Here is a 72,089-nt window from a genome sequence, read left to right as displayed (position 1 = left end):
AACGGGGGATGAGGGGGCAGTGTTAGCAAGTTAGGTAGTATCAGCACCAGGAGGGTTCCTGCAGGTGGCCATGTGTTTATGCTGGGGGGCAAGGGAGGGAAATGGTGCCTGCCAGCTCCTTTATTCCTGGAGAAGTCTTCCAAGAACTCTGTCCCTTTGGGACATGCTCTAAGATGAGTAAACTGTTCTCCCTCCTGTGTGCCCCAGGCAGTTTTCAAACTGCTTCTTCTATGCTGTATCTCTGTTGGCTGTTTTTTTGTATTATCTCTTTTTTATTTTATTTAAATTCAATTAATTAACATACAATGTATTATTTGTTTCAGGGGTACAGGTCTGTGATTCATCAGTCTCATATAATACCCAGTGCTCATTACAACACATACCCTCCCCAATGGCCATCACCCAGTTACCCCATCCCTCCATTGTGTTGTCTCTTTAAGGATGGGGACTCAGTTTCCTTTTGACCTTCTGGTTCTCGCAAAGCCAATCCCATTGATTTTTTAAATTTCAGGTTTTAAGTCCTGCTGGTTGTAGGAACTCACAATATTAGGACCCTCTGGTTTTCAAAGCCAAATGTTATGGGGATTCATCTTCCTATACAGGCTCATCTGTGTAAGGGTCTGCTTCTCTCCCCTCTCCAAGCCCATGGTGTCCCTCCCTCCCACAGACAGTCCTGCAGGTCCATTTAGCTTTTAACTGTGTCTCCGTCCTTCTTTCCCCTTTCAGTGTGGCCGCTTCTCTATATTTAGTTGTCGAGTTTATTCTGCCTGTTTTCAGGTTATTTTCTGGGTTATTTGCTGGTGTGAGTGCTATCTAGTTTTTACCTATGGAATAAGATGAACTTAGGGTCCTACTCTGCTATACTCTTTTTCATTGTTTTTGAATCTAAGAAATATTAAGATGTTTAAAGGCCACGAAGAAGATGCCAAATGTAAACGGAGACATTAAAAATACAGAAAAAGTGAAATAGAATAACCCAATGATTAAGACTCCAAGGCTTTGCACATTACTGTTCCTCTCTTACCACAGACTCCCTTCCATTTACTCCATCAGGCCATCTACCACTTGTTCAGGTCTCAAATCAGAAATCATGTCCTGCAAAAAAATCTTACAGAATCCCCACTCTGTATTTCCAAAGCGACTGAAACTTATCCTACTGTATTTAATGACATTGTGGATTTGTTAGACTCCCTCACTAAAGACCAAGTCTGATTAATCCTTGCAGCCCCAACCTGAGGCTGAGGACTTGGTGCACATAGTAGGAGGTTCTCAATTAATGTTTGCTGAATAAATGCTTTAAAGATAGAGATGGTCATGCAACCATAAAATCAGGATGGAATCTTCTTTTTCTTGAAGGAAAACACTTAAAACCATCATTTCAGTGGTCTTGACTTAACTATGGTAGGAATTCTTATAGCTCCTTTATTATATTTGAAGGCTGAAAGGGAAAGTATAAAAGGAACTAAATACTCTATAATTTAAAATACTAGTTGAGGGATGCCTGGGTGGCTCAGTAGGTTAAGTATCTGCCTTCAGCTCAGGTCATAATCCCAAGGTCCTAGGATCAAGTCCCACATGGAGCTTCTTGCTCAGAGGGGAGCCTGCTTCTCCCTCTGCCGGCAGCTCCCCCTGCTTGTGTGCTCTCTCTCTTGCTCTCTCTCTCATTCTCTCTGACAAATAAATAAATAAAATCTTAAAATAAAATAAAATAGTTGATTCCAAAGGTAGTGGGTTGTGGAAGGCAGCCATTTCAAATCAGAAATGTAATCAGAAAATATGCTCTTTTTCTTTATGGCTTTAGATTTACTGTCCCAGAGAATTAATGTTTGTTTTAGAAAATATATTATTAATATAATTATTATATTATATATAATATATATATATTTATATATAATAATAATTATATTATATATAATATACTCACATTTCACGTGGGTCAGGAACCACAGCATGGCTTAGTTGAGTCCTCTTGGTCAGGGTCTCTCACAAGGCAACCATCAAGATGCTGGGCTGTACAGATCTTCCTTGACTAGTGGGATCACACCCCAATAAACCCACTGTAAATTAAAAATACCATTATGTCAAACATGCATTTAATACAACCAACCTACGAAACATCATAGCTTAGCCTACCTTAAAATGTGTTCAAAACGCTTACATTAGCCTAGAGTTGGGCAACATCATCCAGCACAAAGCCTATTTTATAATAAAGTGTTGAACATATCATGTAATTTATCAAGTACTGTACTGAAAGTGAAAAACAGCATGGTTGTGTGGGTAAGAATCGTTATAAGTGTTTTGGTTGTCTACCCTTGTGATCGCCTGGCTGGCTGGGAGCTTCGGTTTACTGCCACTGCCCAGTATCATGAAAAAGCATGGTACTGCAGATTGCTAGCCCTGGAAAAGATTAAAATTAAAAATTCGAAGTATAGTTTCTACTGAATGTGTGTGTATTGCTTCTTTACCATTGTAAAGTGAAAAAATTGTAAGTAAAACCATCATAAGTTGGGGACCGTCTGTATTTATCTCAAAGATCAGCTGAAGGAAGAATGTGTTTCCAAGCTCACTCATCTGGTTGTCCGCAGGAGTTAGCTTCTCGTGGTCTATTTCACTGAAGGCCTCAGTTCTTTGCAGACTGTTGCCTCAAGGCCTCCCTCAGTTCCTTGCCACGTGGGCTTTTTTGTAGGGTATCTCTCACAACATGGCAGCTACCTTCATCAGAATGAACAAGTGAGAACCAGAGAGAAAGTGTGAGCAAGATGGAAGTCACAGTCCTTTCTAACCTAATCTTGGAAATGACAGCCCATCATTTTTGCTGTATTTTATTTGTGAGAACCAAGTCACCTTTGGATTCAGAGAGAAGCCCATTCAGTGCTGAGTTTTAGCTTTTTCTCTCCCACACTGTAATTCCACTTTTAAAATTGGCCCAAAGCACCAGTGAAGAGATTTATGTGTATTTGCATAGTTTAACTGGTGATCCTGGGTAACCTGGAGTGGTAGTCTACCCCAGGTCCATGTCTTCCCTAAAGGATACCATGTCCCAGATTTCCTCTCAGTGACCAGCAGTACAAAGAACAGCACCATAAAGCTGACTAGATGCCCAGAAGAGAACTAAGTGGGCAGCTTAAGGGAAATGTGAGACTGAACTTCCCTATGATCTCTACACTGACCTCTGGAAGGGAAGGGGAGGTAGAGGCTTGGACTACAATTTGGTGGCAGAGTTTTTAATGGCTTATGGTTGGGGGAGGGGGTTGAAGTCAGAAGAAAGGTCATCTATGAAAATAAAGAGAGGTGACTAATAGGGTTAGAGAAATGAAAACAAAGAATATCTGAAATAGCCCTTTTTGAGAATGAGAAAATGAGCTGACTTCAAAAGACAGGATTGTGGGGCACCTGGGTGGCTCAGTCAGTTAAGCATCTGTCTTTGGCTCAGGTCATGATCCCAGGGTCCTAGGATGGAGCCTCATCATGGGCAGGGGGAGGGTTGAGTCCCTGCTCGGGGGGGGGGGGGTCTGCTTTTCCCTCTCCCTTTGGCCGCTGCTCATGCTCTCTCTCACTCTCTCAAATAAATAAAATCTTTAAAAAAAAAAAAGGATTGTTGGGAGGTATGGCGAGTCATACTGAGCTGGTGTCAGTCAGTTGCTAGGATGGCAGTTTGCCCAGTGGCTTGATTCTCTTGGGCCAGGCTCAGACCCAGGTACAGATTTATAAGAGTTGGTGTCACCTCAGTGTTTTCTCTCTTACTGGGTTACCAACTCACTACAATTTGCCCAACTGGTTATAGATTTTTGCATCTATTTTCTCCACCTATAAAATGGAGAAATAAGGGGCCTGTTACTAGACCAAGAGAGCCTCTGCACTCCAGGATTGTGTTTGATAAGTCTCTTTCTCTCTCATATGGTTATGAGCCCCTTAAAGCTATGGACTATGCATTATGCATCTTTGTGTTTCAAATATCTCAAAATTATGATGGGTAAATGTTTGTGGAATAATGATGGAATGAATTTTAAAGCCTCTGGATTCATCAGATATAGTCTGCGACTTCTTTGCTCCTTCAAACTAAGAAATTGTGAAAAACAGAAAAAACTTAAGAATTAGGGAAGACTTTTTTGGTTTATTAATAAAATGGGAAGAAAAAGAAAAAGATAAGACTGAGTTCGTCTGAAAACCCAACAACTTAAGACCTTAAAAGACAGCCTTCACTTTATAAAAGTAGTTAAATATGTAAAACATTTGGTTGATAAAAACAATGTATGTATATTTATATTCCATTCTTTTCCACAGGGATTTGACATAACTTTGTGTGTTTGTAGAAAAAAAGTACAATTACTTTAAGATTTTTGTGTAAAACAGTATTATTTACAGTGAGGTATTAAACCCCAAAGAGGGTATTCAGTGGTGGACTGGGAGTTCACAAAACTACAAGATAAATATGGCCTATCTTCCAGAAACAAGAATGTTACGATGCATTTTTCCAGGGGTTGGGGGACGTGGGGAAGGAGTAATTGGAGAGGTAGATTGGGGATGATCACTATTCTAGGAAAGCAAAGCATAAAGAGACTGTGACCATTAATTTTATGTATCAACTTGACGGATCCACAGGGTGTTTAGATATTTGGTCAAATATTACTATTTTTTAAAAAGATTTTATTTATTTATTTATTTTTTTTTTTTTAAAGATTTTATTTATTTATTTGAGAGAGAGGGAATGAGAGAGAGCACATGAGAGTGGGGAGGGTCAGAGGGAGAAGCAGACTCCCCGCCGAGCAGGGAGCCCGATGCGGGACTCGATCCCGGGACTCCAGGATCATGACCTGAGCCGAAGGCAGTCGCTTAACCAACTGAGCCACCCAGGCGCCCCAAAAGATTTTATTTATTTATTTGACACAGAGAGAGAGACAGCTAGAGAGGGAACACAAGCAGGGGGAGTGCGAGAGGGAGAAGCAGGCTTCCCGCTGAGCAAGGAGCCTGATGCAGGGCTCGATCCCAGGACCCTGGGATCATGACCTGAGCCAAAGGCAGACACTTGATGACTGAGCCACCCAGGCGCCCCTGGTTAAATATTATTTTGAGTGTTTCTTTGAAGGTGTTTTTGGATGACATTAACATTTAAATCCTTAGGTGAATTAAGCAGATTGCTCTCTCTAATGTGGGTGGGCCTTGTCCAGTCAGTTGAAAATCTAGTAGAACAAAAAGGCTGACCCTTCCCTGAGTAAGAAAAGTCTATTGGTCAGCTAACCACCAACCGATCCAGACACTAGCCAGCCCTGCCAAGATCAGCCATGAAACCTAGCTGAAGTCGGCATAGATCCGCTGACCCTAAGCAACACACACCAGTAAGTGAAAATAAATGCTTAGTATTGTATGCCCCTGAGATGTTCTGGTTGTTATTACGCAGAAATAGCTGACTAATACACATTTCTGTATGTCTGTATTGGGTTGACATTATATGTGTATTGCACTGGGTTACAAAAGGTTTAAAAAGCCACCAGTCTAGTAAAGCACTATGTTTCTCCTTCATTCCTTGTTATTTAATGAGGCTTAAAGGAAGTTCATGTCTAGGAGTGGCTTCTTGCAGTATTGGAGAATGAAGGTAAACCCTGAGAAAATATAGCAGAGAGATGAGAAATGAGAGGTGTGCATGAGCGTATGCAAGAGATAGTCAGAGACAGTGAGAGACAGAGAGACTTAATAGCAATAAGGGTCCTGTACCAACTGCAAGCCCCACGAGCCACAAATTTGGCCCATGCTAAAGAGAATCACATTATTCTGATAACCAAAGTAATGAAATTAGATCAAGATGTAGCTAAGAGACCCTGTAGCCAGAAGGGAAGGGGGACAAAACATAGCACCATTGGTAACAGTTAATTTTTTAAAGATTTTATTTATTTTTATTTGAGAGAGAGAGAATGAGAGAGAGGGAGTACATGAGAGGGGGGAGGGTCAGAGGGAGAAGCAGACTCCCCACTGAGCAGGGAGCCCGATGCGGGACTCGATCCAGGGACTCCAGGATCATGACCTGAGCCGAAGGCAGTCACTTAACCGACTGAGCCACCCAGGCGCCCCAGTTAATTTTTTAAAAATCCTGTATATATCCAGTAAATTGAGATTCTTCAGGAAACCTGTTTCTTTGTATTGTTATCTCTAGGAATATTTTATTCTAAGTAAAGGACCATTGTATAGATTTCAGGTGCTATCTCTTTGGTCTCTTTCTCTTTCTTTGACTTTATTTCTAATCTATACATTTAATAATAATAATTAACACCTGAATATTTATTATATGCCAGTGACTGGGGTGTGTGTGTGTGTGTCATTAATGTCTAAATACCAAATTTATAGATCATTCTACACATTATATTTTGATTACTATCTCTAGTCTACAAGAATATATATTAGGAACCCTTAATTTCATGAGCAGCATTTTTTCTAATACATTTTTAAGTTACTTTCTAGGATTATTTCCACAAATGGATTTAGTGTTAGTTTGTTTCCATTTCAGAGGTTGGCATATCTAATCTTATCCCCAAATGTTCAGATTACATCAGAATTTGGATCCTAGACTGATTTTAATGAATATGTTCTTTAAATGCCTTTTCAACTTTAAAAAAATGAATTCTATTTTGTAATTTATAAAACTGAGGGAAAGAAGTGAGTTAGGAAAGGATACTATGTATCAGGGCAGAGTTAAGATGTAAACTTTAAACTTGTCACTGTCTAGCCTTTTCCTTTTTTTAAATTTAGCCAACTAAATCATCACAAAATCACATTTGTATGATCTAGAAATTTAGCAAAACTGTTTAAATCACCTTCCCACTTTTATTATTTATTTAAAGATTTTATTTATTTATTTGACAGAGAGAGTGAGAGAGTACAAGCAGGGAGGAGTAGTAGAGGGAGAGAGAGAAGCAGGCTTCCTGCTGAGTAGGGAGCCTGATGCAGGGCTCAATCCCAAGACCCTGAGATTATGACCTGAGCTGAAGGCAGACACTTAACCATCTGAGCCACCCAGGCTCCCCACCTTCCCCCTTTTAAAAGTCAAGATATGTGTTCAAATATAATTCTCCCAGGGTGCCTGGGTGGCTCAGTTGGTTGAGTGTCTGCCTTCGGCTCAGGTCAGGATCCCACGGTCCTGGGATGGAGCCCTGCATTGGGCTCCCTGCTCAACGGGGAGCTTGCTTCGACCTCTGCCTCTGCTGCTCCCCCTGTTTGTGCTGTCATAAAATAAATAAAATCTTAAAAAAAAAAAAGACAGGGAGATTTCAGTCTCCTTTCATAAACAATTCCAGAATTTAAAAAAAAACAACAACCCAACTCTTCAAGAAAATGTCCTTTACTTCTAACTGCAGAATTCATTCACTAAACAAATACTGAGACTCTCATATGCACAGGGATTGTACCAAGTGCTGAGAATATAAATTAAGACACTGTTTCCGTTCTTGAAGCAAAATTCTTTTTTATCAGAGGTGCAAATGCCCACAGCTAAGTTATATGCTAAGTAGGAAAGCTGGAATGCAAAAAGTTCTCAAAAGGTTCAGATAAGCGGGGCACCTGGGTGGCTCAGTCGTTAAGCGTCTGCCTTCAGCTCAGGTCATGATCCCAGGGTTCTGGGATCGAGCCCCTCATCAGGCATCCTGCTTGGCGGGGAGCCTGCTTCTTCCTCACCCTCTACTGTTCCCCCAGCTTGTGTTCTCTTGCTCTCTCTGTCAAATAAATAAATAAAATCTTAAAAAAAAAAAAAGTACAGATAAGCTAAAACAAACCAGGTGAAATTAAATGACAATCCATTTATATTCATTTGCTTAGGAGGGGAGGGGTTAAAAAAAGAAAATAAAAAACCTACTGGAGTCTAAATGGAGACACAGGCTAAACAATAACAAATGTCAAAGACTCAGAGAATAACCCCTGAAACAAATAATATATTATATGTTAATAAAAAAAAATAAAATAAAAGACCCGAATAGAGATGACTCCAGATTTAGTAACATGGGCAGTTGTTGCCAAGAAAGCTTATCTTATTTTATTATTTTTTTAAGATTTTATATTTTTATTTGAGAGAGAGAGAGCACAAGCTGGGGGAGCAACAGGCAGAGGGAGAGGGAAAAGCAGACTCTCCGCTGAGCAGGGAGCCCGACCTGGGGCTCCATGGGGTGCTCGATGGGTGGGGTTCAACGCTGGGTTGGATCCCAGGATCCTGGGATCATGACCTGAGCCAAAGGCAGATGCTTAACTGACTGAGCCACTCAGGCGCCCCTGGTCTTTTCAAACATTTAAATGACCAGTGTGACAGAGCTTGTTAGCTACCTTTCAGTACTCATTTCCTCCTTCATCCTTAGCAATGGAACCTTGGTTTTTATGACCTTTCCCAGTCTCCTTTCAAGTTAATGGGCCATGTGACTAAGTTCTGAACATTGATATATCAACACAAATAGCATGCTATACTTCCAGAAAATCTCCTTAAAGAGAAGGGGTGTGGCCTTCTGCCTTTTTTCCTCTAAGTTGGAGTGTGGTCATGATGACTGGCATTCTAACCGCCATCTTGGATTACAAGGGCAAAAGTGACACTCTAGGAAGGTGGAGAGCTGAGATAAAAGCAGCCTGGATCAATGACACTTTCATTGCAGTTGTCGTTTCAGCCCAGGACTGCCTACTTCTGTATATCTTTTACATGAAAAGTAAATTTTCATTTTGTTTAAGACAGTTATTTGGGGTTTCTCTTAGATGTAGTTGAACTTTGGGTACAAAAAAACAAAAAAAAGGAAAGAAAAAGAGAAAAAGGAAAAAGAAAGGTTTTCTAGGACTTAAACATCTTAAAAAATGAAATGATCTTTGTGTTGTAGTTTCCTATCTCTATATCTGTTTAAATGGAGGTTGTAAGACCATTTTCAGAAATGGTAGCTATGGGGGGAGGGGAGGGCATTGCCAGACCTCTAAAATTATATGATCCCAACCCCACTCCACCTTGAGGATCAGTGGCTCTAAAAAAACAAAACAAACGAAACAAAAACATGGAGCTCCCCCTTGTTGTGAATGTCTGGGCCCTCCCCACCAGACTGGGCTCAATGTTGCACAGCATCACCTGACTGTTTTGGAGTTAAAGGGCACTTCTACTATAATAATGAAGAACAACCAAAAAGCAAATCAATAAACTTTTCAGCAAAATTGTTGTCATAAAGAAAATCATTATGAGCCTGGATGATATGAATAAAATAGGACATCTGTTGAATTCCTTCCTGTGTACCTAGTGTAGTTGGTGAATTAAGGTGTAGTCCACAATTACTGCCCTGCTTAAATTTTTTCTTTCTTTTGTATAATGGATAATACCCCTATCCTCTTTCCACCTGTCCTCTTCCATTCTACTTCTCAACTTCTAGTAGGTGGAATTTTACATTATTTTAAAAATTATACTTATCTGTGTTTTGTTTATTGATTCTTTAAACATTATTTCCTTGAAACAGTAATACATACACATGGCAAAAGATACCAACTGTGAATGGAATACATGAGATAAAATCCCCCTTCCATCTCAGACAGTGACCTCCCCTCCCCAGCAGTAAACAGTTTCTTATATACTCTTTCAGAAACACTCTCAGCATGTACAGGCAGCTATAGTTATTTATGTGTGTATGTTAAAAAGGAGATATATACATACTGCTACGGTCTGGATGTTGGTTTTGTTCAATTCAGCAAACATTTATTAAACATCTACTATATACACAGACGTAGATAACCTTTGTTCTCTCTTTTCCTTAACATAAAGTTCCAGCTGTATATATCCATCTGATAATAGGGAAGAAATAATTGCACTCGGTACTTCAACTTTTGAAATATTACATACTACTTTTGCCTATAACTCTAGAGCTACATTGCTCTAAGACACTTAGTTCCATTTTTTTCCTTTTATTATCCATATGAGTACTTTTCTGGAGTAGGTTCGTATTAGTTGTTCCCATTTCCTTAAAGGACTTCTTCACTTCTCAGTCCACCGCAGTTTGGTTCTTTGGCCCATGATCCCAGTAAAAGTGGTCTTTCCAAGATCATTCGTGTTTTCTCACTTGCCGAAGCATTGTACGTACTGGAGCCTTGTCTTTAATTACTGACTTCTCTGCTGTCCTGGTGATCCTTTCTCTTTAGATCTCTCTATACCTCTGGTTTCAGGAAGTTACACTCTCCTTAGTTCTCTTATTTCTTTCTCTATTTATGCTCAGCCTCTTTTATGCATTTCTTTTCCTCTGTATGGCCTTTCAATTTTTGTGTCCATCTGCTTTTCATTCTCAGCTCATTATATTTCTCATTTTACATCCTCTTCTTGCATGATCTACTTAGGTCTCATGACCTTAGTTAGCTACAAGCAACTGGTAACAAATCCCTCTCTGCGCTCTTGATCTTAATTATATATCCAACTGCATGCTGGTATCTCCCTATTGAGAACCCAACATATCTGGAAATGAATTCATTCTCCTTGTCCGTCAAATTGGTAAGTCTTCAGTATTCACCAACTCTGTTGTTGACACAATCCACCCAGACATTCAAGCCAAAATCCTGGTATCAGCTTAGACTCCTCCATTCCCTCTTCCTTTGCATATTCAACCAATCCCCAATATTTGCTCATTTTACCTAATTATTTGTATCTGTCCCCAATTCTATTCTTGCTACCAGTGCCATAACTTAAACCTCATAATTTCTTAACTAATTTAACAGTCTAATTGATTTGCCACATTCAATTTTTATCTAAAATACCAATTGAACTAAATCACTCTCTTGCTTAGATCCCTCTGATCCTTTTCCATTATCTATAAATTGCTTAACCTTTTGAACACTACCAAGGCCTTTATGTGGTTCAGTCCTTGCCTAACTCTCTAGGCCCATTCTGAGTTCACTTCATGCTCCAGGAATACAAAATTACTTGTAGCTCCTTGACATAACACAATTCAAGATTCTTTGCATTTCCCATACTATTTCCTTTCTTTTTTTTTTTTAAAGATTTTTTTATTTTTAAGCTACCTCCACACCCAACATGGGGGGCTTGAACTCACAACCCCGAGATCAAGAGTTGCATGCTCTACTGAATGAGCCAGCCAAGCACCCCCCACACTATTTTCTGTACCTGGAATATTCAATATTTTCCTATACTTTTTATGTCCTATTTGAGAAATAATTTGACTACCCAAAGTTATAAAGACAATAAACCATGGTATTTTCTAAAAGCACTATTGTTTTACCTTTTACTTTTAAGTCCATAATCTATTGAGTTTTGTTTTGCTTTTGTTTTTAGTACGAGTAGGCATCAAGGTTTTTTATTTTCCACATAGACATTCAATTGACCCAGGAACATTTATTAAAGCAACCATTGTTTTTTCCACATTAGTACAGTGTCACCTTCGCATAAAAAAAATGTTCACATGAGTTCTATTCAGTTCCATTGGTCTCCTTTCTAACACCTGGTAGTATAAATCCTCCAACTTTGTTCTTCCTCCAGATTATATTGACTGTTCTTTTTTTTTTAAAGGTTTTATTTATTTATTTATTTGACAGAGAGACACAGCCAGAGAGGGAACACAAGCAGGGGTAGTGGGAGAGGGAGAAGCAGGCTTTCCGTGGAGCAGGGAGCCAGCCCGACCTGCAGCTCGATCCCTGGACCCTGGGATCATGACCTGAGCCGAAGGCAGACGCTTAACCGACTGAGCCACCCAGGCAACCCTGTCTTGGCTGTTCTTGATCTTCTGAATTTCCATTTAAGTTTCAGCTTGTCAAATGACACACACACAATCTGCTGGGATTCTTTTTTTTTTTTTTTTGACAGACACAGCGAGAGAGGGAACACAAGCAGGCAGAGGGAGAGGGAGAAGCAGGCTTCCCGCAGAGCAGGGAGCCAGATGCAGGGCTCGAACCCAGGACCCTGGGATCATGCCCTGAGCCGAAGGCAGACGCTTAACGACTGAGCCACCCAGGCGCCCCTCTGCTGGGATTCTAATAGGGATCAGACTAAATCTACTGATCAACTGGGGAAGACTGACATTTTTACAATATTGAATCTCCCAATCCATGAGCATACTGTATCTGACCAGTTATTTGGGTCTTCTCTAATTTCTTTGAATATAATTTTCAGTATAGAGTTCTTATACACCTTTCACTAAGATTTATTCCTATGTGCTGTATGTTAGGTGGTGCCCCTAATATATCAGGTCCTAATCTCTGGAACCTATAAATGTTACCCTATTTGGAAGAAGGGTCTTTGCAGATGTGATTAAGGCTTTGGAGACAAGGAGATAATCCTAGATCATCCAGATGGATCCCAATGCGATCAGTGTCTTTATATAATAGAGGAAGAGGAAAATTCATAACACACATAGAAGAGAAGGCAATGTGAAGATGGAGGCAGAGATTGGGGTGATGCTGCTTCAAACCAAGGAATGCTAGCAGACACCAGAAACTGGAAAAGGCAGGGAACAAATTCTCCCTAAAGCCTCTGGAGGGAGTGCAGCCCTGCTCACACCTTGATTTCAGACTTCTGTCTCCAGAAGTATGACAGGAGTTTGTTTTAAGCCACTGAGTTTGTAGTAATTTGTTACAGCTGTCATAGAAAGCTAATACACTAGATATTTGATATTTTTGATGCATTCATATGTTACCACTTTTAAAAATTCATTTTCTAATTATTTAGTGCTAGTATTTTAAAACATAATTGACCTTTATATACTGACTGTATCCAGCAACTTGCTAAATTCATTATTAATACTGAAGGTTTACAGATTATCTTATATACAGACTATCATGCTTTCTCCAAATAACAAATTTATGTATTTCTTTCCAATCCTTATACTTTTGGGGGCACCTGGGTGGCTCAGCCAGGTAAGTGTCTGCCTTCAGCTCAGGTCATGATCTTGGGGTTAAGCCCAGAGTCAGGTTCCCTGCTCAGCGAGGAGTCTGCTTCTCTATCTCCCTCTGCCCCTCCCCAACTCATGAGCACGCTCTCTCTCTCTCTCAAATAAATTAAAAACAAAACAAAAACAATCCTTATACATTTTTTCCTTGCCTTTTTGTTGCTGGAATGTCCAGTACAATAGTGAAGTATTTCCTCTTATATCTTTTGATTTTAGAACTATGAGATGTATCATCGATTCCAAATTTAAACTATAATGAAAATAGTAAAAAAAAATTTTAATACAGTCAAAAAGCAGTCAAACAAGATAACAAATATTGTTCTAGTTAACAAATCCAGAGGCCTTTTCTTAAACCCTTCTCATGATTCTGCACCACTGGACATTATTTATTAACCCTTTCTTAAAGCTTTCTTTTTCCTTGACCGGATTCTTTTCCTCTAACCCCTTATAGACATCCCCAGGATTTTCTTCTTAGGTTTTTTCCTTTTTTTATACTGTTCTTATTAACTATTAGGAAATCATTTTAAGGCTTATTATTCTTCAGAACCAGGCCAGCTTCAGGTGTTTTCCTTCTCTTCAGGGACAAAACAGAAAGAAAAGCCCCCATCCCTGAGGTTCTTCTCCCAAGAGTGGAATACATTCTTCCTTGTTCTGTCCTCTCTGTTGTACTCAAGAACAGTGTGGAATCTTAAGAGTTTTACTAATAATTAGAAATAAGTTACAAAAGTCCCCAAATCTTCACAATGTTTTTATCCTTGATCTATATGCAGAAATTCCTTTCAGTAGAAAAGAGGCTGGAAAATGTTGCAAAGTTGGGGAGTTAGCATGCTGGCCAAAAGGCCTCAAAGTGACATTTACTTTTTGTGAATTCACTTAGTTCCGGGTCTGGCCTTTGCATTACAGGACCAGAGATACTGAATAACGTTCATTATTAGAGGCTTGTGTATAAAAATGAAAATACCAACGTATTAATTTACAATCAAAAATGTATCTGTCATAGGAAATGGTATTCATTTCATTTGCCCAGGATATTCTCTCAGTGTAGAAAAACTATACAGGAATTAAAATAATATTCAGAACTGTATTTGTTGAGAGAAAGAAATGAATAAAAGGTTTAGTTGTATGAGCTAAGGGAATCATATCAAGCTTCGACAGATCAAACTACTTCCACTCTCAGAACAAGATAGGTTTTGTACCTGCTCAGGAGACTTTCCCCTTTAGACAGGGATCCTGCCAAATATTTACTTCCCAGGCTTTTTTTTTTTTTTGGTTCAATTCCTGATTGAGACACTCCTGCTTTAGGTATGTTTCTGCTTTCAGTGATTTCTGCTTTGATCCACTCCGCATTGACCTATAATAGAATTCATACAGGACAATTTTTAAGTGTTTGGGAGAATACCTTACCTATGGACCATAAATACTGCTTTGCATTCATTTGCATACTAGCTGTTCACCGGAAGTCCTCAATTCTTACTGCTGAGCAAAAACAATAAGTAATAAAGAAAAAGAATATCATAAATAGCTCCCAATGCCAGGCAGGCTGGCACAGAGCAGACTTCCTCAAATCTGGTGAACGAAATAAACAGTTCCCTATTCCTTCTGCCTAATGCAATTCCGAAAAGCATTACAGAGCACATAGCCTGCCAGACTGGAAACCCTGCCAGAATGCAGCTCTTGCCTCCACCTCTACCGGGGGCTCCGCCCTCCCTACAGCTCCGCTCCAAGCCCTGACCACGGGGCAGCGCGGACTGAGGAAGCACCACTGGGCAAGGCCCCGGTCGTAATTTTATTTCACCACTGACAACACCCACTTTCTAACTAATGAAACAGTAAAGGCGAAAAATGGATGAAAATAAAGCAAAGGTGAGAAGAGAAAACGGAGAGAAGATTTTTAACAAAACGCAGCGTCCAGATAATCATGACCGCGTCTGCTACTCTGGGCCTGGAACTCGGAGGGCGCCCGGTCACACAGTCCGACTCCGCGGCGGGCAAGGGCGCGACACCAGCTCGACGCCGGCGGAGGAGCCGCGAAAGCGAGCAGTCGAACCGCCGCAGGATCTCAAGGGGGCCGCGCTCCCGCCGAGACCTGCCCGGCCGTCCCGACCCGCAACCCTCCGAGAGAGGGGGGCCGCTGCCCTGACTCGGCCCCTCGGATCGCGCCGGCCCTTTCTCAGGCTGGGCGCGTTCCTTCCGCCCTGAGAGGGCAAAGAGTCCCACGCCCTCGTGTTCGCCTCCGCCCGGGCGCCGGAGCGCCCCCTAGGAAGGAAGCCGGAGAGGCGGCCGCGCCTCTGCGGCGATTTTATTAGCTTGGTTGGGGTTGCCCGGGCTGCCAGCAAGCGGGGCTTCCCCGCCCCTCCCCCTCTACCCCTCCTCCTCCCCCCCCCGCCCCTCCCCGCCCCGCGGCCGGAACCTCCCTGCGGGGCGGAGTGATACCGGCGGCGGCGAAGAGCGCGGCGCGGCCGACAGGGGCGCCCGGGACTGCGCGGGGCGGGCGGCGGGAGGAGGGGAGAGAGGCGGGGCCGGGGCGGGTAGTTGTGAGGCGACTGCGCTACTGCCGGACCGGGGCGGTTATGGCGGCTCCATATTAACACCCTCCTCCTCCTCCTCTGCCGCCGCCGTCTCCTCCTCCTCCTCCTCTCCCTCCCGCCCGCACTCGTAAGCCATCTCCCCCTTCACCCTGACGCCTACCGCTTCCCCTCACCTTTCCCCCTCCCCTCTTATACCATGCCCGGCATGATGGAGAAAGGGCCCGAGTTACTGGGGAAGAACCGATCGGCCAACGGCAGCGCCAAGAACCCGGCGGGCGGCGGCGGCGGCGCCTCGTCCACCAACGGCGGGCTGCACTACTCCGAGCCCGAGAGCGGCTGCAGCAGCGACGACGAGCACGGTGGTAGCCTCGAACTCCTCCCCGCCAGCCCGCCTGCCCCCCTCCCTCCTCCCCTCCCCCAGCCCCCTCCCCTCGCCGCGCTCCCGCCCTCCCTCCCCTCGGAGCCCGGGCGCTGCGGTAGCCTCGAACTCCCGGTGCAGTGCAGCAGCACCCCCCGCGACCCTCGTCCCTCCGCCCTCGACCAATCCTCCGCCCTCGCCCCCCCCCTCGCTCCCCGCCCCCATCCGCTGCCATCTCCCGGAGTGCCCGGAGTTAATATCTTCCCATCCACCCGCCGCTTCTTTCCTCCCTCCAGCAATTTTTATATTTTATTAAGTGTCTCTTCCTTTTTCTTTTTTTCTTCTCTTTCTTTTCTTTTTCTTTTTTTCCTCTTTTCTTTTTTTTTTTTCTTTTTGGCATTGCTTTGCAGATGTTGGGATGAGAGTCGGAGCTGAATACCAAGCTCGGATCCCTGAATTTGATCCAGGTAGATATATTTGCTTAAGCAAATCCTGTCTCCCCTTTTCTGGGAATGGTTTAGGGTGGAAGGGGTAGAGGGGCGGCCGAGGTAGGGGTCCGGGTGTGCGGTTGGGAGGGGATGCGGGGCTGGGATGGGCAGGCATCTGGAGGGGAGGCTGTCAGGCTTGGCAGGGCTGTGACACAGGGCGTGTGGGCAGATGTGTGCATTGCAAGGTTAACATGGTTCCTTCGGAGGCCACTTGCCCGGTGGTGGCATCGCCTTTCTGTCCCCATGAGCCCGGGGCGAGGTCGGGGAGAGCAGAGGGAGGCGGCCCTCGGCGGATTCGGGGGTCCGAGGCTGGGGAAGGAGCGGCTGCTGGGCCGAGGGCTGGAGGAGAGGGTGTGCGGGCTGCGTGTGGAAGAACCGTGCAAATGTCAATTGCCATACCGCCGGCCCCCGGGAGCGGAGGGCCGCGCTCAGCAAGGGCGGCGGATGCCGGGGCTGCTGTCATCGGCCGAAGCCGAGGGCGAGCCCTGGCCGACCCGCGCGCACACGGGATTTTCTTTTTTCTTTCTTTTTAGCTAGGTGGTGTAGCATTGGTCGCGACAGCTCTGCGGAGTGTAGGAGCCGCGGAGAGAAAGGGATGGGGGAAGGGGGTGGGGAGAAGCCAGAGGCACACCTCGCCCTCCAGCCAGCCCTAGGAAGTCAGACCACAGGACAGTGGCTGCAGCTGCCAAGGAGACATTTTCTCCCCGAGCAGCCAGGTTCCAGCGTCCTCTGCCAACCCAGCTTGCGGGCTCCCTGTCTACTTTTCTCCAAACAGGCTCTCTGGCGGTCACGGGATTTCAGCCTGGACGGGGATTGGGCGAGAGTTCCGCATATGGAGGCGCCCTTGCTGGAGCCTCCCGAAGTGGAGCGTGTTTCCTTCTCCCCACCCCAGACCCTCTACAGTTCAGGCTTTGGACAGACTTTGAAGGAGCTCTTTTTTACCCCCCTTTCTCCCTTACAGTTGGTCAGTTTTTTGCCCATTGCCCACTCCTAATAACATTGTGTCGGACTTTTGAATTCTGTATTAGATATTAATAGGGCTTACTTTTTTGGAGGGGGGGAGGGAGGGATAGCTTCTTTACTTCGTTATAGGGTATAGATGGGTATTATCATTCATCCCCTGCCCATTTCAGCAATGCAAAATAAAGAGTTTTAGGTGGCATCTCCTCCTGTCCGAGGGGGAGGGTAAAATAATGAGTGTTACAAGGATTGTCAGTGCAGTCTGTTTTTCAGTAGGTAAAAGCAATGATAGAAGTGCTCACTAGATGTGGGTTGCCTTCTAAATGACATAGCTGTTAATACATTTTATTCAAAAGCTATCGAGTGTGTGTACTGGTGGTCTTCAAATAATTTTAAATGTTCTGTGAAATTAATTTTATTGATGTAGCTAGTAGGTGAATAACACTTTCACATTACTATGCTGCTTCAGGTATTAACTTGATATTTGGGAAAAGCATGCTTTGGCTTAAGATAGACTGAATTCAGTTCCCAGCTGTTTTAATTTTGTGCTCTGAGCAAGTCAGTGTCCTTCTCTGATCCTTAGTTTCCCTAGCTGTAAAATGGACATAAAAAATGCTTCATGGAATTTATTTTTTTATTTTTTTTTAAAGATTTTATCTATTTATTTATTTGACAGAGAGAGAGAGAAAGAGAGAACGCACAAGCAGGGGGAGCAGCAGGGAGAGGGAGAGAAAGAAGCAGACCTCCCACCAAGCAGGGAGCCCGATGCGGGACTCGATCCCAGGACCCTGGGATCATGACCCCAGCCGAAGGCAGACGCTTAACTGACTGGGCCACCCAGGCACCCGGAATTTTTTTTTTTTTTTAAGATTTTATTTATTTATTTGACAGACACAGCGACAGAGGAAACACAAGCAGGGGGAGTGGGAGAGGGAGAAACAGGCTTCCCTCCGAGCAGGGAGCCCAGTGTGGGGCTCAATCCCAGGATACTGGGATCGTCACCTGAGCTGAAGGCAGATGCCCAACAACTGAGCCACCCAGGCGCCCCGCTTCATGGAATTCTTATCCGGAATACATGATTGGGCATATGGCAGTTACTCAGTAAAGATCAAATTTAATAATTAAGAAGAATGATTCTGCAAACATTTGTATCTTTATGATTTGGGGCATTCATTGGTACTCTGCTTTTTTGGGAAATGATAAACTGATTTACAAATTAGAATTCAACAGCCAGAACTATTTCATAAGTTAATAAACATATCTTTTTTTTGCTTCATTAGGTAGGTTTATATTTCATAGACAACTGTACACGGGTTGAGTAGGAGGTCTTGTGTCTAAAAACCAGACTTCTTGCTGGAACAAATTTATATATGCCATGGTCTAGATCACTATAAAGGTTTTTTTGTTTTGTTTGTTTGTTTTTTTGGTTTTCATTTCATGATAAATACTGGAATAAATTCCAAATTTGGAAAATAATTCACTAAAAGTGCAGAACACTTCCGGTAGTTTCACATGGCCACTATTTGAATTATCCAGTTTACTTGATCATCATTTTTATTATTATTATTATTATTTTTTTTTTTTTAAAGATTTTATTTATTTATTTGAGAGAGAGAGAATGAGAGAGAGCACATGAGAGGGGGGAGGGTCAAAGGGAGAAGCAGACTCCCCGCCGAGCAGGGAGCCCGATGCGGGACTCGATCCAGGGACTCCAGGATCACGACCCGAGCCGAAGGCAGTCGCCCAACCAACTGAGCCACCCAGGCACCCTATTATTATTATTTTTAAAGATTTTATTTGAGGGGTGCCTGGGTGGCTCAGTCATTACGCGTCTGCCTTCAGCTCAGGTCGTGATCCCGGGGCCCTGGGATCGAGCCCCGCATTGGGCTCCCTACTCCGCGGGAAGCCTGCTTCTCCCTCTCCCACTCCCCCTGCTTGTGTTCCCTCTCTCACTGTGTCTCTCTCTGTCAAATAAATAAATAAAATCTTTAAAAAAAAAAAAAGATTTTATTTGAGAGACAAAGCATGAGTAGGGAGGAGGAGCAGAGGGAGAGGGGGAAGCTGACTCCCCACTGAGCAGGGAGCTCGGCTCAATCCCATGACCCTGGGATCTATACCTGAGCCAGAGACAGATGCTTAACCACTAAACCACCCACATGACCCCATTTTTTTTATTATTATTTTGAACCTAAGCAGAATATTTGTGGAAAAAAAATCACTGAATTATTACATTTTTTTAAAAGTCATTTTCAAGTTACTCAGATTATAATTGATATTCTTTATTAGGGTAAGAATGTATGTCACATTTTAAAAATTCATCTGTAAATTTTCTCCTTAATAATCTGCAGGAGAATACTGAACCCAAGGACACAACTAAAACCAGTTATCACTTAAACCTGGATAGGCTTTCCTATAATCATAAGCAAATCTTGTCAAGCAAATGCAGATTATCAGTTGTTAGACACTTTTTTAAAAGTAAATATTGAACCTCTGTGCCTTTCAATATAGTGCCATTGTTCTGTTTTATTCTAAGTGTTGTGCTGTTGGGTCAAGTTTCTACTTCACATCAATTCAATATAATTTGGTAAGAAACATATTTCCTTGGGGGCACCTGGGTGGCTCAGTCGTTAAGCGTCTGCCTTCGGCTCAGGTCATGATCCCAGTGTCCTGGGATCGAGCCCCGCATCGGGCTCTCTGCTCAGCCACGGGCCTGCTTCTCCCTCTCCCACTCCCCCTGCTTGTGATCCTTCTCTCGCTGTGTCTCTCTCTGTCAAATAAATAAAATCTTTAAAAAAAAAAAAGAAACATATTTCCTTGGAGAAGGTAAAAGGAAAAGAGATATTTATTAATGATAGAAATTGAGAAACGGTCAATTCCTGTCTCTCCTTTTCGCTTTTTCACACCTTTGTCTTTAGTCTCATAAACCACTGAGTCTACCTTCATGAAGATTATTCACCCATAACCAAATTATTTGGAGGAAAAATTCCTTAGGTACCAAGATTATGATCAGAATATAGGAAAATTAAAGAGTTTGTGTGTGTGTGTAGGATATTTTTATTGGAGGAGTTAATAGTGATGATAGAAATCAAACAGAATGACTTACTAAAATGAATATTTTAGAAAATATGAGAATTGTGATTTAAATTGGAACTACTGAATATAAGTTTAGGAACAGTTTATGTTAACACCATTGCTAAGAATGCCTTTATAAAAATTTACTACCTGGATTTGATTATTTTCTTAGGTGCTTTTTTTTCTTCAGATTTTTCAATTACCAACTTTTATTTAGTGCCTCCTGACTATTTGTATATCAAGGAGGAGCAGTTTCGTGTGGTGATTAAGAGTCTCACCTCTTCCCATATGCCTTTTAGCTAATATGGCGTAGTGACCTTGACGAACTACCTGATGTATCCATACCTTTATTTTCTCATTTGTGAAAGGGAGATAATGTTAACTATATCATAAGATTAGGTGAAAATTATTGTCTATAAAGCAATGGTCTTCAAAATGTTTTGCTTGTATATTCATAAAAGAATTTTCAAAAAAATACTTTCTCGCATATTTTTAACATCTGTCACTTACTGCTGTGTTTAAATAGTTGAAAAACATATCTCCAGTGTATTGAAAATATTAGCACTTTGAAATAAAGCCATTATACCCTTATTTTAAATGCATCCAGTTAAATATAAATACTAGAGTAATATGATAGTATCTATTTTATAAAAAGTATGAATAGGTGAACAGTCTGAAAGTTTACATTTTTCCTTTTTATCTTTGAAATCATTTCCATGCATTTTCCCCCACGGAATTTTATATTTTTGTGCTTGAATGTGCTTTATTGATCACCTATCCAGTTTCTCTACCACTGTAATATGTATTCTTGCGAACATAAGGTTCTAAGTGTTAAGTCTCTTCTGGTTTGAGTTATTACAATTAATGTGTAATTGATTGAAATTGTAATAGCTATGATGCCTTGAGTAAAGGAGAGCCTTGCCAAAACCCTTTGTTTGGCACTGTAGACGTCTCAAAATTTTGAGCGATATACTCTTGTCAGATGTAGGATGGGATGAGAGAGCTACCCCCCGCTTTTTTTTTAAGTGAGAGAAGGGCATTTGTGAAGGAGGTCATAAGTAGAATGAGCATATAGCTTAGACTACAGGTGAGTTCTCAGGCAGATTGTCTTGGGAAAGAGCACACAGGGAAGCTAAAGTTCTGAAAATTGATTCCCATAAAACTTACTTATGTACCTCTTGGAAAGTTGTTATTTATCCCAGTTTGAAGGTAGTGAATTAAATATGTAAGTGAGAGCCCAGTTCATAAATAGGAGAATTTTAAAAAATATGTGTGTCTTAATATTCTCAGTACTTAAGTTCTTTATATAGAACATTTGTCCCATGATTTCCATCAGAATCCTTATTCTAAATGTCTTAAATCTAAGAAGAAGTGGATTTTTATTTTTGTACTTATTTTGAAATTTGCTATTGGTGTAAAAATCCTAGCTTATCAAAATTATACTTTTGTTTTTTTAGTTGTTGGTTTTCCCCAATGGTCTTATAAATGTACTTTACCAACTGCAGTTAAGATATCTAAAAGATTTCAAAAGGTTTAAACTTTTAAGTGTTTCATACTTTTAAAAATTGTTTAATTTGTTTTCAGAACTGTCATGCTACTATACAGTCTTTTAAAATGAGAGTAGCTTGCTTTTTTTTTTTAAAGATTTTATTTATTTATTTGACAGAGAGATAGAGAGCACAAGTAGGCAGAGTGACAGGAGAGGGAGAGGGAGAAGCAGGCTCTCCGCTGAGCAGGGAGCTGGATGTGGGGCTCCATCCCAGGACCCCAGGATCATGACCTGAGCCAAAGGCAGCCGCTTAACCAACTGAGCCACCCAGGCTCCCTGAGAGTAGCTTGCTTATCTAGGTTTTGGTTTGTTTTTTAATCTATTTGGAAGATAGGATATTTCTAAGGCTGGATTATTTTGTTGGTGACGCAAGCTTGATTTTCAGTATTATTTCTTTCCTTTTTTCAAAGATTTTATTTATTTATTTGTCAGAGAGAGAGAGTGTGCACAAGCAGGGAGAGTGGCAGGCAGAGGGAGAAGCAGGCTCCCTGCTTAGCAAGGAGCTGGATGTGGGACTCGATCCCAGGACCCTGGCATCATGACCTGATCCAGAGGCAGATGCTTAACTGACTGAGCCACCCAGGCATCCCTTCAGTATTATTCTGAGTATCAGTTTTGAGATATAATGCTAAATATTGTTACATATAAAAGCAAAATAAATACTGAGTTTATGTCCTTTAGATATTTTTCTTCAGCTTTTATAATGGAAAGGATAAAACTTCATTGGATGCAAAGCATCCTGAGGGGTACATTGTTTTTAATAATACAAGTTACTTTCTCCTTTTATAGGGGAGAAGTCAGGTCTGAGTTGTTAGAAAAACAAAAAAGTCATTTCAGCTATCCAATCTCATTTTCTTTTTTTTTTTTAAGATTTTATTTATTTATTTGACAGAGAGAGACTGAGAGAGGGAACACAAGCAGGGGGAGTGGGAGAGGGAGAAGCAGGCTTCCCGCGGATCAGGGAGCTCCGTGCGGGGCTCGATCCCAGGACCCAGGGATCATGAGCCGAAGGCAAACACTTAACGACTGAGCCGCCCAGGGGCCCCATCCAATCTCATTTTCAAGGGTTTGGTGAGAGAAGGCATCAACTGTTTGTGTTAGAGCCCCATGAGGTTTCATTCATTTGTGTTATTTGATAAGGTGACAGGAAGTCTTTTCAGAGTAGAGATAGAAGGGAACAAGAAAAAACTGCTTTCAATGAGCATATATTAGTAATAATAATGTTTAGGTAATACATACTGTATACCAGGGTGGGGAGAAGAAGAGGGAGAGGGAGGGAGAGAATCCTCAGACTTCGCACTGAGTAGGAAGCCTGGCATGGAGGCTCAGTGTGGGGCCTGGATCCCAGGACGCTGAGATCATGACCTGAGCTGAAATCCATAGTCAGCTGCTTAACCGAGTGAGCCACCCAGGTACCCCTCATCATCCGTGTTTTTAAAGAATTAAACTGAGGCATGGACAACATAGGTAAATTTCTCTAAGATGACAAAGCTGAGAAATGGCAGAGCTTGAATTCAAATTAGAGTCTGGCTCTATAATGGTTACACTCTTAACCATTATATTAAAATACCTCATTTCCTGTGAACATCAGTCATCTCCTGGGCCTAGTTGACACATACATGATTAAAAATGGTGGAGTTTAGTTCAAGGTTAGGAAAAGAACATTGTGGGGGTGCCTGGGTGGCTCAGTTAAGCATCTGCCTTCAGCTCAGGTCATGATTGTGGGGTCCTGGGATTGAGCCCCACTTGGGGCTCCCTGCTCATTGGGGAGTCTGCTTATCCCTCTCCCTGCCTCCCACTCATGTTCTCTCTTGCTATCTCTCTCTGTCTCAAATAAATAAAATCTTAAAAAAAAAAAGGAACATTGTGAAATGCCTAATTAGGCATTCTCTGCTACCAGACACAATTACTCTCCCAATTAGCCCCCCCCACCCCCATATTAGAAGAGCTGTTAGTCCCCACAGCTTGGATGTCAGTTTTTGTCAGATCAAGCCCTTAATTGTAGTCCTAAGAATTTTTTGGGAAACTTAACTGTTATGCCTCATGGGGAAAAATACAAAAAAATAGTTCATATCTGTGTAAGAAGAGACATTTTGTGAAGGTATTTTAATTAAGATTTTCTATAATGCAAGAATCAGATGCAGGAAATACGTTTAAATATTAAGCATGATATGCTCTTAAGACTTGAGACTTAATGGAAACCTTTCTTTGTTGCATTCCTTATTCTGTTAAGTAGGATTTAAATTATCTTATTGTTATAATCCATTGTGAAAAAGAATCAGTCCATGTTGAAGAATTGAAGTTTAGCATATGCACTAGAAATAGCAGTAGATAAAGATTTCTGACCAACTTGGATATGTCTGTTTTATTTCCTTTGAGTGGCTGCCAATTTTGCTTTTGTGTTTGTATTTTATGTGGTTAGAAATTTAATATGTATCTCGTTTTTGAAGTTTTTAAAAAACTTGGAATTTGTTTTTATTGAATATAAATTTTAGATAATGTACTTCTACTTTGCATTTTCTTAAATTCTCTGTTTTTTGTCCTCTTTATTAAAGAAAACGACAAAACACAGTAGGTTTTGCTTTTAGATTCATTTTGTAAATATGATTTTTCTAATACTTTGGTACTGTTCTCTCATTTCTCTTTTCTCCATCCTTAATTTTTCCTTATAGTAAAACATAAAATTTTTAAAGCAATCTTAGCTTCATATTTTCACTAACAATATATCATTTTCTGTATTTTGTTGATTGAATATGCAGTAGTGATGTGTAATGATTCTCCAAAATTAAAAACTACTGAACTATATTAGATTATTCCTGGATAGATAACTTCTCTAGATTGAGATTATACTGGTAGTTCCTTTACCCCTGGAAGTGAATGTTCTTTATTCCAAATATCTTAAAATCTTATGAATGATTACAGCTTAACCTCAGAATTCTGTTAATGTTTTATGTGAATAATTTTGGAATTCTTGCCATTTGTTGGTGGTAGCTATCAATACCTCATAAAAGTCAATTATGATATATTCATAGACAAGTCTTAAAGTTAAGTAGGTGGCAACAATGCTTCATTTCTTGATAGTTTTAATTAACTTGAATGCACCTAGGAATTAGAAAGAAACCAGAAAAGACCACTGAGTAATTAAAAGACAGAACCCACGGGCATGTACTTGGCACTGGGACAGCTGTGTCAGGCTTTCATTCATTCTATCCTTAATGCAGTTTTAATAGAGCTTGATTTTTCTGAGTTTTTAGATCATAACAGATTAGAAATAAGCAACAGTGGGCGCCTGGGTGGCTCAGTTGGTTAAGCAACTGCCTTCGGCTCAGGTCATGATCCTGGAGTCCCGGGATCGAGTCCCGCATCGGGCTCCCTGCTCAGCAGGGAGTCTGCTTCTCCCTCTGACCCTTCCCCCTCTTATGTGCTTTCTCTCTCTCTCTCAAATAAATAAATAAAATCTTTAAAAAAAAAAAAAAAGAAAAGAGATTTATAAAAAAAAAAAAGAAATAAGCAACAGTAATGGTGTGCTTCTACAATAGAGGTAGACTCTGATTACTTCAAGAAACAGCATTATTAACTTTTATATTTTTTGACTTTGTTTTCCTCTTACACAGAGCACATAATTTTATAAATATAAACTAATAAATGAAATTAACGCTGAAAAGGAATAGTTGGCAGACTCACAAGGAATAAGATTAAATAAAAACCATAAAAAACAGATACAAGTATTTTTAAATGATGGTAATCTTGGCCCATTCAGAGATGAGGCAAAACAGAAATAACTTACCACCTGAAGTATTCTCTAGTTTTAAGTCAGAATTTTTAATGACTCCCAAATAATGTTAGAAGGTTAAATCAGGTTTATTTCCTGTCAAGAAATAGAGCTATATAGTGTCCTTAAGAAAGTCTTTCTTTTTAATTTAAAGGGGGTTAACTTCAGTCTTTGTGAAATTTTCTTCAATTTCATAAATGAAATACTTAGTATTTTAATGTAAATCTGTTTTCCTTCTCTGTTTCCTCGTACTTTGTTCCTTTGTTCTCTTGCAGGTACTGTACTAAAATAGAAATAAAGCTTACCTTGTTTATACTTATTTTAAATGTACATAAAATCCATCATATTTAAAGTAATGAATTTTTTCTCCAGGTGCTACAAAGTATACAGATAAAGACAATGGAGGAATGCTTGTGTGGTCTCCATATCACAGTATCCCAGATGCCAAATGTAAGTTTTCTGAAATTGAACGTTTATGTCAATAGAGATCTGTCAGCCAATTCAAAATGCAACTTACATATTTTTGGGGTCGCTTAGAGTCTCATAAGAAAACAGTTTGTCTTTGTTTTGTTTTGTTTTGTTTTGATGGAGGTTGTTATATTAGAATGTTTTTCCTTTTGAAAGATAGTGGGTTGATCATTCCAATTTGTGTCAGGCCCAGGAAGACTGAAAATACCTAGGATCTGATGGCATTGCTGCTTAAATCCTCAAGCAGGGGAGGGAGTTACTATGTAGACATCTGCACAGGCTTTTCCTCAGTATATGGAGCTGTAAAGAAATGCCTTCAAACTTCAAAGAGCCCACTATCATTACCATTTTAAAGAGGAAAGGGGAAAGAACTGACTTCAGCAGCCATCAATCAGGTCATCTTTGAGCTCTCCATTTCTGGACGGAGACCTTCTGGATCATTGACCATGCACTTCTTGAATCATGGTGTGGCTTTAGACTTCAATGTGATGTAGCGGACCTGATCCTTTGCGGCACATCAGATATAGGAAACGTGCAGGTAACAAAACTAAGATCCCCACCCCTCCATTCAGTTATCATTGAATTTGTTAAAGCAGACAAACAAAAAAATCACTGCACAGCTATTCTTGCAGCTGTAAAATAATTAAAAATATTTACTAAATCTTAAAGATATCCCATAATGTTTTATTTAGTCCCATCAAAATTAATGATGTCCTATATATCATGTGCATAGTAAGTCTAAGCATACTTATTGATGCAATAAGAGAACTAAAAATTGAAAATTGAGTATTTTGCTGCATACCTGATAATTCTTCCTATTTGACAGTTTTGGAATACCAGCAAAAGGTCTAGCTGGTAATCTAGGAATTACATGCCCTTGAGGCATTCTTAACAGAAAACACAAAATTGCACATTTGGCCTGGGACTGTATACTGAGAAACCTGAAGGAGATTATCAGGTTTCTCTGGTTCAGTTCTCATTACAGCAAAGGTTTTCATTCATAAACTAAGCATCAGGGTATCACTGGCTTTTGCTGTCCTAGCACTGTTTTGTACAATGATGCATTTCTTAACAAGGTGGAAAACAAAATTCAGAAAGCCAACATCTCCTGATTGTGTGGTGTCCACGTAGAATATCCTAGACTGAAGATCTCGGGCAGTGGTTTTCAACCCTGGCTGTGTATTGGGATCACTTGGGGGAGCTTATTAAATAAGACAGTACTGATGTCTGGTCTTTATCTCAAACCAATTAAATCAGAATCTTTAGGGATGGAGTCTGGACTTTTTATTTTTTATTTTATTTATTTATTTGTAAAGATTTTATTTTTAAGTAATCTCTGTACCCCACATGAGGCTTGAACTCATGACCCCGAGATCAAGAGTTGTGCACTCTTCTGACGGAGCCATCCAGGTGCTCCTGAACTTACTTTTTAAAGGTTCCCCCACTGATTCTAATGCATAGCCAAGGTTGGAAACCACAGATTGACTGATGTTGATTAGCCTTCTATTTATAGGACTGTAGGACATTTTTGTTAAAGTTAAAAAGCATATATTTAGACCTGTCTTGTGTTTAAGTGCTATGTATTTAAGTTCTAAACAAACTATAATATTTGGATTTTCTGCAAAAGTTTACAATCTTAGGGAGCTATAATAACATCCATAAAAAATAGCTGTTATTCTAATAGCATTATTGTTATAATATCATTTTTATATATTAAATTATCTTATATTGACTAGTAATAATAGCAAACTCATATAAAGTACCTAAAATGTGCCAAGTGTTATTCTAAACACTTGATATATATTAGCTCATTTAATTCTAGGAAGAAGGTACTGTTTTAAAGTGAGGAAAGTAAGGTACAGAAAGGAAGAGTTAATTGCCTCTAGTCAAAAAATTAGCAACAAGGATGAGAATCAAGCCCTGGTAGACTAGCTGTTCTGGGATGAGAATTGTTAACCTCTGCTTCTCCAAATATACTTAAAGAGAATTTTATAAATCATACATACACACACACTTCATATATATACTTAAAAAAGGATCAAACAGGAGTGACTATATGGATTTCATATAAAACAGTCCTGCTGTCTGAAATGGCAGACATCTCAGCAGTGAGGCCTTAAAATAGCTAGTACCTCATCATTGAAGCTATGCTTATCTAAGTAATTCTGTTGGCTTGATTACATATGGAGGATGAATGAAAATGGAATATTCAGACACCTTCTGTATAGCTTGCAGGAAGAGCTGAAGAAAATTTAGGGCTACCGAAGCATATTTAAACATGTTGTTATTACGTATAGCTGGCAAAACCATAGAAAAACCATCCTTTGCACAGCAGTCAGAAGTGGGAAGGTAAAGGCTTTGGGCCAACTCTTACTATGAGATGGGGTCTGAAACAGCTAAGTCCCTTCAAATAAAGACTGCCACAGAAAAATGAAGAAATTGTCTAATATTTTACACTGTAATTAGGTTCTGTTGGCTATATACAGATTGGTCTTTTTATATACAAAAATAATTATATAACATCATTGAATTTAATAAGTATATGCTGTATAATCTTAGAGATAAATCATACTAAGCAAAATTTTAAATCAAGGAAGCTTCTGATCCTGTTCATAGAAGTATAAGTCTTTTTTGGTAACATTTCATAGAAAAGGACTTTTCCCTGAAATATAATATTTTTATTTTGCTTTGTTAAAAAAAAAAAAGTAGATCTGAGCACATGAAGTAAATAAGAATAATTAATTATATAACATTGTTTCATTGCAGTGGATGAATATATTGCAATTGCAAAGGAGAAACATGGATACAATGTGGAACAGGTATGTAGAGAAACATTTTAATATTAAAGCTTGCCTCAGTATTTACCAAATCCAAAAAACATCTCCTTGTTGTTTCTATCCTAAGGAAGTGCAGTTCAACCAATTTTACAGATACCACAAAAGTCCTAGCAAACTCTGACCTTTCAAAATTATGGATTTTGCTTTTATAAACATTGTTCATCTCAAGGGCTTGAACATTTTCTCTCAACACCTCTGTTTCTTACTCTGCTTTGAGTTCTAAAAGTATCTGAAAGCATTTATATTATTCTGGCAAATGCTTACCAAAAAAGGGAATTTTTTTTTTTTTTTTGAGTACAGGTAATTCTCTGTGATCTTTTAATCTGAAAGACCTAGAAGTTAAACTTTTTATTTAAAGAAATATTTAAGACTTTTCAGTTTTGAAGGAAATAATTTATGAAGGGCTGTTTTTTTAAATTTAATTTTTAATTTTTAAATTTATTTTGGGGGGGGCTTTTTTTATTAGATAACTTTAAAAGGAGATCTGCATGGGACATATGATTCATTATCCCTTGTAATGAGGGAATGAAGAACATGAAAAAATAAAAATGAAATAGAGATTCTTAAATCTATTTTCAACTAATTATTAAATCAACCTTCATCAAAATTAATAGTAAAATAAGTGAATTATCTGTAATCTGGATTATTAAGAGCTGACTTTATAGTCAGTACCATGGTTAAATAATACAAAGTCATTTCTAGAAATTGAGATGTTTATCTAAACATAGTTAACTTTTTTTGTGATTTTTGAAGACTTTCTTTTGTTTTTAATTCTTGACTTTGTTTAATATTTGTTTGAGACGTTAATCCTTTAAAATGTGACTGCACATATCTTCATTTTTATGTTCATTTTAAAGGAGTATTACTAAAGTACAGAAATTAATTTTAAAACTTACTATTTAAAAAGTTGCTATATCTCTTCTTAAAAAGTGAAATTTGATACTCAGTACCTTATAGTAAAGATAAAGACCTATGGAAAAAAAAAAAGATAAAGACCTATGACTTTGTGTGGAAGGTTAGAAATTACCCATTTTGGGCTTTCCTCTGATTTGGTAATAAAGTCATTGAAGTTATTAATATGCATCATAATAATCTTTGCATTATGATAATAAAGAACTTTAAAAATATGTATGTGGTAAATATTATTAAGGTTGCAATTGAGGTACTCCTTGGAACTGTTCAGCCCATGGTATATACTCCTAAAATGTTAAAACCTAAATATTTTTCTACTATGTTTCAACTGAGCACTTCTAGTTTGGTATAGTTATGATTGATAGTTTTATTCAAGTATTTACTGGATATTTTTCCTTTTAGCATGTTTTTCTCTACACATTGACAAATGAGTAAATGTGGGCCAGTCTTGATACGAGTCTACACACCTGCTTTAGTAATTATAGTCACTCTCCTCAGCTCACTGTTTTTCCTAGATTATGCAGCAAATGTGGTATGTAAGAACATTCACTGTTCTGAGGCCCTGATTTAAAAGAAATAAATAAATGAGGTCTACTACCTGGGCATCCCTGATTAAAAGCTCTAAACTGTGAGTGTATTTTCAGTTGAAGTAATGGGCTTAAGATTTTAACCTAATTTGTGTTTAACTCTCTTAAGTGTGATGGAACATAAGTCCATTAAAACGAAAGGGGAATGATTTCTCTTCAAAGGCACTTGGCATGTTGTTCTGGCATAAACATAACATTGAGAAGTCCCTTGCTGATCTCCCTAATTTCACTCCCTTTCCGGATGAGTGGACAGTGGAAGATAAAGTCCTGTTTGAACAAGCCTTTAGTTTTCATGGGAAGAGCTTTCACAGGATTCAGCAAATGGTATGGTAATTTTGGTTTTACTGTAATTCATACCTGAAAGATATACAGTTATTAAACACTTCCTGATTATTAAATACAAAAAAGTTTTCAGTCTAATTTTAATATTTAAAAAATATTTGATACTTAAAATACCTATACATTTGTATGTACCCTATTTTCAATAACCACTCTACTGCATGACAGTTATGTGCTATTTCATTGTAATTCTGTTTTGTTAGGACTTATATATGTATATTAAATGTGCTTGTTCTAGGAAAAAAATCATAATTTCAATTTTATTTTTAAATGATTCATTTTTTAACATTAGGATTGTATTTTCTACTTTATATTCCTTTGGATATGAAAATCAGTTTTTAAAAATTCTGTATTTCAATATTGCACAGGCACTGTTGTTTTTAAGGAGAAAAACTATTTCTAGTTTTTAAATTTTTAGCGTTGTGTCAAAAGAATATAAACCTGAGAAGTTGCTGCATTAGAATCTTTTAACCTGAACGGATGAAAATTAGATAATGTTTGCAAATATATCTAAGTGTGTTCCATAATTGAAGAGAGCCTTTTTGATTGGGAGTATGTGTCCTTGTTTGCCAGTATGACAAATCAGTGCATGATGATTAGTCATTTTAATACCTAGAGACTTTATTTGGTAGCTAAAGTCTGATTATATTATTTATCATCTTAAAACCTGGATTTAAGACAAATGATTCAAAAAATTCATTGTCGAAAATTGAATAGCTTTTCTTGAAAACATGATGCTAAGTGACAAAAGCCAGGCATGAAAGGTCACATAGTGTATGATCTCATTTATATGAAATGTCCAGAATAGACAAATCCATAGAGATGGAAAGTAGATTACTTGTTGTCAGAGACTGGGTAAGGGAAGACCAGGGGATGACTACTAATGTTTCTTTTTGAAGTTATGAAAATGTCTGGAATTAAATAGTGATGGTTGCATAACTTAGTGAATATGCTAGAAACCACTGAATTGTACATTTTAAACTGGTGAATTTTCAGGTATGTTAATTATGTATCAGTTTTAAAATTTCAACTTACAGAGGTGGGAAGAAAAGAGTAACTCTTTAAGAAAAACAAACACTGAATGCTAACATTGTGCTGGGGACATCTGGGTGCATTGTTACCATGTTTGTGAGTTTCTTGTCTCCCCTTCCCTCTCAGAACAAATAGGAATATTCATTCGGAAATGTCAGTGACATCGGTGTGGTGGGTTACTATGACTGTAACCGTACTTTCTAGTTCTGTAATTCATAAATGTACCCATGAAAATATTTTTCATCTATGCCTTTAAGTATCAAAGAATAATATCAGAAATATTATTCATTTCTGTTAATCAGAGTTGATGAATTAAACTTGCTGATATTAACATGATTTTTTTTTTTTTCCAAGCTTCCAGATAAGACAATTGCTAGCCTTGTAAAATATTACTATTCCTGGAAAAAAACTCGATCCAGGACAAGCTTGATGGATCGCCAGGCTCGTAAACTAGCCAATAGACATAATCAGGGTGACAGGTAGGTTGGATGCCTTTATATGGTTATACTGTTAGGGACACTGTATTGGATTGCTTACATTTCCTAAGGTAGAAAAATTATCACAGCACATTGTAACTACTTCTTAACCTTACATTCATGTTTCGTCTCTGGCAGGAAGAGTTGAGTGATCAGAAATCTTAATAGTAAGGACTTTCTTTAACTCTTTAACTGTTAATCATAGCCAGCAAACACTACAACTGAGTTTATTTGAGCTGTGTTTAGCTGTACTTGCAAGTGCTTCCTTTTAGTATTGATATATTCAATATATATCCTTAGAATACATGAAGAAATAACATTCTCTAGAAGATGCTCTTTCCATAATTGCCTGAATACAATTACCTGAGTAACTGAAGTCCACATTATGGTAGCTATATCTTTCTGGTGGTATAAAATCATTTTGCTTATTGGTGTTTGTCTTTATCCTCCAAGTGGAGAAATGAAATAATAAGTATTATATCAAACTAATATATGTGTTCTCTTTCCCAAATGATATTCTTTCTAAATTTCTTTCCTATTGCATCTCTGTTTTTTAGGTAGACATGTTTTCTAACTTGATTCTGTATACCCAAAAAGATAAATGTTTCTAAACACTACAAAAATCTAAATTATAGAAGGTCATCTTCCCAAGGACACCTCTTGTTTTGTTGGGGAATGTCTAGTGAAATTATTAGCAAGGTATATTGCAATTTGATAAGAGCCCTGGAATAGAATAAAAAGGGAATTAAGTTTACTAATCTTTGTTTCTTCTCAGTGATGATGATGTGGAAGAAACACACCCAATGGATGGAAATGATAGTGATTATGATCCAAAAAAAGAAGCCAAGAAAGAGGTAATGATTATCATTAGAGTACTTGTAATTGTTCTACAAATCCATGCAAAAAAGAATGAATTGTTCTTCATGTTAAGAAAAACATTTTTATGGGACGCCTGGGTGGCTCAGTCGGTTAAGCGTCTGCCTTCAGCTCAGGTCATGATCCCAGGGTCCTGGGATCGAGTCCCGCATCAGGCTCCCTGCTCTGCAGGGAGCCTGCTTCTCCCTCTGCCTCTGTCTCTCTCTCTCTCTCTGTCTCTCATGAATAAATAAATAAAATCTTAAAAAAAAAAAAAAGGAAAACATTTTTATATCATGGTGTAGGAAGTAGTAAATTTCAATGTTAGAGGTTTTTTGGGAAAAAAAGTAGTATCTAGAACTCCCAGTTAGCCAGTAGTTTAAATAATTGTTAGGTTATCTCATCCACTCAGAAGTATAAAAGCCCTGCCACAATCACTAGTCTTCAATCCAAAGAAAGAAAACCACCCTCAGATGATATAGTATGAGTATAATGTAGTATAAAATTAAGCTTTCTGGTTTTGTTACCCAATTTTTCTTAAAAACACTTGTTCCATATTGTAGCAAATTAGAAATTAGATCTTCCTCAACTTACGTTGGGGTTACATCCCAATAAACTCATCATAAACTGAAAATATTGTAAGTCAGAAATGCATTTAATATACCTAATTTAGCAAACATCATCACTTAGCCTAGCTTACCTTAAACGTGCTCCGAACATACATTAGCCTGTAGTTGGGCAAAATCATCTAACACAGAGCCTATTTTATAATACAGTGTTGAATATTTCATGTAATTGAACACTGTACTGAGAGTGAAACACGGAATGGTTGTAAATACACACAATGGTTGTCAGGGTATCGGTTGTTCTTGTGTTTGTGTGGCCGACTGGGAGCTGCGGCTCACTGCCACCGCCCAGCATCGCGAGAGAGCGTTTTACTGCATATCGCTAGCTTGGAAAAAGAAGAGAATTCAGAGTACAGTTTCTGTCGAATGCCTGTGGCTTTCACACCATCGTAAAGTTGAAAAATTGTAACTGGAACCATCATAAGTTGGGGATGATCTGTAGTAGCCAGGTACTGACAGCAGTGAAAATAAAAGCTGCCTCAAAGGAAGAGATGGAAGAATCCCCAACTAGAAAAGCACTCCTGTTCCTCAAAATGATGATAATAATGATGACTTCAGATCACTAGGAAAAGGCTAAATTGATATCCATACTCATTTACACAGACAAGGAATCACATAATTGTAAAAAATAGACCAAATATTGAAGGGTAAAGGCTTGTGAGGTATAGACAGCTGTGGATTAGTGAAGATCGAAATTGGGAGACAACGTAACTTCATCCTATTTAATGACCTCCATTCCTCAGTGCCATCGGCCCATTCTGGCCCTTGTCATCATCTTAAACTCGATCAGTGACATTTTAAGGATCCTACTCTTACCTCAATTTGTTATTTTACTAATTTTCTTACTACTGCTAAATGTTCTCAAATTACTTGATTCCTTCATTTTTTCCCAAGTCTGCCTAGTTTCCCTCAGCCATAGACCCAGTGATCAACTACTTAAATTGCTCTTTTCCCAGTATCTTTAACTCCCCATTTCCCTATCCTCTGCCATACCTTCCCTAACCCTATGAACCCACAATGCTGGGTCTGTTGCTATTCTTGGTCTGAGAGGCACAGCAGGAGATAATGACACAATCATGTAAATTGTTGCCACTTAGAAAAAATGGTTTCAGATCTCAGTGCAGTCCTTATGCCTCTCAGTGTTTAACCTCTAAGCCTCAGTGTTTTCCCTTGGTAACATGAAAACAATAGGATTGTTTGGGAATCAAAGAGATGATATGTACAGAAGCACTTCTTATGGCACGCAGTACATAGTAAATCTTGAATAAAAGGTGCTATTGTTTTATTCATTATTTGAGCAAGTATTTTGAACATGCATCCCTTTCTACACATCACCTACCATCTCTCCACTCCCCCCAAAAACTTGGCTGATAACTTCACAGAAAAAATATCAAGCAGGAACTCCCTTAAATTCCAGCCCTCCTCTCTGACCTCTGTGCTACTCTACTACCCTTTTCATCTGAGCGTGTTAATACTGAGAACAGTAAAATTTCAAACGTCTATTAATATGAAATCTTATAGATCTATTAATATGAAATGATACTCTGGAACATTTACTGAATGAAGTCTGCCTGAATGCCTCTCTCTAACGTAACAAAGGTCCCTTCCCTTGTTTGATCCTATCTGTCCCTTCATGTCATGACTATGACTTTTCTCATCAGTTTTCCCTCTAATGCCATATTTTCAACCTTTTCATTGCAGCCCAAATTATGCTCATGTCTTCTGTGTAAAAGTGTAACTATCTCTCTACTAGTCTAGAAAAAACTCTGCTCCTTCCTACTACTTCTCTTTTGACTTTGCTTCAGTCAGGCTTCTGTCTTTTCACGTCACTGAAACAGCTGACGGAGGTCTACCTAACTGCCACATCCAGTGACTGATTGTTCATTGTATTCTGCTTATGCTTTCTATATCATTTCAAGTTACCCCTCCCTTCTTCCTGAAAATCTCTTCTTTGACTTACCGATTCTATGATTCTCTGCCACCCCGCCCCAGTGGCCTATTTTATTTTTATTTCTCAGATTTTAGATAAATTTTAGTTAGCATACAATATTGGTTTCAGGCGATTCTGTGATTCTTGTCTACTTTTTAATTTTTAAAAATTTTTTTAAAGATTTTATTTATTTGAGAGAGAGAGAACATGAGCAGGGTTAGTGGCAGTGGGAGAAGCAGACTTGCCACTGAGCAGGGAACCCGATTTGGGGATCTGGGGGTTGATCCCAGGACTCCAGAATCATGACCTGAGCTAAAGGCAGACACTTAACTGACTGAGCCACCCAGGTGGCCTCTGTCTACTTTTTTAACTCTTGTGTCTCAATTTTAGTGACTTTTTTCTTTCTCTATTATTATTTTATACTATACTATTCTATACTTTCTCAATTCTGTTCATTTTATCATTTTTTTTTTAGTTCTTTTTATTAACATATAATGTATTATTTGTTTTAGGGGTATACGTCTGTGCTTCATCAGTCTTCCACAATTCACAGGGCTCACCATAGCACATACCCTCCCCTATGTCTATCACCCTAATTTTTTCTCTCAAGTAACTGTAAATTTTGTCCTTTATGTTCTATGCAGCTGCCTTACTTTTAGGTTTTCATCTTTTCTCTGAATTATTGGAATTTTCTGTCTTCCCTCCTGGCCTCTTGACTCTCCACACTACCCCTTCCAGTCTGTTCTTTAACCCTGTTGCCAAAGCAGTCTTTTTTTTTCCTAAAGATTTTATTTATTTATTTGAGAGAGAGAATGAGAGAGAGAGAGAGAGAGAGAGAGCACATGAGACCAAATTTACTGCTTGCAACCCTCCATGGCTTTGTCTGTAGGATTAGGATAAAATACAGAGCTCTCTAGTGAGGCATTCCCCACCCCAACCCACCCCACATATTTCAAATTACTAACAGTGTTTTTGAAAAGTCTTAGTTCCCTGGCTTTTTTTCCTGTGGTTATGTTGGTTCTTTTTTTCTGGAATTGTCTTTCTTCCCAAATCTGCCTAGGAAATTCCTCATAACTTTGTAATATGTAATTTCTTTATGAAATCTCTCCTGTGCTTTATCTTGAATTGATCACCTCCTTATTTTTCTTTAAATCTATTAAAATACTCATTGGGGGTCCCCTGTTTTGCCTGCCTATCACTTCATGGTAAGCTCTTTAAGAGCAAGAATCTATCTACAGGGCCTGAAACAAAGTAAGCATTCAGTCAAATTTATTATAAGGAATGCAAATACACATTATAAACTTATTTACTGTATAAATATAAGAGATTAGGGATTTGAGTTATCTAGAGAACTTATGTATGTGTAATACTGTTCTATCCAACAATGTGAGATGATACATATGCATTTGGCCTTTTGTTTGCCTGTGATCTCATACTATTAGCATAAGGAAAGTATAAGTTAAAAAATGTTAAAAGGAGGGCGCCTGGGTGGCTCAGTCGGTTAAGCGTCTGCCTTCAGCTCAGGTTATGATCCCAGGGTCCTGGGATCAAGCCGCTGAGGCAGGATCCTGGGATCAAGCCGCTGAGGCAGGGTCCTGGGATCAAGCCGCTGAGGCAGGCTCCCTACTCAGCGGGGAGTCTGCTTCTCCCTCTGCGCCCCCCCTCCCAAATAAATAAATAAAATCCTGAAAAAAACAAATGTTAAAAGGAATTTTCCAGGTTGTAGTTCAGGGCAGGTACTGTATGTCAGCAGCTTCATTCATTCCTCTGCTCTTTCACAAATGATAGGGACACAGGCAGGAATGATACTGTATTACTGCCTTTAACACAGATCTGCATACCTGCTTCTGCATGTTATTGACACACTATGTAGAAGGTTTTTTTTTACAAACTTTTAAAAATTGTGAACTATATATTATCATACAGTATATAGAGTTTAAAGAAGAGTAAAACAAACAACTGGCATCTCCCATCACTGAGCTTAAGAAACGAAAGTCCTGTGTGTATGTTTCCTTAATTGTACCCCTCTCCCTTCTCTCCAGAGAACCTCTATCCTGAAAAGGGAACCCTATCCTGAACTGTATCAGTTATTCACTTCCTTTTTTTAATAGTTTTATCAGATACGTATGTATCTCTGACCAACCATCATTGAGTTTTGTCCACTTCAGACTTCTATTTAAATGGAATCATATATGTCTTTCAGCTACTCACATTTTGTTGTTGTTATCCAACATGTTTTTGCAGTTCATTTTCATCGCTGTATTACAGTGTTCCATTGTATGCATATGCCACAACTTATCCATTTCTTATCAATGGACATCATTTCGTGTTTATTATTATTGTACACAATACTGATAACAATATTTCCTGAATACACATATATAAGAATTCTTTTGGAATAGTGCTTCTCAGGTTTAGTAGGTTTAGTATTGCCTTTAGGGGGGCATTTAGAAGTTGTGGAGGGGTTTTTCATTATTACAGTGGCATATGGTGGGAAAGCCATGCCAACTCTCCTGAAATGCACAGCACAGATTTGTTCCACCAAAATGCCACCAGTGACTTATTGAGTAAATAATACCCTAGGACCCTAGGAGTGTTTGGAATGGAATTACTCTAGGGTTTTAACCATGTTCATCTTTGCCGTTACCTAGTAAAGTTGACTCTTGAACAACACAGGTTTGAACTGCGTGGGTCTGCTTTCATGCAGATGTGTTCAATAAGCACAGTACTGTAGATTTCTTTTCTTTTCTTTAAGATTTTCTTCATAATATTTTCTTTTTTCTAGCTAAGTTTATTGTAAGAATATGGTATATAATACATACAACATACAAAAGATGTGTTGATCAATTGTGTTGTCAGGAAGGCTTCTGATCAACAGTAGGCTGTTAGTAGTTAAGTTTTTGAGGAGTCACAAGTTACACACAGAGTTTTGATTGCAGGCAAGGTCAGTGTCCCCATCCCCTGCATTGTTCAAGGGTCAGTTGTACTTCTGTTGGGCCGTGAGAGTGCTTATTATCTACTTCCTTGCCAACACTTGATATAATCAGACTTTTAAAATGTTACAAATCTGGTAATATGAAATGGTATCATTGTGTTCTCAATTTCATCAGATTACTAATGAGCTGAATATTTTTCCATCTGTTTATTGTCTTATTATTGTGTCTTTTTAAAAAATTTTTTTTTGTTTGTTTGCTTATTCTTTTTTTACCTCCTTTCCTATGGGGTTGTTTTTTTCTTAAAGACAGAATGTATAAAAGTTTTTTTCTTACTGAATTCCTTATGCATTCTGGATACTAATCCCTTAGTTAAATGTGTTGCCTGCCAACAGCTTTTAGCAGTTTGTGGTTTATTTTTTTACTCTCTTCACATGCTTTTGATGGACAACTATTACATCAGAAGCATGTACAGATTGAAATTTCAGTGTTCTTTTGTGTTTTCAAATTTAAGCTTTCAGGTTTTCCTTTTTACACTTAAATCCTTATTCTGTCAGTAATTAAGGTTTGTTCATGTTGTGAGGTAGAAATCCATTTTTATTTTTGTTTTCTAATACGGAAGTGAGTTCATCTCTTTCAACTGGTCTGCAATGTCAGCTTTATCATAAATGAGGTTTCTATATGTGTATGACTGTTCTCCTCTTGTCAGTCCCACAATGTCTTAATTGCTGTAGCTTTATGATAAGTCTTGATAGCTGCTAGGGTAATTCCCACTGCTTGGGGGTGTTTTTAAGGAGTAAGTAGTTGGCTATTCTTGGACCTTTGCTCTTAAAGCTTATCCATTCCTAGAAAAGCCCTAATAGATATTCCATTGAATCTACATTGTAGAAGAGAAGTGGAGATGTACATATAGGGAGAAGAGCAACCTTTGTGTAATTTATTTGTAGATACATTTGCATTTCCTATGAAGAGATTTATGTCATCTGAAAATAATAGTTTTATTTCTTTTCACCTCTATAAATGTTGAAGAGAAGTTATGATAACAAATATTTTCTAAATTATTCCTAATTTTAGAATGGTTTTTATGTTTCAGTATCAACCAAAATATAATTGAAGGTTTTCAACTCGCTTACATGACTGGTAGTTGATATGCTAGCTGCCAACTGGCATTCCTCTCTAGCCTGGTGGCCCGTGAGTAATCTGGCTTCTTACCATGGGCTGGTTTTCTCCAAAGCATTTATTTCGAAAGCACTAAGTGGAAACTACCCAGCTTCTTCTGGCCTAGCCTTGGAAGTTATTCAACATCACTTCTGTTGCATTCTGTGGGTTTTAAGTGAGTTACTGAAGTTGGTCCAGAATCAAGGGGAGGGGATATAGATCCCACTTCTCAATGGCTGGAATGTTGAGGATTTTGATGACATGTTTTGAAACCTCCAAGCCTAGAATACAGAATTTTCATAAATGTTTTTCCATGTGTGTTTGAGAAGAAAATAATACTCATTTAGTTATAGGATTCTGTGTCTATTAATTGTAGCTTGTCAGTTTTTTGCTTGAAATCTATGTTCTCTTACTGCTTGCCTTGCTAGTGTAGTTTTTGTTATCTGCTTATCTGATCAATTAATTGAGAAGTGACACTCTTTATATTTCAAAGCTATTGTTATTAGGTGCATAGAGTAGAGGTCTAGAATTGTTTTATTTTGCTGCTTTTTATCAATATGTATCTCTAGAAGAATGCACTTCAGGGGCTCCTCGGTGGCTCAGTCGTTAAGCGTCTGCCATCGGCTCAGGTCATGATCCCAGGGTTCTGGGATCGAGCCCCGCATCGGGCTCCCTGCTCAGCGGGGAGCCTGCTTCTCCCTCTCCCACTCCCCCTGCTTGTGTTCCCTTTCTCGCTGTCTCTCCCCCTCTCTCTGTCAAATAAATAAATAAAATCTTCAAAAAGAATGCACTTCAAACCCAGGTCTCAAAAATTTTTATATATTTTGTATGTCTTCTGCTATAAAAATTATTTTGATGGATATAACTCTGCCATCTTTTATTAAGTATTTGCCTGGTATGTCTTTATTTTCTTTCAACATTTCTATGTCCTCCCAATTTAAGTATGTGTCCTTATGAGGAGCATATTGGTAGGATTTTATAATTTATTTGGAGAGTTTAGTCCCTTTATATCAGTCATGATCACTAATCTCTGTATATTTTTGTTCTTTCTTATTTTTACCTTTTATTTGACTTGCTTTTTCTAGTTTTCTCCTCCTTCATGGCTTGCTTTTTTCTTTTCTTTCTTTCCTTCTTTCTTTTTTTTTTTTTTTTTCATTAAGACTCCATCATCTCCAGTTCCACTTTTTTATTCTCTGCCAATTTGGGATGTTTCTATACTTCTGTTCTTATTGTGTACCCTGTAAATTTTTCCTGCGTATTTAACTTAAAGTCTAATAATTGGGTTTTTTAAAAATGACTTTCTGATTAATATTGGCCCTTAGACTGCTTTGACTTCAGTCACTACCCTCCTGATTTATATGCTATTTTTATTCAATTTGTTACATCTTGTTTTTTAAAATCTCTCAAACGTATAGTCATTGTTTATTTGTATCTATGTACATGTTTAAAATTTACTCATCATTCTTTCTTGAATCTTAGATCTTTCTTCCAAAATCGTTTCCCCTTTTCCTGAAATATATCTTGTACAAGTTAATTTAGTGAGTCTGTTACTTATAAATAGTCAGTTTTGGTGTGTCCAAAATGTCTGTTTCTCCCTTGTTCTTGAAACCCTGGTTTTGCTGGGGTTAGATTCCTAGGTTTACTGTTACTATTTGAAGATAATATTCTACTGCTTCTGATTTCTGTCATTCCTGCAGAAAAGTCTGCTGCCAGGCTAATTATCGTTCCTTTGGAGGTAATTTGTCTTTTCTCTTTCTCTGCTTTTATGGTCTCTTCTTTGTCTTTAGTGGTGTTTCACTTTAATGTATCTGACTGTGGATTTTTTTTTTTTTTTAAGATTTATTTATTTATTTATTTGAGAGAGAGAATGAGAGAGAGAGCACATGAGAGGGGGGAGGGTCAGAGGGAGAAGCAGACTCCCTGCCGAGCAGGGAGCCCGATGCGGGACTTGATTCTGGGACTCCAGGATCATGACCTGAGCCGAAGGCAGTCGCCTAACCGACTGAGCCACCCAAGCGCCCCTGTGGATTTTTTTTTTTAATTTGTTTTGGATTCATCATACTTCTTGAGTCCTATGTCTTAAGTTCTGTGAAATTCTCATTTGTTGCCTCTTTGAATATTGTCTTCCTCATTCTCTCTATTCTTTCTTTTGGGAATCCTTTTAGAAATCTAATGGAGTTTCACATGTCTCTTAACCACTCATTTTCTGTCTTTTTGTCTTTCCATATTTCTGTACTGCATTGTGGTAATTTTTATCATATGTACATTCTAAGTCACTACTGTTCTTTTGAGCTCTGTCTAATCTGCTAAGTAACCCATCCACTGAGTTTCTAATCTTATTTATACTATTTTTTAATTTCTAGATGTTCTGTTTGGTTCTTTTGCATATCTGCTTAGTCAGTTTTGATAGACTCCTAAAAGAATATTCCATATTTTCAATTCTGTCATTTATCTCTTTATGCACATGTAACACATTTGTTGTATTCTCTTTATCCAGTAATTCTTTTTTTTTTTTAAGACTTTATTTATTTATTAGACACAGAGAGAGACAGCAAGAGAGGGAACACAAGCAGGGGGAGTGGGAGAGGGAGAATCAGGCTTCCCGCGGAGCAGGGAGCCCGATGCGGGGCTCGATCCCAGGACCCCGGGATCATGACCTGAGCCAAAGGCAGATGCTTAACGACTGAGCCACCCAGGCGCCCCTATCCAGTAATTCTAATATCTGCAGTCTTTGCAGATCTAATTCTATTGTTTGCTTCTGCTGTCTCTCACTCATGGGGCTTGTTTAGCAGTTTGTGGTTGGGAACTCATTTTCCTTGGAACATACTTGTGGAAAATTTTTGAGACCTGGGTTTAAAATGCATTTTTCTAGAGACACTTTGCATTTGTTTTTGCTAAGTGTCTGAAGGTCCTACCAACCTGAGACACTTTAAATTTCCGATTTGGGATTTTTCAGGTCAGACAGTTCATATAAATTTAGTCCCCAAATCAGCTTTAATGTAGACCTGTGATTGGGGATTCTCGGGGAAGACTTTTTGAATATCTTCCCTTTTCATTCAGCTAAGGATGAGATAGCATGTCTCTCTTTAATTATCCTCTTCCTCCACAGGACAGGAGCATTTTTTTCTGCTTCTCACAATGATGTGTCCCCTCCCAGGGGTCTGGCGTTGTCTGCTGTGACCTACAGCTATTGCCCACTGAGCCTGGGCCTTAGGCGTATGCCAGCTCCAGCAGACTCACTTAGACCCTTAGGTTTCTGCTTTCTCATTATTTCTGGTCTCTGAGGAATTTTTTTACTTCCCTGCCACCTCAGAGTTAAATTTTTAAAGGTGTTTTAAAAAATTACTTGGTCCAGCAATTTTAGGACTACTACACTGGGAGGGATTTCCTTGACCATCAAATTTGCCATGGGTTGCTTTGCGTTAGGTGTTAAGCAGTGAAGTGGATTATGCTTCATTATACGATTGTTTTACGACTTTTACTCAGAGTTCCTTTTCTAAAGAATTGGAGCATTAAATCTAATCAGTTGAAATTAGGTTGCCCTTCAACCTAATGGGCACTGTTTCAAATGAATTCCTGTCTCAGAAGCACAGAATAACACTGTATTTTTATATCACACTTTAAGAATATTGCAAGTAATAATGAAATCCTACTTACGAGTTCATCGTCCTTATTATTTGAACTATCCTAACCTCTTTCAAAATACAAATTCACATTTTATTTTATTCACAGATAAATAGATTTAGAGTTTAGAAATGTTAAGATTAAGATAATTCTGTGTCCTTTTTAATCTTTAGAGGTATAGTTCTCTTTCAACAACTCTGAAGTGAGAATGAAGTATTATCTGCCACTTGTCATAATTCCTGATTTGCCCCTTTTTAATTTTCCTAAAAAACTTTGCACTTAATAAGTTACAACTTTTTTTTTCCAGGCCCTGTATTGCTGAGGGAAAAAATATTCCATTTTGAAGCAAACAAGAATAGTTTAGAATCCAACTTACTTTTTTATTTATTCATAGTCATCTGGGCTAGAAACCAAACATTTTATTGAGTGGATTAATCAAGGATACATTATGTTGTGTGCTTATTTTCCCCCAGTTGATGAGTGCTACATGTGTGTCTGTGTGTGTGTGTGTACTTGTACATAATGTAATTGGCTAGAAGTATTTTTTAGGTGTACTTAATGTAGCAGATACTTCCAGTAATAGACTTTCTTTGGTTTATACATGCATGTAAACCAAATGACTTATTATTCTATCTTTATTCTTCCAGGGTAATACTGAGCAACCTGTCCAAACTAGCAAGATTGGACTTGGAAGGAGAGAGTATCAGAGTTTACAACACCGCCATCATTCTCAGCGTTCTAAGTGCCGTCCACCTAAGGGCATGTATTTAACCCAGGAAGATGTGGTAGCTGTTTCCTGTAGTCCCAATGCAGCCAACACCATCCTGCGGCAGCTGGACATGGAGCTGATCTCTTTAAAGCGTCAGGTAGTAAAAATAAAAATCATATTGTTAATGATTCTATCTATTCAGTTTATCCACTTTTAAAACCTCAGTAAACTAAGTTTTTTACAGATTTTCTCAGCTACCCACTTATATAAGCTCTACTCTTTAAAATTTACCTTGTTTCCAAATTCAAAGATGCCTCAGTCTATTCTAAATTTGAATCCCAGCATTGTTATTGGTTAGCTCTGTGATAGTGGGAAATAATAGAATTTCTCTGAGCTTCAACTTTATATCTATGAAATTAAGGATAAAATAATCATACTTCTCTTGCAGGTTGTTAGGAGTTAGTTGAGATGTTAATTGCAGATTGTTGAGCTGTGTCTGGCACTTTTTCTTTCTTTCTTTTTTTAATTAGCATATAATATATTATTTGTTTCAGGGGTACAGCACTCACCATAGCACATGCCCTCCCCAATGCCTATCACCCAGCCACCCCATCCCTCCCACCCTCTTGTGTCTGGCACTTTTTGAGTGCTCAGTGAATGATGGCTGCTCTCTTCATCCTCATCATTATTACCAGTAGTAGCTGCCATGGTATTATAAATATATCATCATCATAATCAGGTTAATCATGGTTAAGAGTCAGGATCTAGGGTCAGTGAACGTAAATTTTAACCTTAGCTACATCGTCTAGTTCCTGTGTAACCTCGGGGTAGCTGGTTAACTCTTCTTAACTCAGCTTCCTCATCTTGAAATGTGGATAATAATATGATGCTTGGGAGGAATTAAATAGGATAATATATGAGAAGTGCTTACAACAGTGCCTAGCACATAGTAAGTACTCAGTTAATGGTTGTTCTTAGGTCTCTGGCCTTTCTTGGTCATCTCTTACCCTCTCTCTTGGTTTCTGTTGTTTTCCCTATCCCTTAGACCTAATAACTCTTCTAAGTCTGTATCAAGCAATCTTACACTATATGCCAGTGACTTCTGAATCTACTTCTCAGGCTTTGACTTTTCTCCCAAGCTCTGTATTGCTATATCTCTAGCTACCTGCTAGGCATCTTCATCTAACCCCTGAAAGATGGTTTTTCTCTGTTCCCTGTCTGTTGAAACATGAGAATCCTCTTCGATTTATCCCTTGCCATTATCACATACAAATCCAAGTGGTAACCTAGTTGTGTAAGTTTATCTGAGAAATTTTCTTTAAATCAGTCCCCTCCTTTTTAATCCCATCACTACTACCTTTGTTCAGGTCCTTATAACCTCTTATCTGACAGTAACTGTCCTGTGGATTCTCCTTGCTGTCCACTTTCGCTGCAGCTCATGCTACATATTGTTGTCCATGTCCATGTTATCTTCTTAAAATAATGGTATGATCAAAATCATTCACTTTAAAGCTCTTCGTTAATTTCTACTTGCCCTTAGCACGTTACAGCAGAGGTAGACAGGAATTGATCAGAAGGTCATGTTAAGAAATTTAAAATTCATTGTGAGTTAAGAAACCACTGAAGGATTTTAAAGAGAGGTGTAACATCGTCTTATTTATATTTTTCAACTATATCTCTTTGCATTTTTTATTTTACTAATTGCTCTAGGGATTATAGTATGCATCCTCAGCCTACCATATCATCCTTGCTTAGGTATTACAATATTATCCTTAGAGTTAATATTGTGCCACTTTATATAAAATGTAAGAATCTTGCAACGGTATAATGTGGGATCAAGATAGTTTTTCTCTATCTGAAACATTCAGATTTCTCTATCTCTTGACTCTGGATATTCACCCAAGCTGCTCTTATATTTCTCATTTCTTCTCCAACAAACTTCTTGCATAAATATCTACCATATTAGCTTCCTCTGCTTTCTTAACATATTCTCTGATGCTTCCCAGTGTAATTTCTGCTCCATACACCATCCCAGTTCTACCAGTGGAAAAAGTTATCTTAAGTTTATTTATTAACCAATGGCCAGGTTTCATGCACTCTTGAATCTATTAGTGCTCAGTAGTATCTGACACTGACAACCACTTCTTCCTTCTTGGAATTCCTTTCCTTTGGCTTTTATGACACCAGGCTCTCTAATGTATGTAGTATATTTTTGACTGGATGCTTGGCCTTTAGTTGAACAATGAATGTGTGCACGATTCCCATCTTCCAAACCACAGCACTCTTTCTTTTTAGAGAACTTGTAAAACACTTTGCCTGTAATATCTTTAAAAGGTTTCAAGTGGTCTTGAAGCTGGGGTAGGGGTGACTGCATCTTTCCAGAAGATGTGGCGGCTCTTGCCTGGTCTGCTTCCCAGCTTCTTTTCTCCTGACTTTGCTTCATGCCCTGGGTGCCCTGAGGTTCGGTCACCACTGCCCTCACCACCGCAGCCATGATCTTCTTAATGGACACCCAGAAAATTGAAATGGGATTAACAGGATATGGAGTGTTTTTCTTGTCCTTTGGAATGATTCTTTTATTTGACAAAGCACTATTGGCTGTTGGTAATGTTTTCTTTGTAGCTGGCTTGGCTTTTGTAATTGGTTTACAAAGAACATTCAGATTCTTCTTCCAAAAACCTAAAATGAAAGCTATAGGGTTTTTCCTGGGTGGTGTATTTGTAGTCCTTTTTGGTTGGCCTTTGATAGGCATGATCTTTGAAATTTATGGATTCTTTCTCATGTTCAAGGGCTTCTTTCTTATGGTCATTGGCTTTATAGGAAGATTGCCAGTCTTTGGGTTCCTCTTGAATCTACCTGGAATTTGTAGATAAAGTTGGAGAAAGCAACAATATGGTAGAAAGACAAGTGAATTGGAGACTCATTTAAAATATTATATTATTTATAAAGTCCTTTGAAGAATATTCAGCACAAAATTAAATTACATGAAATATAGGTTCTTTACAGAAGTTTAAAATGTAGAGCCTACCAAGTACCAAAAGCAGTTAACCAGCAGTGAGAACGGTCTTCTAACCAAGTGGTCTCAAGAAGTCAGCGAGCAGACTGAAGGAGTGAAATCTGTATTACAATACATACTGAAACTCTTGAAGGCGATTTTTAACGGTTTTTCTGCAGTGTGGGAAATACAGCCGGCCTTGGAGAACTGTGGTGTCTGTTTCTTTCCTTTTTCTTTTGAAAATGCAGGAACATCCATAGGCATTTGCTTTTTTAGAAATATCCACTGGAATGGCAAAAATATTTCCATTTGCATTGTCTCTAAAAGTAATACATGAGTTAGATTGGATGATGTCATTTTAATCTATTAAAACCAAGGAAAACCCAGTTTGATGTATGAATGACTTTTTTTTTTTTTTTTTGGTAAACATAGGGTTAAAATTTTTTAAATTGCTCAAAATTTTTTTAAATAACGAGGGAATAAAATGTACTCAGTTACCTGTATTCATACTCTATCCTTAACGCTATTACTTCACTTATAGCCTATTTTTACTATGAAGGATCTTTTTTAAAGCTTTAAACTCCTTTCTTGGTTTGTCATTTGATGTGTGACATAGTAATGGTTTGCACTCTTGGGTTTACAAATTCTGCTCTTTTTATATCCCAGACACATCTCATATGAACACAGTCTCATATGAAGAAGTCCAAATTGACTTCCCCCACACCCCACCCTAATTAGCTGTTCCTCCTTTGCATTCCCTGTCATAGTGATTAGCACCACATATACTCGGGTTACTTAAGCCAGTGGCCAGAGTTATCCTTGATTCTTCCTTCTCCCTAATTCTCCCCATCAAGTGTTTACAAACACATCTTAATTTTTGTTTCCACGTTGTTGCTTTTATCTGTCTGTGTGCCACCACCATGATTACTTCATTCCCCCTACTGTTTTAACTGAAGTCCTCAATGTTTCTCATCTGGATTGTTAAATTCATTTTCATCTTCTTCATTCCATTCCATTCTCCAGATGATTACTGGAATTATTGTTCTAAAAGGCAAATATGACTATGTTGCTCCCTTGCTTAAAAATTCTTTAGGTCGAGGTGCCTGGGTGGCTCAGTCGGTTAAGCGTCTGGCTCTTGATTTCAGCTCAGATCATGATCTCAGGGTCGTGAGATTGAGGCCCACGTCAGCTCCACACTCAGCACTGAATCTGCTTGTCCCTCTCCCTCTGCTCCTCCCTGCATGCATGCACGCGCGCATGCTCTCTCTCAAATAAACAAATAAAATCTTTTTCTCAGTCTTTAGGCAGAATTCAAATTCTCTGTTCAGTCCCAGCCTAACTGCTTTCCTGTCTTCCTACATGCTATTCTGCCTGGAAGGCATTTCCTGCCCAACCTTGCCTACCTGCTTAATTCTCATTAATCCTTTGAAACTAAAATTTAGGTATCATCTCCTTTGGAAAACTTACCCTATTTTCCCCATTACCCATGCCTGTTAACATGAATACAAAATACTTGCTCTCTTTTCTCTCTTTCTCCAAGTCTAGATTAGGTGTTTTAGTGTTTACCATACTTTTATATTTATTTATCTCCCCACTAATCTATGAAATCTTTAAAGACTGAGAATTTACATTTTTACATTTTATCTTTGTGTGTCTAACATGGTTGACCAACTAACTACATTTGAATCAACCTAGATTTTTACATTTTAGCTGTGTTAAGATCTCTGAGGAGGGGCGCCTGGGTGGCTCAGTCGTTAAGCGTCTGCCTTCGGCTCAGGTCATGTGGGATCGAGCCCTGCATTGGGCTCCCTGCTCAGCGGGAAGCCTGCTTCTCCCTCTCCCACTCCCCCTGCTTCTGTTCCCTCTCTCACTGTCTCTCTGTCAAATAAATAAATAAATAAAATCTTTAAAAAAAAAAAATCTCTGAGGAAAAAATTTCACAAATCACTTTATAAATATTTGATTGTCCATACTGGAAAAAAAAAGCAAACCGAGAAAAAAACGTAAACAAATGAACAAACAAAAATCCTAACCCTTAATATTCTAGGTAAAGATTAATAATATTGCTAGTAGAGTAGTAGTTAAAAACTTGGCATGGTTCAGATTCAGGTTCTGCCGCTTCTATCTATAGCGTAGGGAAAGTTTCTTGACTTCTCTGTGCCCAGCCTTCCTCATCTATAAAATGATTATAGTAAAAGTAGAGTCAGTTCTGCTATAATGCTTATTTTGATAACATGAATTTGTTCCAACACGAGTGGTCTACTAGGGAACAATTTGAGTATAATGTGAATTTTGCATTTGCTTATGTTTGATTTTTATCAGTGGAAAACTGACCTAGTTAAGTACATATACAGACACTTCAGATGTGTACCAGCTTCCTCAATTCACTGTATGTTATGAACCACACATATCCTATCTGGTGTTAAAATTTTTCATCTGATTTTCAAATAACCCTCCTTCTACCACTTCCCAGTAACTCACAAGCTGCAACTATTTGACACTTCTGTAAGCAACCTCAGGTCTTTTCCAAGGTTAAGTACCATCTTTATTGTAGCATTTCTAAATTTCTTTATTATTTAAAATGCATAAATCTGCTGTCATTTTTATGAGGTTCTTATTTTTTGTGTGTGTCATTGATGAAGTGTTTCAGTGTTGGATCCCTAGCTCTGTTTCCCCATAAGTCCTGTGGTTTTTTGTTGTGCGATTTTGCCTAGTAGGGTGATTTTTGAGAATGCATATGTCAGCTTATAGCAGAACTCTTAACAAAGTAGTTGTGAGAATTAAGTGATTTATTACACGTGAAGCACCAACAATGATGCTTAACCTAATAAAAACCTAATATTATCCAATCTCATCATTATTATTCTTATTGGAATAACTGTTATTTTTATCAAAACATTATGGTAATGAGCAATATTGATGGAATTTTCCTCTATATACCATATGTCTTAGACATTGTTTTTTTTTTTAAAGATTTTATTTATTTATTTGAGAGAGAGAATGAGATAGAGCATGAGAGAGGGGAGGGCCAGAGGGAGAAGCAGACTCCCCGCTGAGCAGGGAGCCCGATGCGGGACTCGATCCCGGGACTCTAGGATCATGACCCGAGCCGAAGGCAGTCGCCCAACCAACTGAGCCACCCAGGTGCCCTGTCTTAGACATTGTTAAAAGATACTCAGATACTATGATTTGTAGACTGTTTATTAGCCTACTAGAGATATATTAGTTATATATATAATTAGTTGATTAGTGGATATATATAGTAATTGATGTGGATATTAGTTGAATGGCCCCAAGTGTGATAAAATGTAATTAAGTGTCTGTCCTCCTGAAATAAAATTTATGAAGGTTTTGGTATATATCCTTTTCATTTGTTGAGTACTCATACATTTACCTAAGTATGTGATCTGATTCATACTTTGGGCTATTTTGTTGAAGGTTCAGAATGCTAAGCAAGTGAACAGTGCACTTAAACAGAAAATGGAAGGTGGAATTGAAGAATTCAAACCTCCTGAGGTATGTTATTGAAGAATATATGTGACTAAGTATGGTGAAACCTTATTCTGTGAATTATCTATCCAGTATTTACTATTTTGGTTGCATGTGTTCTTAGTACTTTGAAGATGTCATAGCGTGGGTAATTTGTCATGTCTCTATTTTGTCATTTAGATAGTCTTTTGAGACTTGGCTAACGATTTAAGTGAAGTCAGTTCTTTCCTGCCGTTAGCAGTTCATATCAAGCAAAGTAAGTAGGGAAACACAACTATACAGATAGGCCCAGTGCATGTGAAAATAGAAGGTAATTGATGAGCAAGCCAGTACATTTCTGGGTCTGCAGCAGTGTTTGCTCAAAGCCTTTTCCTGCCTGTGTGAATTGGTAACACAACAAGAAAAAGAATAAGAAAAGGAGCTCTTTTAGCAATTTTAGCAATTTTTTATTTTAAGGTATTTGTCTTTTGGCTCAGATTTTTAATTAGGATTTTAGTGTGTGGACTTAATGAACATTCTTGTACTCCTATCCCTGAAAATGTGAAATCTAAAAGCAAGATGTAGATTAACCATTTTCTCAAGTCTTCCTTCTATTTCCTCTGAAACCTAATATATATTTAATATTTATGATAATTATAGGAGTACTTAAATGCCCATAAAGTCCAATCAAGTCTTTTCACAGAAGCTTCTATTATAAATCTTTTCTCTTGTCTCTCTCTCTTTTTTAAGACTCCTGTGCTGTGCTTCATACCCTGGACTTGCCTTTCTATGTATTTAATAATCAGATAATCCTTATTTGGTCCTAATGGGATGCTCCCTCGCCCCCCCATCACAAGATGCCTGAAATATCTACAAATGAAATATGCATGAGGGTCTGGGGGGGAGGGCAGAAGAGTTGGGGGGAGCGCTTCAGACCAAATGCACCATATTCTGTCTCACTCATTAGAATCTTTCAGAAAGGAAGAATCATTAGGAATAAAAGTGTTCTTGGTTTTGTTTGTTAAACAAATAGTCGAATAGTTGAATAGTCTCTTTCAAGAAAGGTAGATAATGGGAAAAAATGAAATCTACATAGACCAATATAACATCTCATTCCAAACCCACAGGTAAACTGACAAACATTTGAGTGACATTTCTGTTTATTTAAAGATAGTAATACAAAGCATACTGCTTTATATTACTGTGAAAAAAATTATTTCAAATCTTATATTAAAATTATTTTAATTTCATATTTAATTATACATTAAAATGCATAAAAGCCAAAAGCTTTAAATGCCTATAATTTCATAACTTAAAAAATTAAATTAAAAAATTATAGCAGTTATTAAAAATAGGGGAATACCATAAAGAACTTTATGTCAATAAATTCAAAAATTTAAATAAAACTTAGAAATTTATAGGAAAATATATCTTACCAAACTTGTCTTAAGAAGAAGGAAAACCTGATAAATTTATAGTCATTAAGTAAAATGAAGGAACAGTTAACATTTTTTTCATAAGAAAATACCAAGCCCAGACAGTTTTACAGAAAACGTCTACCAAATTTTCAAGGAAACAATGATTCTAACCTCAAATTTTCCAGAAAATGGAAGGATAGCTTCACTCATTAACATTACATAAAGTAAGACATGAAAGTGCAATAGCATTTGTAACTTTATACTATCTCATTTGATGCTCACATAAATCCCAAGAAGTAGATGAAGCAAATACTATTTTACATGACAAATCTGGGCCTCAGAGAGGTTAACTGGCTTGATCAACGTCACAGCTAGTAAATAGTGAAATTTTGGCTATATTTCACAATCTTAGAATCCAGTTGGAGTCCTAGATTGATATCCTGCTCCCCCTTACTTTTGAAAGTTTTCATTTAATAACAAAATTATATATTGATTCTCACATTTAAATGCAGTTCGGGGGTTAGAAGTTATCAGACATTTATTACATCTTTTGGATTTTTGTAAAAATAATGATCAAAATGAAACAACCAAAATCTTAACACTCTACCAATCATACAGTGAAGTTTGAATATTACTTTAAGGTTGATTTATTGAACTCCTATGACTTAAAAATGTATGTAGGGTTTATTATCTAGAAAATACTCAGGATATATTTATATTTATCGTATTATTTCTGTTCCTTTGTAGGGAAGAACAGCCTGAATAGATCTATTTCAAAATACTAGATTAACAGTCTTCGTAAAGACCTTGAAAAATCATGTAATCTATCACCTTTTCTTTAGATAATAGAATTTCTATCTAGGGGCGCCTGGGTGGCTCAGTTGGTTAAGCGACTGCCTTCGGCTCAGGTCATGATCCTGGAGTCCCTGGATCGAGTTCCGCATCGGGCTCCCTGCTCGGCAGGGAGTCTGCTTCTCCCTCTGACCCTCCCCCCTCTCATGTGCTCTCTCTCATTCTCTCTCTCTCAAATAAATAAATAAAATCTTTAAAAAAAAAAAAAAGTCCCTTTAAAAAAAAAAAAAGAATTTCTATCTAATACGTAATAAAAGAATTTCATTAACCATTAGAACAATAGGCTACTAAGTGATGTAACTCAACTGGAAGTAAACAGTTACTAAGATGCTTTACTTACTCATTTGATTGTATTTGTTATTTTCACTTAGGAAAAAATTTGGTGAAGAAAGTTTATTCACTCCCATAAGTATTTATTGATCACTTATTTCATGTAAGGCACTGTTTTAGGCACTGTGGGAAATGTGTGATGGATTTTTCCATCTGCCTTAAAAAAAAAACAAAAACAGTCTAGATGTTATAAGACAAACTGATTAAAGTTGTGTGATTTATAAGTAAAAAGCTACAAGAAAACAAGTGGTAATTACTCATTCTTCCTAGGATAATCAGGGAAGTCTTCCTAATGAGGGATGTTTCAGCTGAGGTTTGAAGGATGAGTAGGAGTTTTGCACATACAAAAAAGGGCAGGATGAACAGTGGCTTGGTATGGAACAGTACATTCAAAATACTTACGTATGGGGCGCCTGGGTGGCTCAGTCGTTAAGCGTCTGCCTTCGGCTCAGGTCATGGTCCCAGGGTCCTGGGATCGAGCCCCGCATCGGGCTCCCTGCTCGGCGGGAAGCCTGCTTCTCCCTCTCCCTCTCCCCCTGCTTGTGATTCCTCTCTCGCTGTGTCTCTGTCAAATAAATACATAAAATCTTTAAAAAAAAAAAAAAAAAGTATAAATCCTGTGAGGGAAAAAAACAGTCAACAGGCATTCCCTGAGCACTTATGTCCTCATTGTGGTGCTGATTACTATTGAGAATTTAGTGAAAGTGTAAAACAGTTTTCTCTCATGAAGCATATTGTCTACGTAGGAAGGCAAAGTTGGATGCAGAGGACAAGTGAACGTGGTGTATGAGAGAGATGTTAACAGAATTGAGTTCAACAGGGACTTCTTTATGATAGAGGTCAGTGGGCAAGGGCTAGAGTATAAAAGTTTGAGAGCTAGGAAGAGAAGTTTGCCTTTTAAATTAGGTCAAATGGGAAGACCCTGTAGTTTCTCCAATATAAGAAGGATATAATGGGAATTTTTAATTTTAGGAAGGTTATCCTGGTTACACAGGCTAAATTGAAAACTTTATAGCTGCTAAAATACCAACAATGTGAGTGATAAAGTAAATGGTAAAAGGGATTTTGGGTATGGTCAGGTATTAGTTGTAGGAGTGGACAGCAAGTGATAAATCCAAAGAACATTGCAAAATAGAAAATAATATATCTATTTGAAGGTATGTAAGAGTGTTGGGGAGAGTGGTGGTCTGTGGGGTTATGCTTTGATTTGTTTTGGTTGGAGGTAGGAAGGTGGGACAAGGAGATTAATGAAATCAGGAAGGAAGAAACTAGGAGTGCTTTTTGAAGCTAGAAATTTCCCCATCTATTGATGTTTTCATGCATAGGTGGGTGACATTCTTTCATTATGGATGTTGGATGGAATTTTCAGCACTGGATGGAAGGTTTAACTTGGTGTCCTCTTCTAATTCTTTCAACTCAAATGAATTCTTTCAATTCATACTAGTAGTATGAATCTACTACTGACAAAAATGGGAAAGATGCGAGAATTTAGCAGGGAAAGAATGCAGTAAAGATGCCGAATTAACAAAGGATGTCATAGATTGTTCTAGAAGGCTCTTTGGGGCCTTTCATATTATTAGTTTTATAACTATTATATATTGGATTATTTTAGTTTAGATTAATATTTTATTATTTTAAAAACAGCAGTATTTCCGACTGGGGTTTGCTGTAGAAGAATGTTCTCAGTGGTACTACCTAGCTAACCATAACTACTACACAATTTTAGATTCCTAGATATATTCTAGTTGTCCTTTCTGTAAGTTAAACAAATCTCTGCCAAAGTTTCTTGGGTTTAAAAGAGAATAAAAAAATCAATAACTTGAAGGAATCTTATGTATTTAAAAAATTTTGACCCTGTTTCTCCTTCAGTCTTCCCTTTCTTCCACTGCTTCTGTTTTGTCATACAGACTCTTAATTCAGTGCTGTTTCAACCCTCCTCCCTGCATATTTCCACTGAAGCTGCTGTTTAAAGGCTAACACTGCTGCTGCTGATCAAATTCCTCAGTCTAACTCATTTTTCTTGCCTTTTCCTGAGCCTTCACATAGATGACAACCTCTCTCTCTTCCTTTAATTTTTGAGAGGTGATATCATTTGTAACTATTATGTTCCCTTTTCAGCTGTAATTTTCCTTTCTATATGTAAATATAAGCATTCTCCAAGTTTTTATCCTCAAAATTCACTTCTCTTCTCTTTGGAAACATCATACAAGCTCATCACTTCACTATACTAAAATTGCATCATATGACACAAACTCAACCACAGATACTCAGCCAAGTAAAAAGGAGTATGTTTAGTAATAGCAAGTAGAGGAGAGCTGGCAACCCTGCCTAAACTCCCATTTATCAAGTGTCTCCTACAAAGTAAGCAGTTAGGGGCTGGAACTGTGAATCCAGTATTTCTTTAGAAGGCTTTAGCTTGGGGCACCTGGGTGGCTCGGTCTGTTGGGCATCTGCCTTCAGCTCGGGTCATGATCCCAGGCCCCAGGATCAGGCCCCACGTCGGGCCTTCTGCTAGCGGGGAGCCTGCTTCTTCCTCTCCCACATCCTGCCTCTCTGTCTCTCTCTCTCTCTCTGTCAAATAAATAAATGAAAATCTAAAAAAAAAAAAAGAAGAAGGAGGCTTTAGCTTCCACAGGCCTCCTGTGTGAGCAGTCTCCTTGACTTGAAATTCTAGTATTTAAGAATGTATTTATGTTTTTCATTCAGTACTACCCTAAATTTCAACCAAAGCTTCATCTAGGATTAAGTGAAAAACTAGTGGTCCATTTCAGTGCTGGAGGAATATCTGGCCATGTGGACTTATTGAGAGATTGTGTGCCTGTTTCCATGACCACCTTTGTAAGAACATTTCAATAGTAATTTGGAATTTATTATTTTTTTTTAAAACATTTTTTTTTAAGATTTTTTTAATTTATGTATTTGAGAGAGTGAGAGAGAGAGCTCAAGAGGGGGTAGGGTTAGAGGGAGAAGCAGACTTCCCGCCGAGCAGGGAGCCCTATGTGGGACTCGATCCCGGGACTCCGGGATCATGACCTGAGCTGAAGGCAGTCGCTTGACCAACTGAGCCACCCAGACGCCCAGTAATTTGGAATTTAAAACAAAAATCTTTTTTTTTTTAATTCATAGGCAGATTTTAGAACCTTACATCTGAGTAAGATATGACTCCATTGTTTTCCCTCATACAATTTTCCAGACCCTTAAAAGCTGTGTTTGCATAGATGAACCTATTTTAACCTCAAGTGGATCCTGAGCTCCACCTGAGTGACCTCATTGTCAGTGAATCCCAAGTTACAGTCATCATCTTAGTCTTGCCTTCCTGCACCTCCCCAATCAGCATTTCATAACTTCTTAGGTCCTTAACAGCACCACCCTTCTCCCAGCTCTCCAGGCTTGAAGTTTTATTCTGATTAGAATCCTGCTCCTCTCCCTCTGTTCTCTCCCCCCAGAAATCTATTGCTTATTAAATTTAGTGTGAACTCATTAACCTTGATTATTTACTGCCCTTGCAAAAGTGGTCCTTACCATATTCTAGTTTACTTAAATATCACCAACTTTCCAGGCGTATTTATCACTTCTTCCTAATTGTTGCTCCTTTTGTTGCCTGTACATGGTGTGTCTTCTCCTGATCTTTATCTTTCAGAAACTTATCCTGTTGTTTAACCCACCTCAGTGTCTAGCCCCTCCAGCTGGCTTTCTTCCCTGTTCTAGTCATTGTGACTTTTTCCTCTCATCTTTGAATCCACAGTATACTCTGAACTTTTAATTTATCCTATCTCCTGATTTGTCTATAAGCCGAAATAAGCTTTCATAGTGCATGGTATTTCTCTTTATTTTTTGTTCCCTTTCCATTAATGATACCTTTTCTTCTAGTTTCTGCCTTTCAGGTTTAACAAACATCAGTTGATCAACTTCAACTTCTGCTTGCTCAGGCACTGTGCCAGGTGTTTTTTACCTATATCCTAAACATAGCTTTATATATATTTAACATTTATTCTAAATTTAGTCCTCAGAACAACTTGCACTGTAGTATTGTAGGAGATCCTCAGTATCCAAATGCTCATTAGTCTAAAGGATTCATAGAGAAGCAAAAGTTGCCAAACAAGAGAATATTCACAAATGAACTAAGCACTTATAAAATTAGGCTCTGCTCATGAGCTATCCCTAATTAACTCTAGCTGTTATCTTTCCCATCCATCATATCAATATCCTTCTCTTACTTTCTTGTAATGCAAATACAGCATAAACCAAAATGAAATTTTAAACCTTGCAAAAGATGCAAAACTTCCTGAAGTCTATGAAAGTACAAGAGAATGGCTTTAATCCCTTGCAAAATTGTTGACAAATGGGTATTTAGCAGAGTTAACAATTGAAGAAAAAAGCGTATTGACTCAGGCGAACCTCAAAAAAGAATTTGAGTAACAAAGAATTAAGGGAGGCCCTTGAAAAAATTGTTGAGGTCTTCAAAACAAAAATGACCCACTCTGTGCTCATGTTGTAAATTTCAAAGCCAGTGAATATTACACCATTGTATGGTCAGCAAAGATATGCCAAAAATAAAATTAAAGCATATAAGCAAAGTCATTAACTATTAAAATAATTTTCATAAGTTTTAGTTTCATATTTCAGGTTAGGTTGCACTCAACCCTTTATTTTTTACCATTTATTCTGAAATATTTGGACCTGTTTTAATAAGGTTCTAGTACCAATTATCCTTGGGTACCAAGGACCTCTTTTATCTACCTTTCACAGTGAAGGTGGCATCAGACTGCCTGGGTATTAACTCAAATATTAGCTCCTATTCCATTCTTGTTCATCCTCTTTTGGGGGAACATATGTTTAGAATTTCAGGTTTTTCTTCTGTTATCTCCTTTTTCTTTTTCTTTCCTTTTTTCACTTTTTAAACCTTAGTTCACCCTTCTCTTGTTACTGCTTCTTTATAGCCTATAGCCCCCTCTTTTTCTTTACCTTTTTTTTTTTTTTTTTAAAGATTTTTCTTTATTTGTCAGAGAGAGAGAGAGCACAAGCAGGGGGAGCAGCAGAGGGAGAGAGAGAAGCAGGCTCCTCACTGAGCAAGGAGCCCGATGTGGGACTCGATCCTAGGACCCTGGGATCATGACCTGAGCCGAAGGCAGATGCTTAACGACTGAGCCACCCAGGCGTCCTTTCTTTACCTTTTTAATGTTCTTTTGCTTCATTGCCAGTATGCTCACCTTGAGGCTTATCCACTCTCTGCCTGGCCTTGCCTTGCTCTCTTCTTAATCTCATCATCTGGTGTTCAGTGCTTTCTGCTCTAGGTTTTTTCCTCCTTTACTCAGTCTTTTTTTTAAAACTTTTTCCTTTCTTCTCTAATAATTTTTTTCTAATTTTGAATTTTTGTTTTATTCTTTCTTCTGAATGCTTAACTTTCTATACCTCTTCACTTGTGGTGAGAAAGTAGATGTTCCCCAGAACCTCTGTGTACTGTAGAAATTTTTATTGCTAAGACCATGAGTGAGATAAAACCTAAACACTTGTTCTCAGAGGAAGCCTTTCTTTCTGTTTTGCCCAGCTTATCCTGTATTACACCAGGCCAATTTACCTGGGCAGTTTCTTCTGTAAACCTCTGTAGGCTGGTATACTTATTTCTCTGTCCGTCCTTCTACTGCCAATGGTCCTTGCACTATCAGTGGGTATACACGAATGAAATTTGATTTAGTGTTTAATATGGTAGTTTTGCCATAATGAAAGTACTAAATTTAGGATTTTTTTTGAACAAAAATATTGGGAGAAACGTGGGGAGGCCTTAGGGGGAAAAAAGTCTTATAGTGGGTCACTTTCTGCTTCAGAAATTTAAAGAAATATTTTAGGAATTAGGCCTGATCTCCAGTTCTGTATTAATTTATAACACTGGTTTTGGTGGAGTAAGGTTAGGTTTAATCGAAATGTGAAGAGAAAGAATTTTAGAGCGAGTCACAGATCCTCTCTAAGGAAGATAAAGTCTCTTAAATGTTTAAAACTAGGCTAAAATTAACACTTGCCATGTGTCACAGGAACATTGTAGTTGGAAAATGGATGACTAATAGATTTTCTCAGTTTTAATGCCTCTGACTAGAGTATAAATGTGAATGTTGTTCATTCTCCCAGATTGGTACATTTCCCTTTCATTATCTTTTTGTGTGGGTAAAAGGTAACTCAATATATTTTTTAATCCTTATAAAAGCAGAATCTTCATAAATCAGAGTTTTAGTAATCTCGTGTCTATGATTTGGTGAAAAACAAAAATAAGCACTTTGGAAAAATGTCTGTCTTCATATCCTCATTAGGAAACTTCTCTTTAATTTTGTAGTCAAATCAGAAAATTAATGCCCGTTGGACCACAGAGGAGCAGCTTCTAGCAGTGCAAGGTATATTAAAGATAAGCAGTTATTGTTGTTAATTATTTAATTTGTCATGAAAGGTGACTACCATAGTCCTTCCCTTCCTTTAGAAATGGATCAAGAGAGGGCTCTTGTGTTTACCACAAAGTCCTGAAAACCAGGAATTGTTTTGTTCTTGTGGATGTGACTTTACTGAGCCTATATGCATTTTGGGTCCCGTACAGCACGTAACACATTCTCAGCCTTAACAGTGATGGTGATGAGAAGCTTGAACAAGTCATATGGTCTCTCTGTGCCTTTGCTTTAGTTTTCCTGCAGTTGGGTTCATTCTTACTATATTAGTCATTGATAACTCATCATTAAAAGCATAAACTATTGTATGTTTCTGGTTTTTCCAATTCCTCTGTATAATAGTGTTTCTCTATTTGACAAATGTTAGTTACTGAAAATATTAATGATTACTTAACTTTCAGTGTATTATAACTTAAGAGATGTGCCACTGAATGCTTAGAAACCCGATTTTAAAAATACATATGTATTTATATATTATATGTAAATAATAAAAGAGAAAGTTAAGAGATACATTGAAAAATATACATATAGCATTTTAAACGCATTATTTATAAGAATGCTTTGTTGAATTATATGGCAGAGCACTTACTTTTTGTATTATGAATGCCTGTGGGCAGATTGGTAGTGTTATAAACTTGGATTTTCTCATGTTTGAATTACTTAAGAAAGGGCAAACTGTATATTTTTTTATTCAGTGGTGTAGTTTTCTTTTTTTTCTTTTCTGTTCAAGATAAACTATCTGCAGGACTGATTGTGTAATTATAAGTTTGGTCTACAATTTGGTTTTTCCTGGCTGAGCTCTCTTTGTGTTGAGTACTAATAGCTTTTTTATCTAAGTTAGTTACTATAAGAGAGTTGGACCCCTGCAAAACATATAAGTATACTTTGGAAAATATTTCTAATTATTCAAACACAGAGAACATATTTAACTCAAAAAGGATGTGCAGGTATCATTTGGATGTGAGAATAATGTAATTAAAGATTGATTAATAGATGACTCTGCAGTTTGGACTAGAGTGAGTAAGAATTACGCTGCCAGTGTGATTAGAAAATGTCACAGGACGGGCCATCAGGATGATGTCAGCCTTCTCTTTGGCCTATATAGCACAAAACAGTCATTTCATAAACAGAATAAATACTTGATCCTATGGAGGCAGGGTGCTGGATGTGCATTGAGCACATATGTAATTGTGGAACCAAGTTTCTGAATGAGTCAGAACAAAGTTTAATGAGTTTATAATGTTCAGTAATAGCTATTTTTAAATTAGAAACTGTTTAAAATTTAGATTAAAAAATGAGTAGGGGCGCCTGGCTGGCCTAGTTGGTAGAGCATGCTACTAGATCTTAGGGTCATGAGTTCAATCTCCGTATTACTAAAACAAAAACAAAAAAACAACTAGTATTTTCAGGGGCTGTTTCATATTGATTTAGATCTGTGACTTACAGCTCTACCATAGTTATTTGGGGAAGCATTGCTTTTATTGATGTAAAGCTTGTGTTTCTGTCCATCCTAGTGTGTGTGTGTGTGTGTGTGTGTGTGTGTGTAGCCTGTGTTTCTGTCCATCCTAGTGTGTGTGTGTGTGTGTGTGTAGCCTGTGTTTCTGTCCATCCGTGTGTGTGTGTAGCCTGTTTCTGTCCATCCGTGTGTGTGTGTGTGTGTAGCCTGTGTTTCTGTCCATCCTAGTGTGTGTGTGTAGCCTGTGTTTCTGTCCGTCCGTGTGTGTGTGTGTGTGGTCTGTGTTTCTGTCCATCCTAGTGTGTGTGTGTGTGTGTGTGTGTAGCCTGTGTTTCTGTCCATCCTTGTTTGTGTGTGTGTGTGTGTGTAGCCTGTAGAATTTAATCCTGATTTCCAGTATTTCAGTTGTTTCAAGATTAGTATATTAATCCTGTACTCTAATATGAAAATTATCCCAGTGAAAGGATTTTTCTGGAGAGACTCACTTAGGAAAATCTGGGCTAATGTTTCTAGAGCATTCAGGTTTTGATATTGTTCTGCAGCACTACCGGGGAATCTTATGCCTGGGTTGAATATTATGCTGAGCTGCATTCAAAGGAAGGGACAATGGCAAGATTTACATGTATAGTTTGAGCTATATATATGGACATTATCTCAGTTTATAAATATTAAAATAATATTTATGGATATAATCAAACATTTCCTCTCTGCTGAGATATATTCTGTATTCTTACACACATTTAAAAAGTAATTCTTAATTATACTAATGCAGCAATTTTTACAAAAATATGCATGTTCTTAGGATTTTGAAACCACTTTCTTGATATGTTAATGTCTTTAACTCTGTATGTGGAATTTTTGTTTCACTTCGAGTTTTTTAGGGTTTTTTTGTTTTTTTCTTCTGGGAGGGGGGGTTCATTACTTAAAATAAAACAATATATAGCTATTTGTGTCCAAAATAGTTATTTTAGGGAAAACTAAAAAGTGCCATTTTTGCTAATGAGCCCACATGTTTATATAATGCTCAGAAGTCTGTCTTATAAACAGTATAATCTTATAGTAATATCATATGTACCTGAATCTCAGTGTGGTTAAGGTACATAACTGCAGTTTTTATTTGAACATGTAGTTTGCTGTCCAGAAAGACCTATCTTAGCAGGCAGTTGTTTTATTTTTCTTCTCTTTAATCTTTATTTGTGATAAACCTTTATATGATATTATTATGACTGTTTCAGTTTTACAAAATAGTATATCATATAAGTTTTGATATTAACATTTTAGTTTATAAGCACTTTCTTTTTAAGACATTTTGTATATATATTCTGATTTAACACTCATTTGTTAAATGCCTTTTTAAATCTTGCTCATAGTTGACTATTAGAGTGACCTGAAGAGAGAACTATAAACTCTAGTGTCATTAGTGAGACTTATACTGTTAAATAAACTTTTTTATTATAACTCCTTTAAAACCACATATGTATATTAGGATCATTTCCTAGGGCTTAAATATATATTTCCCATTTTTTTCCCCATCTACTTAATACTACTACCACTTAAATAATAACTATTTAAATAAATAATGAACTATTTTTCCTTCTTTCTCCCTTATTTGGAAGGGGGGAAATCATGTTCAGACCAAACAAGAATGTTTATACTTGTGTAATCTATCACTTTATTATGTTAATTTTAGTTCTAAATTGTAGTTCTAGCTATGTTATAACTTCATTAACATTCTTCAAGAGTCCCCAGGTAGGATGTTATAAATGTGGCTAATTTAAACCTCTCTCTAAAAAGTACTTGTTAAGAATGGTATTTCTATACTTTCAGTAATCTGTGCCAGCCTTAAGTATCTGAGTTTTCTATTGTAACGGATTAGTTAACAGGAGATTAATTATAGTCTTCACAATTTGTGTGAATGGAAATATCCCTGTTTATAGTTTGTGTCCTACATGTATAAATATTTTTTCTAATTTGTAGTGCTTTTAGAAATTATCCTAAAATCAAACTTGATATTCATATGTGACAAACATTTCTTACTTAGCAAGAATTAGATCCTGGGTGTATTGTTTTTCATGTAAAATGGAACAATTATTAGCTGTTTTCAAAAAATAATAATACATTTAAATGATAGTACAAAACATTGACTCTTCAAAGTGTAGAGGGGCAGAAGCCTGGTATACAGTATTTATTTTAGGCCTTCTCTTAAATGCATTTATTTCAAAATCATTAGTGCTAAAAAATAATACACTCCCCAACTAAAATATTAGTGCTATTTTACGGTAAACAACAAGAAACTTTTCCAGTTTTATCAAGATATCAGCTTTAATTTTTAGTTTAAGTTGTCTTTTTTTTTCATATTGTCTGCCTTCTCTTATAAAACAGGAAATGACAGAACTACGTTCAAGTCAGTTATGCTTTCACAGTTAAATGTTACCTTCTCTTCCTGTAGTTTATACATTTCATTCGTTTTTAGGTTGCAAGCCTAGAAAAATTCGTTTTTAGGTTGCAAGCCTTAAAATTTTATCTCATACATTAAGAAAAAAGCTAGAATGGTTCCTAAGGGAGGGAGAAAGAGATTCGGCACTTGATTAAAACATAGGGATTGTAATCCAGTACATGAATGATCAAAAGTAAATGGAGATCAGGAGATTCATATTTTTCCATTTAAAAGACACTCATTTCCTTTAGAGAGTTTCTGCTATTAAAACAGTTATCATAAGAATGGACACCCAAAAGCATAATTGTCAGCCCTCTGATGCACTCACTTCAGATAATTCATGATTCAAAATTTCCAGCATCTTCGTGATGGAACTTAACTTATAACAAAGATGATGGGAACACAAGACTCAGAAGAGAAAGGCTAGATATTAAAAAGAGAATATATGATTTTGACTTCTAGCCCTCACCTAGATGCACCATTCACTGTCCCATTGCTGTTGATATCTTTTCTTTTTTTTTTTTTTACTTTAATATGAATTCTTGAAGAGATTCACAGGAGGCGGAAAGAAATGCATGTTCCCAAATGGTTTGAGTTTAAAGTTAATCTCTTACTGATAGGAAAGAACCACATCACTAGAGTTTCTAGATGTCACTATGTTCTTAATTCAAAAATAGATTTCCTGGTTATACTAAGTACATGCTCACTTTAAGAAATACTGTTATAAGAAGCAGGAAACAATATCCCCCTAAATTTTACTGCCTAGAAGCAGCTTGCCACTGTAATGTTTTGACTTTTTTTGGGGGGGTGGGGTAGCCCAAAATCAGATTTTAAAAATAACTTTTTAAATATACCAAAAGCAGACTCATGATATCCCTTCTGTCTCGGGAGGAGGAAAAAAAAAAAAAAAAAGTCTATAGTTTCATGCCTAGAGTTGGAAAACACCACACTACAAATGCTCCTGAATAGCCCAATTTTAAAAAATACAAATGTATTTTTTTGTTGTTGTTGTTGGCAGAATGAAGAATACTGTTTGGAAAATGTGGGCTTTTATAAAATGTGATGGTAGTTATTTTTTTAAGTTAATTCCCAAACAAAACTTCAAAAGTGTATGTTAAAGATTATAAGGTATCATCTACCAGCATAGGAAGGCAAGTTGTTTGTAACTTTCAAAATTTGACTGAAAACACTTTTTTCCTCTTCCTGGGAAATTTACAATTTACCTCTTCCAGGATTTTCTAAAGTTTCATTCTACTAACCTTTAAAAACTGACCTTTTGCCCCAAGGTGAGAAGTTTAATTTAAAACCATGGTTCAGATGGACCTAACCCTTTTACATCTTCAGGAAGATACAGAGATTTAATCACTGTGTTTGATTCCCTTGCTGCTAAAGCAATCAGATGACCTTATTTATTATAAATTGTGAAAAAAGAATGGACCACCCTTCTTCCACGTACACATTGGAAGTAAAGTAGCTTTGATGTCCTGGGTTGTTAAAGTTAGTTGCTCTGCATTGCTACCCCTGCTAAATTTTCCTCCAGAAGCCTAGCTGGGGATTCTTCTGAAGGAGCTGTTCCAGTAAGTCTGCAGTTGGTGTTTCACTAGATTTTACCTAGTAATCAGCCACAGTAAAGACATAAGAATTCCACCTTCTAACCAAAATATGCTGTTGAACCAGCATCATGGGAAGTGTGAAGGTGATAAAGAAGTTAGCTATATGTGACTCTTGTGGTTTGAGGAAGAAAAATCTCTATTTCCTGAGCACTTCCTGTGTACTGAGCATTATATTTCATAGGACAGTACTTCCCAACTTTTCTCACATTGTGGCATACAGAAAAAATTACGAAATTTGTCACAACACACTGGGGCAAACGGATGAGACTGCTGTTGTCCAGAAAGGACTGCCAAGGAGCACTAGCAGTTCCAGACCCTGCCCAGCCATCCTGCAGGCTGAGCGCATTAACATCCCTGAAGGCCCACTTGTTCTCAGGACACGAGTGGGATCCTCAGCCAGATTACAAAAGTCTGCAGTATGGTCTGAGCCTTAAGATTTTACAAAGTAGTTTATATGGCATACATGAGTTAATGATAAACATACCTGGGTGACTCAGAACCTAGGTGACTTGGAAAAAGTCCTTGACATCCAGAGTGTCTGGGAAAACTAAGGCTCCTATAAGAAGTAGTTTGGTTTGGGGGTCTGTAATTCTGGAACTGCAACAATGTTGGTGACAAGGTTAAGTCCCTGGAGCAAGAGAAAATAAAATGGAAGATCAAAAAAGAGGGGACAGTTATAAAATGGAATCAGACATGGGGACAACTTACTGGTAGGTTTTGGAATATATTTTGCTAAATAGGTGTTCTGAGGATTGTAATATCTTCATACTTGGAGTCAGATAGTCTTAATGTGACTTCTTGCTACGATACAGAAGAGCTAATCTTAAATTTATTTAAAGTTTTCATTTCCAAACTCATGTATTCAGTAGATTTGGTCATTTCTGGAATGTAAATTAAATATCCCTTGTAAAAATTACTGTATTGCTAGAACTCTGTGTCTGATATCTAATTAGGAGTTATTTTTCAGTGCATCAATCTCAAATGAGTCGTTATTTTCCAAAGTATAAGTAGTAGAGAAGTACTTGAGTATGTAGCAATAATTCCTAATATTAAATAAACTTGGATTTTTATTGCCAAATAAACCCTCAGTGGAACCTAGTCACCCTTAAAATTTTTACTCAGTTACAGAGTTTGAACTGGAAATCAGCTCATGGATTTAAAGAGAACTTATGTTGCTAAATACTGTAAATAATGTTAAGTGTCATAATTTATTGTCATGCATATGTCTTTCCATTTGAGAACAGAGCAAATTAGCACAGTTTACAGACCCCAAACTCTGTATTAAAAATCATTATAGCTTAATAATGTCAAACTTCCTGCCCAAAATGCTCTTTAAGATAAAGGCACTCCCCCTAGAGTCAAGCCTGGCTAGTTGAATATAAGCAAGAGATACTCATTCCCAAGTTCTCCATATAAAATAAAGGCAGAAATTAAAAACAAGAATTTTGTCATATCGTGGTGGTGCTTTAAGGTAATTGGGTAGATCATACCAGTAGGTATCTGTAAGAATGAATCTAGCATTTCTCCTGAGGTGTTAACATATCCTTATATTATGCTCTCATCTATGATTATATACACGTTGAATTTATTTAAATTCCCATGATTCTGATGGCTTAGGTTACATTATAGATTTTAATATCATAAGTATCATTTTTTTCTCCTTTCTCGTCTTTGTAATTAATGAGTGTTTTCTGGTATTTTGAACAGTAGTTATGAAATTATAAAATCAAAATTTTTGACACCTTTTATTTTGAGTTAAATGATGAGTCAGTGAACGTCCTTTTAGAATTCCCTTAAGGGCAGTTTATTATCCCTCTGATTATATAAAGTCATTCCAAATTCTGTAGTATAAATGACTATCTCAAGTTCATAAATCAAATACTATCTTTCATTATAATAAAATTGCCATTACAGAAAGTTAGGTTCTCAAATAACTGAATGTTCTTAAATTTAAGGTAGTGATGATAAGCACAAGTACTCTACACATAGTCCCTACTGTAACCTCATTCTTTAGGCTATAAAGTATAGTTGGAATCCTCCACATACACAGTCTTTGGAACTATTAGATGAGTTGAAATCCAACTAACTCTGAAATATAGCTTCCCTTTTTTTGCCCATCACATATTGTGATGATTCACTTTTTTATGTTTCAATTCTTATTTCTATTCATTGGTACCCTGGTGAGATTAGGCAAGTAATCCTCTTGAAGCTGGTATTAAGACCAAAATTATGATGCTTTTCTTAATGGGGGAACTCTAAGACTACTCACTCAGTCCATTGAGGGGATAAAAGAGATGGCTCATTCCCATCCAGTTTTGTTTACAAACGGTGTTGCTCAAATTTAGGTGACTGGCTACTAGGGAAATAAATGAATGTGGAATTGAGGATGGAACAAAGAATTCAATGCTTTACAATAAATGGACTATATTTGAGAGTTCAAGAGAGGATTGGAGAAAATAACTGAGTATGTAAAAAATGGTAAGTTTCTGATTGTTCAGTTGAAGGCAAGTGGCTGGCTCACTGAAATGACATAATTAATAGTTTTCATCTGTGACCCTGATATCTTAGTCTCTATCTCAGAATTGAGAAATGAGCAGAGTTTATGAGAAAGGATTTTCATTGCTGGTATCTTTTGTGTGTGCATGATGTATAGTACACACAGCTCTCCTTATTGATCCTTCACAGGTGTATTATTTACTTTGCCTTCCAGGTGTCCGCAAATATGGTAAAGATTTTCAAGCTATTGCAGATGTAATTGGCAACAAGACTGTTGGCCAAGTGAAGAACTTCTTTGTAAACTACAGGCGTCGGTTTAACTTAGAGGAGGTATTGCAGGAGTGGGAAGCAGAACAAGGAACCCAGGCTTCTAATGGTGATGCTTCTACTTTAGGGGAGGAGACAAAAAGTGCTTCTAATGTGCCATCAGGGAAGAGCACTGATGAAGAAGAGGAGGTGTGTTTGTGTATGGAATTTGAGCTAATATGAGTTGAGGAATCATCATTTTGTGTGGTGTTCTATAAGGTTAATTTGTCAGAGGACTAGCTAAATGAGCATGAAAGGTTGACAATACACTTACTCAGTGGTGCCTCTCTCGTGACTTTCAAGTCCTAATGACATGCTAAGTTCTGTCCTAGAAGAATGGAGAGTGTATTGTTCTTTCATAGTCTTATTTTTATTTCCAGTGTTAAGCTGTTTACTAATAAAGATGCCTGTTTGGTAGCTTCGTTGCTTTTTCGGTTTTTGGTTTTTTGTTTTGTTTTGTTTAAAATAAAAGAAGCTTGTGCTTCCAAAAAACACTGGTGTTACGTTTTTGTTTTGTTTTGATTTGTTTTGTTTTTCCTGTGACATCCCAAACTATATTGTATTCAGTTCATTAGGAACTCTCATCTCATACATGTATTTTTGTTTCCTCACCTCTAGGCACAGACCCCACAGGCTCCTCGGACTCTGGGTCCATCACCTCCTGCCCCATCATCCACTCCAACACCAACAGCCCCCATTGCCACTCTGAACCAGCCTCCACCACTTCTTCGTCCAACACTGCCTGCTGCCCCTGCTCTTCACCGGCAGCCTCCTCCACTCCAGCAGCAGGCTCGGTTCATCCAGCCCCGGCCAACTTTAAATCAGCCTCCACCACCTCTCATTCGCCCTGCTAATTCTATGCCGCCCCGTCTAAACCCAAGACCAGTGTTGTCCACAGTTGGTGGTCAACAGCCACCATCACTTATCGGAATTCAGACAGATTCACAGTCCTCACTGCACTAAAATTAAATTGGACAGAGCTACAGTAACTCTTCACCCCATCATTATACCAGTGCTCCTCAGACTGATGCAAAAGAGGAGAGAACAGTCCCTCCTAGATGCTGAGGCTGCGAACTAGTTCTGTGGCAGTGGGCTAGCATAAGTGGATGTCTAGGAGATTTTTTGGTTCGTGCAACCGAACTAAATGTTACATGACAAAAAGCCTACAGTTAGCCTCCTTTCTAGAGTATACGTTCAGCGACATCTCATAAAAGGAAAAAAAAAAGATTAAGTATTCTATATACCAATGTTTTTTTTTGTTTTGTTTTTACTGTATTTATTTTATTGCGATTCTTTATATTTCTGCCTCTTCGTAGTCAAGGCTCTTAGTACAGAAATACTGACTTAGGAATTTTGAAAACTCCTTAAGTTTCTTAAGGATGTTTGACTTTTTTTCTTTCTTCCTTAATTTAATTTTTAACAACATTTTCCTATGTTAGGAGTGCAAGAATAAATAGCCTGCATTTCAGATTTTGACATATGTTCATTTAATGCATATTTAAGAATTATAGTGCATATCCCTTTTTTCAAAAAATCTTGCTTTTTTTTCTAAAGGAATTTTAATATACTCCTTTAAAAGAAAGCAATTGAATCAATTGCAAAGCAATTATATGAAACCACAAAGAATGTACTGAACCTACTAACCCTTTAACATACGCTTTAGGGTCCTAATGCAAAGTCCTTGCTTAAAGGTCATTGACCTGTCATCTACCAGTAATAAGAGGATCGGAATAATAATTTTACATACAAATGAGAATTTGTTGAAGTACAGTGTCTTTAAGTTCCTTGAAAATAGAGTTAATTTTGATTTTTTTTAAAAATGTTTCTAAATGCTATCTGCTTTTAACTAGTAGTTGCCTATATTTGGGGACTTTAGAAGAGAATTATATTTTGTCAGTTATGTGGAGATAGTGGTTATGGAAGCATTTATTTACAATACCCTTTATGTGTTTAGGTTCTGACTTAAAATTGCCCTCACACTTATTAATATGGTCTGCATTTAATATAAAGGATGTTTTCTTGATAAATCTCTATTGTACTATTTGGATACATTTGTGTATACCTTGCAGCTGACCAGTGCTTGTGGGTTTGGTTTAGGGTTAAATCAACATTATTTCATAAAATAAATTTAAGAATTTGTTCTGTGTTATCTAAAGATGTATCAGTATATTGTCACAATTGTGCTGTTAACTTAAAATGCTGAGACCCCCTTTTTATAAAGAAGCAAAAACATTTCAAGTCTTAATTGAACACATAAATCATTAAGCACCTACAAAGAATATTTTACAAGTAATAGTATTTCAACAATGTGTTACTAATATTTTTGATACGGTGATTTCATATTGGAATCATGACTTGTGCAAAGGGACAGATCACTTAGATAACTATACTAGTGGAACTTAAGGCTAAATGTTTGCACATTTATATTCTCATCATATCTAGAACTACTTCACGAAATAGTCAACATCTAAGGCCCTTGATTTATGTTTTGAGAAATCCTGTATTCCCAATATTGGAAAAATAGTCCCTACCACTGGCTCTAGAGCCTTAAGGAGCTATTAGATTTAAATTCATTGATTAGTTTTAATTTGGAAGTTTAGACCACTTCTCTTCATAAGGACCTTAAGTTCTGGCACAAACTTTTTCCAGGGTGTGTCTTGTCTTTCTCATTGGATCATCTTAAATAGTTCCTGCCCCTGGATTGTAACTAGATAAAAATCTGATTTAAAATTCTTAATATCCAAGAATTTATACTTATTTTTACTTTAAAAGCCACAGGGGGTGGGGGCGGGCAGTTATATATCTTAAAAGAAAATATCTAAAGCATTTTTTTAAAGTACTTAGATTGTCTTGCATATGTGCATACTATACGGCTTTTATTGTCTTGTCTCTTGTCAGTAGACCTTCAGTATACAGTGTGTGGGACATGTCAGTCAAGTTGGTCAGCGCCAGCATCTGTCCAGCTGTTAAGTATATTATGATTCGTTTAAAAATCTGTTCTATCCCAGCCGTGGGCCAAGATGCTGTATCTGAGGGATGTGCTGTGATTTGATTTACGTACACTAGAGCACACAGAAAAATCTGAGCTTCATTAGTAATATGACACATGTATATAGTGAGATGTCTTATTGTGTGCTTTGCATATTTTGTAAATATTTTGCACGTCATTAATTTTCTTTTTTGTTTAAGCAGTGTTTGGCCTGGAAGAGTGATATGCTTGCTGCTTAATCAAAGGATTAAAGAGTTAAAGATGTCTATGTCTTCTATTTTTATATAATTTCATGTTGTATGAAGAATTTAGGACCTCTTCACTGTGAAATTCTAAATATTGATTTTTATAAAAAAGCAAAATCTAGAAATATTTTAATGACCATTTCATAATGTCAAGGTTATCATTTTTGAAAAATCTACACCCAACTATTTTTTTCATTACATAACTAAAAATAAATCACACTGTTGATATGCCTGGTAATATTAATGAAAAAATATTTTTTCTATATTCTTTAATTCCAGTGTAATATGGATGGAAGTAAAAGGTAAGTTTTGATCAGAACTTTTCCTTAATCAATAATCCTACAATTGAGTAAAATGCAATGTAGAATAAAGATGAAAGAATGTAAAATTCTGTCTTAATATAGGCCAACATTCTTTTTAGGACTAGATATAGGGAATAAACAAAGTGACAGTCATAATTTTAAACAATATTTAGAATATTGCCAAGTTTTTTGTTAAAGTACTGAGTTTAGTTAGTAAATACGTTGTACTATTTTAATGTTCTTCCTGCTATCAAAAGTAGACTACTCAGACACATTAATTGTGGCTGGTCACTTAACACTAGGGTATCAAGTCTCAAAACAACTAATAATCTGACTTAGAACTCAAGGCAGGATCTGTCTTTCTCTTTGTGCTTCCCCAAAATAAATGATGAATACATTCTAACTATAGGAAAACACAAGAAAAAGAAATTAACATGTTTGTGTTTTTTAACCTAGGCATTCATTATAGATATTCATAAGAAGATAACAGAGTAAGTGAAAACAATCCAATAATCAAGTTTGAGAAACCATGTGATATAAAATGTCTATAAGAAACGACCTCATGTTCTAACAGCATTAATGGGGTTACATAACCTGCCTTTTCTTAGGACAAAGTAGATCACAAACAACCCCTCCCAGCTTAAATCTGTATCATAATTT

The 72,089-nt window shown here is 37.5% G+C and overlaps 1 protein-coding gene, 2 long non-coding RNA genes and 1 pseudogene across 7 annotated transcripts in view; 3 read left to right on the top strand and 1 right to left on the bottom strand.

The window, feature by feature from the left end:
* Positions 1 to 2,203, bottom strand: part of LOC145722319 (uncharacterized) — a 46,310-nt gene extending 44,107 nt beyond the window's left edge. Inside the window, exon 1 of one of the 2 annotated variants that reach the window (XR_014146483.1) lies at positions 1,925 to 2,203. This is a non-coding gene — a long non-coding RNA (uncharacterized LOC145722319). The remainder of the gene's footprint in view (positions 1 to 1,924) is intronic. The other variant, XR_014146482.1, reaches the window with a different exon arrangement.
* A 13,229-nt stretch (positions 2,204 to 15,432) lies between these two features.
* Positions 15,433 to 71,146, top strand: RCOR3 (REST corepressor 3). 4 transcript variants are annotated; one of them, XM_006743940.3, is made up of 12 exons: positions 15,433 to 15,768; positions 16,178 to 16,234; positions 25,981 to 26,058; positions 28,843 to 28,895; positions 30,575 to 30,736; positions 32,138 to 32,262; positions 33,035 to 33,113; positions 44,033 to 44,251; positions 50,528 to 50,605; positions 59,483 to 59,540; positions 67,802 to 68,043; positions 68,512 to 71,146. In XM_006743940.3, exons 1-12 carry the CDS (start codon positions 15,606 to 15,608, stop codon positions 68,854 to 68,856), a joined length of 1,659 nt encoding a protein of 552 aa, XP_006744003.1. In that variant the 5' UTR covers positions 15,433 to 15,605; the 3' UTR covers positions 68,857 to 71,146. The 4 variants fall into 4 exon arrangements, with proteins under 4 accessions (XP_006744003.1, XP_030895636.1, XP_006744005.1 ...); XM_031039776.2 differs by having other exon boundaries at positions 15,433 to 15,771; XM_006743942.3 differs by lacking the exon at positions 67,802 to 68,043.
* On the top strand, positions 44,262 to 49,009 carry LOC145722312 (vesicle transport protein GOT1B pseudogene; annotated as a pseudogene).
* Positions 59,548 to 67,551, top strand: LOC145722313 (uncharacterized). The gene is made up of 2 exons (XR_014146477.1): positions 59,548 to 61,106; positions 61,270 to 67,551. It is a non-coding gene; the product is annotated as an uncharacterized LOC145722313 (long non-coding RNA).
* Positions 71,147 to 72,089: the final 943 nt, after the last annotated feature.

The sequence above is a fragment of the Leptonychotes weddellii genome, chromosome 6, assembly GCF_054177405.1.
Source record: "Leptonychotes weddellii isolate Sample4059 chromosome 6, ASM5417740v2, whole genome shotgun sequence".
NCBI lineage: Eukaryota > Metazoa > Chordata > Mammalia > Carnivora > Phocidae > Leptonychotes > Leptonychotes weddellii.
Note: the sequence above shows the minus strand (reverse complement) of the source record. Positions and strands in the feature narration are given on the sequence as shown.

Excerpts from the sequence above, each read along its gene's own strand:
- RCOR3 (XM_031039776.2), top strand. The coding sequence starts at position 15,606 with ATGCCCGGCATGATGGAGAAAGGGCCCGAGTTACTGGGGAAGAACCGA. Across the intron at positions 16,235-25,980 it reads GATCCCTGAATTTGATCCAG|GTGCTACAAAGTATACAGAT; the intron begins GTAGATATATTT and ends TTTTTTCTCCAG. Across the intron at positions 59,541-67,801 it reads GCAGCTTCTAGCAGTGCAAG|GTGTCCGCAAATATGGTAAA; the intron begins GTATATTAAAGA and ends TTTGCCTTCCAG.